This window comes from Aythya ferina (assembly GCF_964211825.1).
Source record: "Aythya ferina genome assembly, chromosome: 3".
NCBI classification, from domain to species: Eukaryota; Metazoa; Chordata; class Aves; order Anseriformes; family Anatidae; genus Aythya; species Aythya ferina.
In genome coordinates, this window is record NC_140298.1 from 110,086,359 (window position 1) to 110,158,447 (window position 72,089).

The window sequence follows — 72,089 nt, forward strand, 5'->3', positions numbered from 1 at the left end:
AATTTGGATCACGGACTTTGGAGTTAAGTTTCAGGAAATACCAATCTTTGTTTAATGATGCAACCAAGAAATTAATCACAATGAGCGATATGATAGCACATGAACAACAGCATTTAGAAACTCCTGAAGGTTTCAAGGCTCTGCTGAACCAAGTACTGCAAAGACACATCCTAATAGACAGACCTGCCCCAGAGCGTTTACAATCTTGTGACTCGAGGTTGATAAACAGTGGGATAAAGGAAGGATTAATATGCTCGTTTTGCAAACGGAGAATGGAGCCACAGCGTGATTAAGAGCTAAATTTACAAAAAGGGTGCAAGCTGCCCAGTGCTCAGCTCTCAGGTGCTTTGCATGCTGGAGGCCAGTGCAGAGGCAGAAAACTCATGGCTCCTGAAATGCTGAATGGAAGGGGATGGGATCTGCAGAAAAAGGAGGTGATGGTGCTGGGCACCATCATTAATCCTCATGGAAATACTGAGGGGATGGATGGGTGGGTGGATGGGTGGATGGATGGGATTGTCTCTCCCACCCTACTTGCAGATGCAGGCTTTATAGGGCTGTTATTCAGCCCCTTTGCTCTCAGGTGATTAGTCCACAAGCTCAATGTGCCAAACACCTGATAATATTTTCTCTGAGATGCTGACTATGGCCTGGCTATTAGGTTTTGTGTTTGCTCTGCTTCTCAACAAGTCTCAGCACACAACAAAGGTAGCTCAGGGAGCAAATGGTCTGTAGGTGTCACAGGGAGGGGTTGAGAGGTGGGCAAGGCACAGTGCAGTGGGGTCAGGTACCAGATTCAGGAGAAAGTCAGGGGATGCTTCCCAGCTATGTAACCTGCTGCAGGTCCCACATGATGATATCCCTCTCTCTGGATCAGGCCCAGGACTCCTACTGTTTACACAACAGCATTTGGTAAACCCAGGTGAGCTCATATTCCTCTGTTTTTACATGCTGTCCCTCAAGCAGGTGCACTGAAGTGAGCAGAAATGGTTGTACCCATTCTGAGGATGGGTGTGCAGTGGGCATGTGTGCTTTATGCATGTTTTATGCAGTCTGCTAGCTGTACGTCCTGGCACAGACAGTGACTGCTGCAAGCACATCTGCTTTGCAAGGAAATTGCTTAAATCATGTATCGTGGTCAGAGGAGCCTCCCTGGAATGTCACCTTCTGCAGAAGCAAACATTTCCCAGCTCTTGCGCCAGCATCTTACACTTTTGTATGCTCCTTCCCGAAATATCACTTCTAATATTACAGTGGATGGCTGGGAATTAGTGAGAAGTAAATGCAAGGCCAGGTTTGTCAGAGGAGGATACCTCCTATCCCTGTCAGAAGGGCATGGTGGTGGGTGGATCTGTTGTGTAACAGCACAAACACAACGCGGCGGTGCCCACAGAGCTGCAGAAGCTGCCAAAGAGCCAGCTTTTAACATCCTCCTCTGGGAAAGGAGTGAGGAGCTGCTGGTGCTGTTCCCAGCAGCTGGGTATCAGATATCAGCTACAGTGAGAGCTGCTGAAGGTGTAATGCCATACATGCAGGATAAAATCCTAGCCCAAAGTGATGTGTGGGCAGGCAGGCAGAAACACACAGGGTCTGAAATGCAGGAGAAACAGGCAGAGAAAGAGAGCTAAATGCCACAGGAAAGTGAAAATGGATTTTAAGTGCAAAGCTAACCCAGGTCTGTTCTCATGTGGGAAAGAGGATCTCTGCTTTTCCTGGTGCTAAACAGTAACACAGGGGTGGGCAAAGAAAAGCGGGCTCTCACAGAAGGCAAAAGCAGAGAGTAGGACCTGTAACCGTCACCTTCAGGGTGTTGGTTTGTCAGTGAGATGTTTTTCTGCAATCAAAAAAGAGGAGATTCCTCTTGCTGACCAGAGCATTCAGTAACTCAGCCCTTTGCTCTTTGGATTGCATTTCTCAAGCACATTACCCTGCAAAGCACTAAACCTTCCCAAAGCCCACTCGTATACCTAAACAGTTCATAATGTTCTGTTTTGTTGCTCTCATACCTTCCTCTACATTTCTCCTAAACTCTTAATTTATTTAGATGCTGCCTTGCTTTATTTATGTGTATAAGGACATGAAGTATATATTCTTGTGAAAAAATGATGCAAGTTTGCGAACTTCCACATTCACTTGTGTTAGTGAGGGCACATTAGCTTTTCTGCTCAGAAAATGACAGGCTTGAAAAATGTAAATCTGAACATATTTTATGCTTACAGAAGGAAATATATTTTTGAAATAGATGTGTGTTCCTTTCAAAACCTTTGAGGTAAGTTGCTCAGCTGGGAGTGAAATGTATTATATCTTGTCAACAATAAATATGCCTGTTTAAGTGAGAGGCAGGGCCATGTTTTCTCAAACCTATGCTTCTGCATTGCTTTGTTTTATGGCTAGATGTTACTTCTGAGACTGCTCCAGGTTTAAAATTTGCTTTTTTCTTAAGTAGAAGTGAAGAACACAATTCTGCCTGTTCAGTTTGTAGAGGAAGGATTTATATACAGGTTTCACACTTTCGCTGATCTGGAAACAGTGGATTTAATTAGGCTCTACAGAGCAGATGTTTCTGAACAAGAAGGAAAGTAAAAAGCCTTATTGCTTTACATGTTCATCTCCAAAACCAAATGTAAGAACAAGAAAGCTTTTCTGAAGCTTTTCTGTGTGCTTCCCCGAAGGTTTGCTGTTCCATTGTGTCTGTGTACATACATGCTCGTGTGCAAGAAGCTCCTTTATTTCCCTATTCGTGGTGTTTTTTTTTGTTTTGTTTTGTTTTGTTTTGTTTTGTTTTTGTTTTTAATTTTTGTAGGTCGCAGTGCCAGCTGTGATGAGCAGATATGAAATCATTGCCTGGGGGTGTACATGAGATGGGAAGATATTTGACTGCATCTCTTTCCCCTCTGATTATAGCAGCGAACCAGGCAAATAGAAGGAATACAAATAAAGGAAGTAATTGAAGCCCAGCTCCTCCAAGGCATTTAAGCAGCTTTTCCAAACCTTTGAGGGTCTCAGCACTTCAGCAAAGGAAGGTCAGGAATCGTGATTGCAGATATGTCTAAGGACTGTGGTCCCTTGTCGATGCCTTCTTTTTCATCCCTGCAGGCAGTAGGTTGCCATTACTTGATGGTTGGTGTACCAGCCCTGTGTGTGACCCACTGGAGGTGTCTGCCAGGTATTTTTGGGTATAGCATGTGTTTAAAAAGGCCACGCTTTGTCTGCAAGAAAATACCAAAGTTACAACAGAGCGGATCTCTGAGCTGTTGCAGTTGGTGTTGGCATTGAGTAGAGAGGCTGAATGGTGGAGTGAGGAATAAAAATGTTGTCCCTTCTCAGCTTCGTATTCTTAATCATCCTTCACTGCAAACCTGAGAGAACCCAGCTCCCTGTGGCCAGGGGACTTTGGCTACACCCATATCTGTGAACCAAACCCTGCTAGACCCTACCCAAGGCAGTCTGGCTGTCTGCCCTGGGCAGGGCTTTGGACCTCTCCTCACCCCAGCCTCTGTCCAAGCTGCCTTTGGGAATGGTCCCTGCTTTGTGCTGACCCTTGAGCCGTGGAGAGAATGTCTGGGAGAACAGCAGCACATCCAGGCCAACAGCATGCCAAGGGAGAACAAAACAGAAATTTGAATTCCTGTCCCCAACCTGGTGCCCTGGCACTTGGATTTACTAGCATGCTGTAGTGTGCTGCACCCCTTATCTCCAGCGTTCATACTGTGTCTCACATCCTTTAAAATCATTGTGGTGTGCTTTGTACATCCGTCCAGCATGTTGGGGGGGGATGAGCAACCTTACCAAAGCACGCCTCTGGTTTTAGAACTGAGGATGTGCGTTTGGCTCTTAGCACACGTTTTTAAAGAGCTCCAGAGAGTGCACCTGCCAAAATATCCGTGCTCATTACACACACAGTATTTGCTTGCATGTATGGAGCGTGCAGGCTTTGAGCAGCATGTTTGCTGTGAGATAAAGGCCTTTCCTTTGAGCTTGGCCCTTTTTCTGGTCGCCAGACACCAAGGGTACCGAGCCACATTGGTTGGTTTGTCTCAGCCTGAACTGTGAAGTTTTGTCAATGCTGAAGGCACCCCAAGCAGGACAAGGCTCTCTCCAGATATACTTACAATGAGCTTTTCCCCCTTCTTCCCACTGCACACTGTTGCAGGGGTTTGGTATATAGTAGAAGGAGCTGTGATGGTTCATCGTTGGTGCTTTGTAGAGTGGTTCCTTGGTGCAGGGCTGGATAATTAGCTGATGTAACATTTATGTATGACAGTCCCATGTTTCTGTCTGTCCCTGTTCTGAAGCCATTGCTTCCAGAATCACCCCATTTGGGTTATTGTAGTGAGAGCCTTTAGCCATCTTCCTAATGTCACTGGACTCTGGGGTATTTGCCTCTCTCACCCTGTGGGGAGACTGAGCAGATGTTCTCCACAGTTGCAGTGATTTTATTTAAAAAGGAAATGAGAAGAAAATCTGGTGTACCAAATCCCAAATCCGCTTTAATGGAAAAAAAAATAGAAGAAAGGAGTCGGTGACAAATTTCTGTTTCTATTCTCTATGTGAATGACACTACTTAAACACAAGTGAGCTGGCTGACAGTTATAGGGAGTGATATTTATTTGGATATTCCTGAAACTTCATTACTGTCTAGAATGCCTTTTGTGATCAGATCCTGGTGACAGACAGCAATTCTGCACTGAAACACTGATGGAGAAATGAATGTTATCTCCTGCTAACAGGAAGGATGCCCTGCCAGGACCCAATGCTCTATGTGATGGTCAGAGGCTGGGTTAATCTCACAGGGATGTTTTTCAGCTCCCAAAGGTGGATGCCTTTTGAGATTCAACATAACAAAGCGTCAGCCAGCCTCGTGCAGGATGGAGCAGCCAGGGTGCTGTGTGATGAACAGACTGGAAAACCACAGCCCGCTCAATCATCTTGTCAGTTCTGCTTTCCTTTTAGTGGCCAACCAGAACAAACCGTTCTTCTTGCCCTGGAGAAAATGGTGAACTTCAAGGTGTCACTTTTCCCTCCCACGGGTAACCCAGTTGCCCATTAGAGCTAGCCAGTAGCCTTCACAGTCCAGACTGCTTTCCAGAAATTGGCCTTTCAGTAATCAGCACTGCATCAAGGGCTCCTTGACAGCATCTCAGTGGCTTCAGGCACAGGACAGGAGCCAGAAAGGACCGAGGACCATTTCCCCGGGGTTACTTGGGGGCAGCCACACCATTTTGGAGGCCAGTAGGGTTTAATAGCAGGGCCAGGCTATGCCATTTGGTCTCAGGACAACCCAGCAGTGCTCACGAGATGCCTGCAGGGCTCAGGACATGTATACAGATACACTGCAGCACCGGGGAGGAAGTGCTGGATGAAATGGCTGAGAGAGAAGCAGATTAGCCCAAACTGCACCTGGAGTCCAGATGGTTGGGACACTTGCCCCTGCAATGATACTCATTTATAGCAGAAACAGAAGAGGAAAAATTCCCCTGGGAAGTCCTGGGCTATGACCTTGGCTGGCATCGCTTTGTGTGCATCCGCAGAGCCTGGCTGGGTTTGGCTGCCTGGGTGTGGACTGAAACATCCTGGAGAAATGGAAACCAGTGCCAGGAAGCACCGAGTAACCTTGTGAAGTGGTGACACAGGCGCAGGCTTGGCTCCTCTCCAGGAAAAGCCATTAACCCCTTTCTAATTAGTGGGGGTCTCGCCAGGGAGGGTGGCAGCTTCATGGCTGTTTTGCCCAATGTGCTTACTGTAATTTACTGCTCTCATTAGGGAACGTGAAATGATTTTTCATAGTAAGTCTGGAGGGGACTGGAACTGCACAAGCATTGTCCAGGTTCGTGTCAGAGCCTATTTAATGTCTAAGCTGATTAAATGCCTGCCTTGATAAAAGTCATGTATCATAAAATGGCCTTTTTTTTTTTTTTTTTTTTTTTTTCAGGGAGAATTTCATAAGGATGGTGAATTTGAAGTGCAGAATCTGAATGCTGACTTGTAAAGGTTTCAAATGTGTACAAAAATAATGTGTACAAAACAAGATCTGGAAAAGATCTTCATCTTCTCCACATATAGGCAATTTCATCTTAGCTATTCATTAGAGATAATCAAAAGCTGCCTGGACATGGTCTGGGGCACCCTGCTCTGGGTGTCCCTGCTGGGGCAGGGGTGGGACCAGATGGACCCAGAGGCCTCTGCCAGCCTCAACCATTCTGTGATTTTTTTCTCGATAATGACCAAACCCAGGCTACTAGAAAAGAAACAAAGGTGTTACTGAATGCACTGATGTCCCACACTGTTTAAGCAGTGAAATGGGAAAGAGACCTCTGGGTACCTTTTTGAGTTTTCTCTCCTCCATGTATCTGATACAGACTCTGAGTGCTGGATGAGGGATAGAGAGATGATGGTGGTCTTTGGTCTCATACCAGGTCTTTCCAAACACTGCCCCTTTCCCCTAGCAAACCACCAAGCATCTCCAGCTGCCAGCCCTCTCCTTCCTTGGTCCATGACAAATGGGAACCTGACCTGTGTTCTCCTGCAGCCACCACCAACACCATGGGCAGGCTCTTGGGATTAGGATCATACCCCAAACACATGCACCCAGAAGTGTCCTCTTGATGATCTGGCTACCCTCCTCATCCTCAGAAAGACTGAAGAAAGTGATGCTGCTGAAGCTATTACTCTAAAAGCTAACCTGACAAGGCTGCATGGGTAAATTTGGCACCCAGTTTGAATTTCCACCCAAGCACCCAACAAGAAAGAGAAGCTCACTATGGAAACTTTGTCCTTACACTGTGGCAGACTGACATGCTCATCCTCTGCATTTCAAATATGAGCACTTGTAAGGAATTGACCTTGCAAGACTTGCTCATGCCCTGAAACAAAAGGGTTTATATTGCTTTTTAAATCATATTCTAAGATCCGCTATTCCCATTATCCATATAAATGTCTAATCCTCTTTTGAATTCTGCTAAGCTCTTGGCACTGGTAACATCTTGTGAAGTAGGTTCCAATGCCGTAACATTTTTGAGGTCTTTTCTTTGATATCATGTAGTTTTTGGCTTGCAGTTTCATTGAATGCCATCTCTTTCCTGTATTACGAGAGAAAAATAACTGCCCTTCTTTTTTCATCACTCTACCCCTGTATTTTTTTTTTTCCAAGCATTTCTAATTGTCTTTTATCTGAGATAAGGGGTGCCCGTCTTTATGTTGCCTCTTCTCTGGCAATGGCTGCGTGCCACTGAACACGTCCTGTGCCTTGCTCCAGCTGGATCGAGGCAGGGGCTGCCAGCAGATAATAATGGGAAGAGCTGTTTTTATGAGTACGTTCAAGGAGGGCATAAATGAGAAAATACTACAATCTCGTAATGAACAATAAGCAAGCAGAAAAATGGCTATATTAATTGAGTTAATTACTACCAATGAATTACTTGTCCAGTTCTGTCACTAGCACTTAAACATAATGACCAACTAATTAAAAAATGTAGAAACAAATTTATCTTCTTGAATAGAAAGAAACATTATGCACAAGCTATTGGAAAGCTAAACCTAGATATTTGCCTTAAATTATCCATACTAAATGTGAAGTATTTGATCACTGATGGTCCTAACAAAGTTTTATATAAAAACTAGTCATTTGTCTCTAACACCAGAAGCTTTATCCCAAATGTTCTTTACCTAATGCACTTCTGTATTTTTGTGTAAGGATGAAGAATGGGTAATCCTTGAAGGGGGAGGATTATTCAGTTTTTGGTCTTAGGGTTTCAAAGAGCATTTCAAATCCCAGAATTATTTATGTAACATTTCTGAAAATGAAAATCTCTGAATTGCTCGCAAGTGCTTTAAAAGCACACTGTGCAGGGGCTGCGATGACAGGAACTGCAATTCACGTGGGGTGAAAGCCAGCCTGCTTGATCTGATTTTATATTGTAAAAGATGAGTATTGATCTTGTGCTTTCATGGAGGGTGCTCTGAGTGTTTTATGCATGTCTTTCTCCCAGTTCTGTTCATCTTCTGTTCATGTGGGTGATCTTTCCTGGGCCTCTTCATCTGCAAGGAACGTGCAGACGGTGGTGGTGCCAGGTGCCACTTGGATATCTACCTTCACAGAATCACAGAATTTCTAGGTTGGAAGAGACCTCAAGATCATCGAGTCCAACCTCTGACCTAACACTAACAAGTCCTCCACTAAACCATATCCCTGAGCTCTACATCTAAACGTCTTTTAAAGACCTCCAGGGATGGTGACTCTACCACTTCCCTGGTGGCCTTCATGTCACAGCCACCTGAAACCTCTCGTGCAGTGCTTGGCAAACTGCTGGAGCCTCACTGATGGCTTCCCTCCTTGTTTCCTTTTGAGGACTTTCCTGAACAGATGAACCACATCTTGAGGTTGCTTAAGTCTTAGAAAAATATGTACATAAGTAATCTTCCATGCACAATAAAAGTTTATGCTGTTTTATACTGAGAACATTAAATAGGCTGAAATTTTCTGTGTCTTCTGGGTAATTTAGGACTGACCAAAATAATCAGAAAGAACCTTTTTAGTACTCAAGATAATATATAGCCAACTAGTGTAACTTGAGCCTGCTTGAGGAGCACCATCAGCCATGGCCTGGTTGGTCTGAGCTGGCAAAATTTGGGGCACGTTGGTGGCATGGAAAGGTCAAGAGCAGTTTTCCTAAAATGCATTCCAGATGGGGTGGAATACATTTTGACCCCTCGGTGGGGTCAAAGGCCCAAAGTTGTGAACTAAAATGAGCTCAATGGACACACTGATGATTTAGTTGTTGCACTAGTTGTGTGAGTTGGTGCTCACACAGAGCTAAGGACTTTGCTCCTCGTGCTGCCCTGCCAGTAGGGAGGCTGGGGGTGCACCAGGAGCTGGGAGGGGACACAGCCAGGACAGCATTGGATCAGTTTAATAGTTGTTGGTCACATCTGGTTAAAATGGCAGCCTGCAGTTTCCTAATGCGAGCCAGAACACCATGCCTCCAAGCAACAGCCTCATTGTTTATAACATACTTCGGCTGATCTCAAAGAAAAAAAAATCCCAGTCTTAGGTTTGGGTCTATTTACGGGTCAAGTTCACGGTGTACAAAGGGTGCAAAATATGTGGAGTTTGGTGTGTTCTGCCCCACACTGAGAACAACAGCTTTGTATGTTCTGGTACAAAGAGTCAACAATTTGATTAGGAACAGATTAAAGTTTTAGACCAAGTGTCATTAGAAAATACTACCAAGTGGCAAGCAGGTTTCTCAAAGTACTCACTAATTTATTCCTGGTTTCATCCCCTAATGTCCATCAGGAACAACAAGAACCCATCTAAGGCAAATGCGAGCGAACAAACCTTTCAGCTGCCAGCTGGATTTGTAGCTCTGCTCCTCCGCAGCTCTGGGCTTTGTTATCACACACAGCACCTAAAACCTAGAAACACAGAGCCATAAACTGTAAATGGTCCACTGGGGAAGTCTGCAAAGCTGACATTTTAAAAGTGAAATCCCACCTTACATGAGGCAGAACAAAAAGAAAAACCGGAAAATACCGAAATGCACAGGGATGAGAGTGCAGAGGGGCACAGGGAGCTGTGGGCACAGCAAGGCAGGATGCAAAATAACTGGTGAGAAGTGGAATGTATACATAAAGCACAGAAAATGATGAAATTACAGGGAGTTGGAGGCACAAAGGTTGCATCACTGACAGCCCATCCAAATCCCCTCATCTTATCCAAGTTCTTAAGTTATTTCCTAATAATCCATATGATTAGAAATTTCAAACACTGGCAATTACAGCCATTTAAGCTTTAGCAGCAGTGTGTTTATGTATTACAGAACGGCGGCAGCTGTGCACGAAGCAGATAAACATTTTAAGGCATGTCGGGAAGCAGACACTTTCCTCTCCCTGCTCCAGCTGGCTGAGGAGCTTTGGGCCCTGCTGAGCACAGCTACCAAGAGCCATAGCGAGGGGGCTCCTGGGGAGCCTGAAGACACATACATTGTCCACCTGGAAAGCTGGTCAAAGGACAGCATTCATTTTCTGGCAAATATAAGCACTTGAATAGCTCTAATGCCCAAATGGTTTCCTAGTAAGACTGCTTCAGTCATAATCCATAGGAAACTAATTTGGGAACAGAAACCATTAGAATAGTTCAGCTGGAAGAGACCTTCAAAGCTCATCGAGTCCAACTGCCTGACCACTCAGAAATTTCCACGAAGATAAAAATTTGTCTGCTGTAGTCGCTTGATCAGACAGCTACATAGCTGTTGAATAGCAGAGGCACAAGGCCAGTCTCTTGCTACACGCCCTTGTCTTAGCTCTACCTGTTGCTGAATTTCTTGCCTACGCCTTGGTGTGAAATCATTGCCTTGCTCAGGGAGATTAAAAAATTCTCTGTGATCTTGCCACTGTTCTTTGCATTATAATTCAGGCATAAGTGGTGACAGCGTGCGCATAGGTCAGCAGACTGATGCCTGTAGCTTCCTCTCCTGCTACTTATCTTTCACAATTATATCACAGTAGCACAGAGAGCTTTCAAGAAAAAGCAGAAAGGTGCAACCATTCTGCAAAAAAAAATAAATTGTAAAATGTAGAACCTTCCACCAAGGGTCGGCAGTCTGCATGAACGGGATAGGGGGCAGAGAAGGTGTGATTGTTTCACATATAGAAAATATCTTGCAGAGAAAGCAAGTGACATATAGGTCTGACAGTGCTGGGGAGTTATTTCTGAAGTGTTACCCACAGCACTCGGGGAGGACAGCACTTGATTTCTTCATCGCAGATGCCAAGGAAAAGCTTCTAGTGCTTTAAATTAACAGTCCTACCGCTGTAGTTATCAGCGTGTGCCATCGGCAAGGAGCAAAGGGTGCATGATGCAACCAACTAAGCATGCAGTCTGCTCCTAGGAGCAGTGGGACCATGCAGACCCATGTCCACCTGGGTGACACAGAGCACGAACCAGCTCCACCTTGCTGTGCATGGCAGATGTGCTCATGGCCACCACTATGGCAGGAGCGCGGCTGCTTTCTCCACCAAAAACCAGCTCCATGTGAATCGCAGGGAGGTAGGTATTCAGTCCCATCTTATTTGCTTAACTCCTTATGCTGCTTACTGAAGACAATTCCCACCAGGAGCAGCAGTCAGGAAGCTTTCCTGCAAAAATAGAAGCAGGGCCTGGCTTTAGAGAAGTTAGAAAGTGCTCAGGCCATGTGGCACCACCAGGAGATGCACAAACTGGAAGCTGTTTTTTAATCATAAATCAAGGTTTTACTTCAATTACTGGGGTCAGTCCTGGACCTGAACACAGCCTCGATCACTGCCAGTGAGAGGGAATTTCTCTTCCAGGAGCCTTCATCGGTCTGTGTGGAAGGGTTGGTGGAGACCACGCTGATTGCTCCTCCAGGGCCTGTCCTTGCAGGGCTGCGTGGGTGGATGCTCCAAGTGCGTCTGCTCGTGGGAAGCCTGATTGTGGCCAAACAGAGGGCTCTTGCTTCCTCCAGCAGTGTAAACGCAAAGTTTTCTTTTAAAAAAATGAAACAACTGAGGCTGCTTTGGCTTGAAAGGAATGTTTTTGTCTCCTGATTAGAGAAGCAAGATCAAGACTTGGACATTTAGAGGTGGGAGTTGGTGGGAACTGAGGTGGTGGCTGTGGTCTCTGGAGCCTGGCAGTCAGCCTGTGGCCGTGCTGGATGACCCCGCTGTATGATCACCCTTCTCCCACCTGCATTGGCTATCACCAGCCCCAGGCAGCTCTCTCCCTTGTGTTTTATTTACTTGTGCCTCCACCCTGCCCTCCAGGCACCAAGAACTTGCCCTTGCTGCTAGCGATGTCAGCACAACCATACTGAACCCACAATCCCATATGAGCCTTGCATCTTTTGGTCCATAAATGCTGCTCTTCTCCCTCCCCGGGCACCTCTGGGTTCCAGCTGCACTCCTGGCTGGGACCCTGCCCACACCATACCTTATATTTAGAAATCCAACCCAAAGAGCCGATGGGGCACCCGGCTGCTGTGGCAGCGTGGGAACTGGGAAAAGAAATCATCCCGGTGGTTTGCAGACCTGCCACTTGCATTTACTCACATGTGTCCTGCATTGCTTTTGTCTCTCTGCAGGGCTCTGCTCGTCTCAAAAGCTGCAGCCCAAAGTTATGTAGAGAGATGTGCAAATGGTCTGGGCAAGTCCAACAAGGTTTCTCAAGCTAAGCCAGGACAGATATGATTTTAAGTGTCCCAGGGCATGGCACTGGGTGGTTAATTAATTTCCAAACCCTTTGCATAACACATCTAGCTCCTCACCCTGGCCTCATACTGGGACAAAAAGTGGATTTTCTCCCTTGTTTTTGGAACTGTTATTCAACCAGGCATTTGCTATTTCAACGGCTGTGATCTGCAAAGCTTTGCAGTGCATATTATTTCAGATGGTTCATAGGAAACCAATTTTAGCTGTGACAAAATGTTCTGAACTCACTACCACATTTTTATTGCTCTTTGGCTCTGGATTGATTTTCTCTTATGAGCTCGAGCTGACTGTGGCTTTTTTTATCAGACAATCCTGGAAAGCAGCAAATCAGTCTGGAGCTCAGCTGCACAAAGCAAACTTGCTTTGCTTATTGATGCGTGCTCTTAGATCACTTAAAGTGTAACAAGAGTCAGCAATTTAGCTGAATTGGTTTGGTTTTCAGCTTTGATTGAAATTCACAGTTTAGAACATTAGCAGAATTAATTTGCTGGAGATTCTTATCTTTCCCAGTTAATTTGAATGAAGTGAGGTATGTAAATGTATGTACTTTGCAAGCTGTTATCTTTGTCATTTCAAAACAAGATTGATTCAGACAAAAAGCTTTAAAATCCAATGCTGATGATTGCTGGAGGCCCTGACCGGGGAGGAGGGTTGTGATTTTGCCTGGAGTTTGTAGGAACAGCTTGATATGGTGTTTTTGCAGAGCTGAGGAGGGAGATGAAGGCAATTTTGACAGCAGCAAATGCCATTTAAAAGCAGAGAGAGCAAAGACGACTGGCTGCGGGAGACAGATAATCCTGGCTAATGATTTTAATGGAAACTCCAGAGGTGGGAAATGGCATCTGAGAGAACCTGTGGGAAACAAGGCACAGCTGGGAGACAAAGCTGAGGAAGATCCGGGAGTTCAGACAGGGCTCTGAGGAGGCTGTGGAGGCAGCTGAGACACTGCATCATCAGGCTGCAGCATCCTTATGTTCATACAAACACAGCACGCTCTGGTAGGAGAGCCTGGGAAGCACAGGTCAGTGTGGGCTGAGGGGTGATGGATCTGCCCACAGCAACATGGTCCTGCACCAGTAACTTTTCCACAGTAGCCCCCTTATCCCTTCCCTCTCACATATATTTCCTTGCATTTACTTTTTTCTGTTTTGTCCACAGCAGGAAACAACACGATGGTTGTTTACTGCTCGACACTGATTTATTTTTAGTGTCGCAGCATACGTATTCGCTTCTTGGGCTGAAAGTGATAACTTTTTTTTTTTTTTTTTTAAGTTTGCTTTTACAGTGGAGGCTCACGGTTGTATGATTAATTTTCAGCATTGAACAGTCCTGCACTCGAGGCAGGTGCTCATATTTTTGAAATAGGTTTTCCATCTTTTAGTATGGGTTACTATTTCCATGCTCAGCATTTATGCCCGCAAAAAGAAGATTTTCACACACACAGAAATATTCAAGGAGGGAGATAAGCATCTAAACATGCCCTCTTTCAAATACAGTTTCAAATCTTCCCTGCTAGGAAAGGAGGGACCTTTGTAAATAAATAAGGCATGGCAGTGATCCCATTAGGGAAAAGGCTACTGCGAACATTAGTGGGAAAAGCTTTCCTTTCTCTTGCATGAGGATCTGTGCCACTCTTGCCAAGATTTGTACTCCAGTGATGCCTGACCTTGCTAGGCAGCCTACCAGCAGATGCTGGGAGCCCTGCTCTGTGGGGGAGAGGCTTAGACAGGAGATCTGGCTGGTGCCGCACCTCCTCCAGCTGTGAGGACACAAGCACTGGTTGTCATTGCCTGGGCCTCAGCACCAGCTTCCCTCTCATCTGGTAAGATTCAAGGATGAAAGCAGGCTGACTCCCTGAACTCACCCCAAAAAGGAAGGGAAATGTTGCTGAGCAGCTTTAGAAGCCTTCAGGGTCTTCCCTTAGGAGAAACAAAGAGAGCTTTGCCACCAGTTCCACGGGACAGGCTGCAGCATCAATGCCTTTAAGGGCAGCAAAATATGAAAGATCCTAAAACTGTCAAAGAAAGCTTTAAAATCCAACGTGTGGGAGTGACACAAAGGGCACCAAGCAAGACAAAGAAATGCACGGCTGCAAAGAGTTTTTTGTTGTACCACAAATCTCATGGAGCACCATGGGCATGGGGAGAAGCACCATGGTTTCCTTCTCGTCGGTGACTTCCCACTGCAGGTGATACGTATGTCACGTCAGCTGTCATCCGGATCTTGTTTCTTCAAAGCATTTTGAAAATATTCCAAGTGGCATTTTATTCCACTTTTCCCATTTTATTTCACTGAACACCTCTGAGACCGCATTGGAACAAACGAAGAAACAGCAGCACTTTGCCCTGAGAGGCTCTGAGGATTACAGCCTGCTTATGCAGCATAGGCAAATCCTACATTTCTGAACATCAGAATTTGTATTTTTATCCAAAGTTGGGCACAAGAGAATCCAGACATTTTTAAAGTATTGAGCACTCAATATCATCCACTGATTTCAGAAAGAGCCAGAGGCTGCTGAGCATATTTGAAGATCAACCCATTTATTGCGGTGCTTGCATATTGTCTTAGGAGACAAATGCATTTCCAAAAAGCTTGCCATAAATGATTTGCCAAGAGCACAAAACATCATATGATAGATGTCGGCCATAAGAAAGCCAGGCGATGTGATTTCTGAACTTGTTGCCAATTGTAGTAAATTTGTCCCAGGTCTCCCAGGATTTATTCTGAGTCTTAAATGTTCCACCACTGGTAACGTGCCACGAGGCATGAAAGCAGGGCTTTTTGGAAAGCCTGAGGATGTACCTTAGTAACTCCACATCCAAGAGGACAGCAAAGAGGTTCTGTGTTGTTAATTTTCGCGGAATAGTTGTTTTTTTCTTGATTGTGCAGCCAGACAGAAAAATAGGGAGAAAAATGAACTGTCAATCAGACTAAATGTGTTCTGCAGCTTTGCAGGCATTTGTCTCCAGATCAAAAGTCCTTTTGAGAAATAGCGATTGATTTCAGCCAGAACAACCAACTTAGGCCTGCAATGAAATATCTAATTTTTGGCATCTGGCAGCAGGGATATAAGTGAAGACACTGGGGCCATGCTTGTCCCTCTTTTTTACATAGCTCATGTTTCCCAGGGTTCTACCAAGATACAGAGTCACCTCTGTGTACCCTCAAGCTCCAAACATCCCATTTTCCTGCCATGTTTCTGCTCAGAAACACCACTGAGTAGGAATCAAACTTGGAATAAAAGTGATGACCCCATGCAAAAGAGGAAAAATGTGGAACCTTTCTCCTGAATGAAGCTGCACTTGCTCAAGGGTTTTATTGTCTATTTGTAGCAGAAGAATTGCCATTGAAGAAGGTAGCTAAATAGGGTTTAAATGCAGTCAGATAAACACACGTGTGATAATTTTATCAGCCAATCTATTACTTTTTCAAGGATCAAGTCTGGCAAATAATTAACTCTCAGTAGTGTGTGTGTATTGCTGCTCTCTGTTGGGTACTGTAAGAACTGCCCTGTTATGAGTTACTGGAATGGGACTGGTCAAGTTAGCAGCATTTAAGATGGATTAAAAAATAAAGGTTTGCTTCTGTGAAAGTGTTAAGCCTCCAGAAGTTTCATACTGTAGCATTTAGAATGGATATTCCTTTATTTAAACCAAACCAAAACGTCACTGCTGTCTGAGCTTTGCCAACATCCTTTTGGGCATGTTTCCAGAAATAATTTTGAGAAATATAATTGCCCAAATGAGGATTTGGGGATCTCATGAGAAGGTGGGTGGCTAGGATGGGAAGAGCCCTTTCCCTTGAAAGACTGAAAGTATTGAAAGGAGGAAATGAAACCCCAAAGTCCCAGACAGTGTCACAGGGATCGTGCATGGGAACCAAAGCTTTGGAGTGGACATGTGTCCTGTCTCTGAGACACATCTTCACTGCTTTTTGAGGCTTGGACTCCTCCCTCAGATGCAAACCCCTTTCTCTGTGAGGAGTCTTGATTCAAGAGGGAAGATGACTACTACAGACTTACAGGATCATTTAGGTTGGAAAAGACATTTGAGGTCATCAAGCCCAACCATCAACCTATTAGGGAATGGATAAAAGTATTTCTCATTCTCATTTGAAGACAGCCTCAGATGTGTATCAGGTTACTCATTTTGTCCCCTTGCTCCTGCTAGCAGCCTGCTGTCTCAGGCCTGTGCTGGAATGATGTCTGTACATCTTAATATAGCTACCAAGTGACCACATTTACTACAAATGTTTTCCAGCCACAATTTACAAAAGGTCAATAATATATTTTTATGCACTTAATAGAAAGTATAAAAGTAAAGTGCAGTCTTCCACAAGTAACTTACTTAATGGAACAGCTTTTATGGAAGCTGGTCCATTACTATGTATACTATGTAAGTGTTTTTTTTTTTAAAGAGTGTTTTCATTTGCATGCATACAGTGTTTATTCTGGGCAGCATACTGAGCAACCATCCCCAAGCAACACACTACAACTGCTCTCCTTTTCTTTCAGGCATCACCCATTCAGTAGTAAATCTTCACTAAGCAGATCCATCCAGAGATTACACATCACTTACAGTAAAATGAATGTGGTTCTGCTGAATATGTTGCAAAGGCTGAAACAATGCATGCCAGATCTTTATTTTCTCTCTTCCCTCTGTAGATGACTTTCCTTTTTTTTTAAGATATTTATTTTTAAGCTTAAAATTCTAAACCTAGATACTTTTGCAGAGAAGGAGGCTTTATAGAATAACCTTGTGGGTTAAAGTGATTCCATATTTATAGGGTTAGGGGCAAGGAAGGAGGAGAACAATCCTAAAATAGCAGGCATCAAAGAGGGGAGTGTAAGAGGCCGTGAGCAACTTCCTCTCTGAGAACAAATTCAGGATACAGTTTTCTGGGAAAAGAAACACAACTGTTTGTCTGATGATTAGTGTAAATACAGCATCATGTTTTACAGCTGAGTGAGAGACCTGCATTATAATTTCTAGTCCTGCTTTATTCTCCTAAAGCAAGAGTGCCAATAGCATCAGGATACCTAGAAACCAGTTTATGCATGTATTAAGCATTTCTGTCCTCTTTTTGCCTTTGGGTTTATTTTCTGTAATGTCCACTTTTTGCTAGTGGGTCTCATACAGTGTTGAGAAATGCAGATGGAAAGAGGCCCAAGGGATGAGGGTATGACTAAAACCCGTGGCCATGATGACCCTGTTGGGAAGAGAAGGAACATCTCTTGTTTCTCTTTAGTGCTGCAAGGTGACAAGGGTTCCCATACACTTCAGTTTTAAACCCCACATTTTCCCTAATTTCCTCACCATGGAGGCCATGGTTCTCACTGACAGTGTTGGCTGGATGGAACTCACCCTGTGGGGGATGAGTCCTTTTCCTGCTTTTTCACTTCTCAGTGTTTGTGTTGTTTGTTTTCTAATCTGCTTATGGAGGGCTGCATACTTTGCCCAGTGAAACACAGTCTGTTGCCAGCATGCAGGATTAGTACCCACACTGTGTGCCCCAAGAGCAGCTGGGGGGAAAACTCTACGGATGTGGAAAGTGCAAATAAATAAGGACAGTTGGCAGCTGGTGACTTTGGGGCATGATGGGTTCAAATACTCTTTCTGGTGGGGTTTGAGGTTTAGACCAGGCATTTGGTAGTTTTCCTCAGCCTTGAAATAATTAAGGGTAAATGGCTGAGTCCAATGAAACCAATGGGAGTTTTGCTCTGGGTTTGGCAGGAGCCAGCGTTTCACCCTTTGACATCTGATCATCGCTCTGGCTTTCTTGTGAACTTCTGAAGAGCGTGTTTGCTCCCTCTTGATGTCAAGATGACCAACAAAATGGGTGATTGCCCACCTCCATGCTTCTGACTCTCGTTTGTCTGGAAGCCCTTGGTGCTGGGCAGATACCTTCCCACTGTGCCACCCAGCACGGGGCAGCTGCGAGCCCTCTCCCAGAAGTGGGGACAGGCAGGTTCTGCAGAAAGGACTTGCACAATGCCAGACTTTCCACAATCATGAAATATTTACCATCCTCATGTCCTGCACAATGGCAGGAGGATATATATGCAATTGCAATTCTTTTATCCTGACACTCTCACAGCTTTGGCTTTCCTGTTTGGTAGGCTCGTTCCCTATAAAGAGGGGCTGGTGGCTTTGTTTCTACACCTGTCAACTGCTTCTCGTAAAGAGGTGTGCTGTTGCTTTCTGTTTACAAATAAGTCCTTTTCTTCTTGGAAGCCATGCCTTGCATGGCCCTGGGCTGTACTTCCTGGCAGGCCGGCTGGATTGTCCATTACTCACTTGCAAGGAAATGGACTCAGCTTGAGCCCGTGCTTCTCAGAGCCAGGACACAGTGCTCAGAGCGAGGCAGGGATTAAACAAAGCTTGTATTTTTCCCCGTGCAGACTGTGACATTTGTTTTTTCCCAGTGCACTGTCTGGCCCTTCCCTGGAACGTGTTCAAGACACTGCAGTTATTTCTTTTCGTGGAGCAGTGTTTGGTAGGATAGACAGGAGGGAAGGCAGATGGATTACTACTGAAGATGGTGTGAGATAGAGTTCTACTGCAGATTACGCAGGGGTAGCACAAGTACAATGTCAAAGCCTATCAATCGCATGCCAAATGTAATAGCTGGGGAAACAAATAAAAAAAATAAAATAAAATAAAATAAAGAAGCCGGGACACAAAGGCTAGCCAAGAAAGGAAGACAAAGCGTTTAGACTCCTCAGATTGATACCACTGTCTGGCATACGCTTGTCTAATCAGGTCTTAATCAGCTTTCTCCTCTGAAAAACAAGACTCGTTTGGAGGCTGATTTAAAGTAAAACCCTATTTCAGACAACCAAGAGAAAAACCGGTGTTCCTGTCCAGTCTAACAACATGGTTTTGCCTGAATTTAAGAGGGAAAGGGAGCTTCGTATCCACATCCCCTGCCTGGTGCGGGGAGGCCAACATCCCTGTGTGGCTGCTGGGAGGTCAGCGTTGCCTTCAGCCCTCTCTGTCCTGCTGAACACACATTTATGGGCTCCAGACCTGAGGATGTACATACCACCACTTAATGTGCATTAATGGAAATAACTGCCGGTGATAAATCTTCAGCATGTGCCATGTTAATAAGAAGGCTGATTAACAAAGAAGTACTAAGGGTTGACCCTGCTAGAAGGAGCTGTGGAGACGTACCTCGTGGGGCTATTCCCCTGTGGGAAAGTGGCAGGAGGCAGCTGGGAGCAAATCGGCGAGGGGGTACTCATGTGGCTGCTGCTTGGCTGTGCTCGCAGAGCTTGTGAGAGTCCTCCCTCGAGATCAAAGATCCGGCTCATCTAAGGGTCAAGGCGTGGGCCCTGGGAGTATTTTCAGCTGTGCCCCTCTCCCACAGGCCCAGCCTGTGCCTCCCTCTCATTTTCCTGCCGCGCTTACAGTTAGGATTATCTGAGTGTTGGCTGCCCTTCGTGACTCCTCGAGTATCATTGTTTTCACGTGATCCACACACATCTATGCATCTTTATCAGGGTTGTAAATGATGTTACTGCAGAAAAAAAAAATACGAAAACCAACCCAACCCCACTCATGTTTCTGCCTCAGGGACACATACTTGACTCCTGCTGTCATGGCCCCATCAGAGACTGCATGCAGTGCAGTCCAGCATGTGGCCAGCTTCATCTGTCTGGACAAAATTCCTCAGCACATGAAACAAGGAGTTTGTATTACTATTTTAACTAGCAGTATACAATGTGAAAGTGATCCTGCGATCACTTCAGTGTAATTGACACCGCTGCTGCTACAGCTTTTCGGATTTCTTTTGGGTCAAGCAGGGCACGGGTCGAGCTGTCTGCCTCAACCTGGGTGACACCAAGTCTGGTCTGAGAGGAACAAGCTCTGCTGGGCATGGGTGAGGTTTGAGGCCAAAAATGTCAGAGCAAGGGAGTGTCCAATGACCATATGTGCTTATAGGGGTGGGGTAGGTTACTGTGTGGTTATCTGAGGGGAGGAGGAGATGGATGCAGCAGCCACAGAGAGCATCCTATGTGCCAGACTGTCAGATGCTTCTATTTATTTATTTACTTATTGTGGGCCTTTCACATAAAACAGATAACTCTTTTTTGAGTTATAATGTTCCAGAGTTGTGAGTCTGAGTGTTGGGGGATGTGGTATCCAATGTCTGCTCCAATAAAAGTGTACTTGCTTTATGATATAAGAACACCTCAAGCAGCAGACACACACAGTGAACCCTGTCCTTCTCCATTACACAGTTCACACTCTCCATAGAGAAGGAAGGCTTGAATCTAGGGGGATTTAAACCAGATCTCCACTGTCTGATGTTGCATCTGTAAAAATGAATAAATAAAATTGCCAAGACCCTTTTTTCTCATCCTGAGGGCAACATTCATGTCCCAGCTTGCTTCCATAAGGATAAAGTCTCTTTCCTTACAAATCAGAAGACTGCCCTTTGTCTTGGGTCTGTGCCAGGGACTGTGCTTGTGGTCCAGCAGGACAGAGAAGGGCTGTGTGGGGTATTAGTGCTATGACCCAGCCCTCTCCCTGCTCACCTTACTGATTGAGGAGCCTTCTGGGTGTGCACTGCTCTTCCATACACCTTTATTTGGCAAGAGAGAAAGGACTGGCCACGCTGGGGTGCGTAATTCTAGCTGAAGGCAGTCAAAACTTTGTTTCTCTCTTTAGCCTTAGTGCATAATTTGAGCAGTTATGTCTTCTGTAAATCTCTTTTTACTGCCCTCTCTTGCCATGAACCACAAGCTGGAGCAGGGAGCCATAAAACCCGTGCCTTACCACGAAGACCACAGGCAGTACCCAGGTAAATTCCAGCTGCAAGCCAGATCTGTGGCGTGTTACATTCACTACGTGATGCTGACTTCTGCGTGCTTCCCCCCCGCAATCAGGGGGATGTCTGACAGCAACCACCCCTCCCCAGCTGGGGAGAACCGCTTCACCCTTGCGTCGTGTCTGGCAGCTCAAGAGCTTCTCCAGACACTTTTCTCTCCTGCTCACCAGTCCTGGTGGTCTGGGGAGGAGACCTCACTGCTTTCCTCCTCTTCTCACATGCTGCGTGCACTTAACTCAGGGGGGCTCCATCCCTGCTAGTCGTTGTCAGCTGACAGGTTGCTGGCAGTGGTATGTAGGCTTGATGCATAGCAGCACCCCTCCGCTCCTTCTCCCCTTCCTATCTCCCTTAAACAGATCGTGTGTTAAGATTCAAGTTGAGAGAAATCCCAGCAGGCCAGAGCTAAGCTCCTGAGTTCATAGCCCCCATCATTTTGCATGATTTCTGGCTCCTCTGTGCGGCTTCCCACACTTGCAGCAAGTGCTTTAAGAGCTCACAGCCTTACTTATGGCATCAGTCCTTACCAGCTCCCTCTGAGCAGGACCATAGTTCCCTTTGGGCTTCATCTAACAGGAGGCTGAAAGCCCTTTTGAGGCATGGAGCAGAAGCGGGGAGGACAGGACAGAGGAGAGCAGAGGCACTGGGATGCACAGCTCCATCCCTGGGGACAAACAGCAGGGGACTCAGCCCTCTTTGAACATGGTTGCTCCTGTCCATCAGCAAACACGCAGGGCCGAACTCCCCATCTGTCCCTGCCAGTATAAAAGACAAACCCCACACAGGCCATCATCCCATCCCTCTCTGCTCCACCGAGAGCAATGGTGAAAACGAACCATGTTTGAATGCCTACCTGGGTCAGTTCATGCAAGCAGCGCTGGGGATGGACAGAAAACAAGCTGGAAGTGCAGATTGTTGATTATTTATTCTATTTATTCCAAGACATGGTGATACAGACACAGCACTGGTGGCTTTGACCCTTGCATAGACACAAGTTTTGGCTGCAGCATGCCCTGAGATTGCTACAATACACTCTGAAGGAACTCATGCTAGGTAGATGAGGCTGCCTTAGTGGTGCTGGCATGCAGCATGCATGACAGTAATAACCAGGGAGGTGATTTCATCCTGCTCTTCTTTCTAAACAGATTTTCTGCCTGTTGGAGGAGCAGATGGGATTTGAGACCCTACTAGGGGCTGGGGAGCAGGGAGAGGGAGGAGAGAAGCATTGAAAGTCATCATGGACCTAAAAACCTCCAAAACCAACTTCTGGGAGCCATCAGATCAGCAGAGAATGTGTAAGTGTAAGTGTAAGAAACAGGGCTGTTTCTAAAGAAGCTTGGTTGCACCCGATGAGAACGCAGGCTGAAGTTTTCATTTTCTTGGATCTTTTTAAGTGTTTGCATCCCTGGCAGCTGCAGATTCCCACACAGTGATCAACCAGAGCCTGTGCCAAGGCAGGGACAGAGGAAGGGAGAGGAGGGAGAGCAGAGGGATAGCAGTGCTCTCCTTTCCCACCTACCCTTTAGGAGGTCGGTGCCAGGAGGTGATTCAGTGCTAGCATAAGGGGGGCTGCAGCTGAACCCCAAGTCCCTCCAGCCCCCAAAATGTGGATGCTGATCTGTCAGACCATTCTTTCTTCTCACCACAGAAGCTTCTCACAGCAGTGCAGAACCAGTGTCAGCTCTGTGTCATGGATTCCCCACAGACTGCGGGCATTTTCACATGACAGGTATCACTCAATTTATGGTAGTGCAAGGGCAGGCTGGAGGCACAGGCCACCACTTGCAGTATTTCCCCCATTACTGCAAAGGACACCAACCAGGGAGGTGTGTGCCACCTGGAGCTGTTGTTCAGGGAACCATCACACTGTTTTGATTTTAGCAGTGAGCATATTTATAGAAAAAGTAGCTGGAACCCAGTTTTGATTTTTTTTTTTTTTTTTTTTTGAGATGAAAACACGCTGTTCTCGCTGCCTGTTGTGACTGCAGCCCTGCTGGTGACACCAAAAGGGACCTTTGGGCATCCATCCCAGCAAGCACAAGTCTGGGCTGCTGTCTGATAGTTGTGTCACTGCTTGGGATGGGAAAAATAAGGAAGGGGCAGCTCATGTCCATGTGGGAGCTGCTGTCTGCTTTCAGGAGAGTGCCAAGAGAAGGGTCTGTGCTGGTCCCAGCTCTTGGAGATGCAGATTGTCTCTGTTTGGGTGCTGAGGACCCCGTTGTGAGCAAGTGCCTTTCATTCTGCAGATGTGCACCTGGCTCTTTCCCCCAAAATCAAGGAAATGAAAAATACAATATTTAAAGTCTGGACATCCTCTGTGGGGTTTATCGGCATGAAATGCACTGCTGGCATGCCACCATCGTGCCGATGCTTTGTCTGCACTGCTGTTTTGGACAAGGGCTTGGAAACCAGGCAGACCCAACCGCGCTGCCTGACCTTTGGCCTTTCCACTTTTGTTCAGAGAAGTTCAAGAAATTCCAGCAGATGGGAGCCAAACATCTGTGCTTCCCCTTGCGAGGTGCCAAACACTGTGCTCCCCTGGGAATCAGGCGAGGTATATTTAGACAACAAGATTCAGAAACCACCAGTGAGTAGGCGAGCACATCTGAGCTGTTGCTCTCTGGGTAGAGAGCTTGCACAAGCTTCAGCACGTATTTATATCCCCATCCACATACACTGGGTCTTGCATACATAAACAAGAGCTTCCAGGCACTATATTTTGTAAGTCTGGCCTTGTTTTCTTGATGCAGATAATTTATAAAAACATGATATGAACACTGTGGGACTGACTTCCTTAGCTGAAGTGCAGGCACCTCATGCTGTGTGAGATGCCCTAGGGGAGCCAAAACGTTTGCTGGGGTTAGGAGAACCTAGCTCAGACCTGGAGCCCCAACTCTGCAGCTTCAGTAGAGTATTTCCAGCATCACTGCTCAGGGCATGGCCACAAAAAGAAAAGGCTTTTCAGTAGCATTTATCGGTCCTACTCTGAACTGTTGAAAATGTTGTGTGTCTTGAAGGCTGCTTCTCTTACCACCTACATCAATACCTGAGGTGATAACAGCATTGGACAAGTACACCAGGATGCAATTTGAGGGAAGAAATATTAAATTTTGAAGGATCCAAGGTGAGGAGCCCTATGGAGATTTCTGCCTGGCTCTGCAGAACAAGGTCTTGCCGTAACTGCATCAATTTGTCATCTTCTCAGCTTAGGGCCTTGTTTTCCCTGCCGGCTGAGACGTGGGAGCTGAGGGGTGGCAGCACAGCAGGCACCAGGAACAATGAGCCACCTCCTCCTCCCGAGAGTCTGGAGTGCTAGGAACAAGTGAGAAGCTCCAGAAGGAGCCCGTGAAGCAAAGAACTTCACAGGTCCCAAAACATGTCCTGTTCTTCATGGTACTGCAAGTGCTGGGACCAAGCACCTGGAGTCAGGTTCCTCTCTGGTGTACAGCCTGGATATGTGTTGCATGATGGCTGGAGTGAAAAAAAAATATATTAAAATTTAGAGAAATTCTGTCTCATTTCATTTCCCAGTGGGCCTTAACTTCCCAGTTTTGTTATGGGTCTGGTTTGGTAGTGGCTGAGAGGACCTGCTGGGAGAAGAGCTTTGTGGGTTCTGGTAAAAGAAAAATAATAACAAAACCAGAAGTCAACACACATATTTGTTGTTTAGATACACTCAGTGTGTCCTTCTGACCTTTGGAGGGCAGATGGGAAAACAGAGTACTCCAGGTCTCCTGATGGCTTATTGGGAACACTCTGTTTCAGGATATTGCCAAATTCCAGAACTTCTCCTGAGGAGACGAGGAACTCCTTGTGACAACCAAGATCCCTACCAATTTGTCTTGTGTCCGCTTCGCATGTGTTTTGGATCCTGGCGATACATTTGGGATGACTGTAAGGTGGCTGTTACAAACTGTTCCCTGAGATGTTTCACCATGACACTCAGGACAGGATATACAATACTATTAAAATAACTTGTTACCAAGCTGCTTATGCTGATCCTTTGCCAACTTGTTTAGCAATACTTCCCCATGCACTCTCCATTTGCAGTAAACAGGCATTCCTGCGCTGGAGTTCATCTGGAATCCTTAGTATATTTTTGCAAGCCATAAAGAAAAGCTGTGCGTCTCCGTAGCAGATTGTAATATTTTGATATTTCCCAGATCACTCATGCTCTCATGCTTTAACACTGCCCAGAGTCTTTCAGAAGAACACTCATCACACAAGTGCCCTAAATAATATAAGCTCTGTGCATGTGATATTTATAACTTTTGCAAAACTTGCCCATTTCTGCCTGTGTTGTTTCCAAAAAGTCCTTGAGTGATGGCATTCTTCATCTTTTGTGTATTTTTCCTTTAGTTCTGAACACTAAGCTTATTTGTAATTACTGCCATTACTGCTGCTGGTTGCCTTATTAAGCCTACAAAGTACACTCAGATTTAGAGGCAGAGTTATAACTACAGCATGGGCTTGGGGAGCGAAGCAGGGCTTGGAGGTAGGAAGTACTTATCTTAACACCAGTGTGCTCCCAAGAGAAGAGGCCGTGCGTGCCGCAGATTCACTTCTAATTCATAGAAATGAAGCTCTTTTTTTTTTAAGTTCCTGAGCATCCCTCTCTGAAGCTCAGGGAAGGACACATGACATCTTATGCTTTGTTCCTGCTGGCTCATGATGGCTATTCATAGCAGGAGATTGTTCCGGGGGTCATCCAGCTCACCTCTAATGGTCTCAATGCATCAAGCTGCGTGCGGCCATCAGATAATCCCGCAGAAGAATTCTAAACAGTCTTATCTCCAAAATACAGGGAGAAAATTGGAGTGTGAGTGTCATTGTGAGTGGTTTACTGGAGTAGCAGAAGTGTGCAAACTCCTTGTGATGTTTTGCAACATAGCTCTGCACATGTTGTTCTCCTCCTTCTGTTTCTGCAAATCAACCATTTAATGTAATTATAGCTGCTATTGGCAAAAGGCACTGACAGCGCTAGCTAGCTTCAGAAGAAAACTGCTGCTGAGATGGGAGTGCTTTCAGCTCAGAGACATTTGGATAACGATCAAGAGGACACCGCTCTTCCAGCCTTGTGCAGTCCGGTGATAAATGAGCTTATTGTCCCCTCGATGGCATTTGCCTCTACATTATAAATAATGATCTACAGTGGCCAAAAAATCAGGCTTCTCTCCTATCCTGCTGTAAGGAGCTGTATTATCAGTGGCTCTGGTCCCATTTGTCCACACTTGTATTCTCAGAGCTTCATTTATAGGTTTAGCTTCATTTATAGGGTTATATAGGGTAAAATACACTCATGTGGATTCCTGGCTACATGAAAGACCCTGTATGACGGCTATTTGGTGCCAGAACTCAGATCCAGCTAGAAGATGTGTTTATGTGCCTGTGTAGGCCCTTACTCATACACAAAATCATAGCATCATAGAATGTTTTGGGTTGGAAGAGACCTAAAAGATCATCTGGTCTCACCTCCCTGCCACGAGCAGGGATAAGGTAATATGCTGACTGCTCTCTGTAAAGAACTCCTCGAACTTCTAGTAAAATTGTTGTTTCTGCTGGCTTTCACCTGCTGCTGCGTGCAAGAGGGACACAGCACTACTGATTGGATTTAGATGGCTTTCCAGAGAATGTAGCTCGGATATTGTAACTCCTTCTCTCGGCTGACTCTGCAGGACTGGCAATCCTGGGCAGCAGATGGTCTTAATTCTTTTTAATTTATCGCTTGATGCCTCTGGCTCCTTCCCACAATAGTATCAGTCACAACATGGTGCTGGATTTAGGGTTTGGCAAAAAAAAAAAAAACACAAAACAAACCAAAAACAAGAGCAAAGCCTTTGGATTCCCTAAGTCACAACAAGCTAACCTCTGGCTCTGCTCTGTCCCTGGTCAAAAAGGAGATTTGCATCCTTACCTGGCACAAGATGAGCAAGGGCAGTTCAGCTGTGCTGGTTTGCTCCTCATTGACAAACCATGGTACGTTAAGTTAAGGAAAGCAGCATTTTCGTGGTGCTGTGCCCACTGCCAGCCAGGGAGAGGAGACTGCAGCTGACTGCAGCAGGCTCTCAGTATGACCTGGGGCTTTGTGTGCTTGGGTGTGTCGTGGTTCTGCTTGAGTGGGCAGCCGAGCTTCACCACAGCCGCTCTCTCACTCCCCCTCCTCAAAGAGGAATGGGGAGAAAATATGTGAAAAGGGCTCAAGGGTTGAGGTAAGGACGAGAAAATCACGCAATAATTATTGTAACGGGCAAAACAGGCTCTGCATGAGAAGATATTAAGATTTATTGCTCATTACTAACAAACTAGAGAAGTGAGAAACAAAGGAAAGAAACCAAAAGCACCTTCCCCCTCCATCCACCCTCTTCCACCTCCTCCCCCCGAGCGGTGCAGGGGAACGGGGGAATGGGGGTTATGGTCAGTCTACAGCACTTCTTCTTTGCCGCTCCTTCTTGGTCACTCTCGTCCCCTGTGCTGTGGGGTCCCACCCACGGGATGCAGTCCTTGATGAACTGATCCGGCGTGGGCTTCCCACAGGCAGCAGCTCTTCCAGAACTACTCCAGATATGGGTCCGTACCACGGGGTCCATCCCTCAGGAGAAAACTGCTCCAACCTGGTTCCCCTACGGGCAGCAGCTCCTGCCAGGTCACCTGCTCCTGCGTGGGCTCCTCTCCACGGGCTACAGGTCCGGCCTGGAATCTGCTCCGGCAGGGGTCTTCCACAGGTGGCAGCCTCCGTCGGTGCAGGGCCACCTGCTCCACCGTGGTCTCCTCCACGGGCTGCAGCGTGGAACCCTGCTCCACCATGGTACTCCATGGGCTGCAGGGGGACATCCTGCTTCACCATGGTCTTCACCACAGGCTGCAGGGGACTTCTGCTCCAGCGCCTGGAGCACCTCTCCCCCTCCTTCTACACTGACCTTGGCACCTGCAAGGTCGTTTCTCACTCCCTTCACTCTTCCAGCTGCTGTGTGGTGCAGCATTTTTTTCCCTGTCTTAAATATGCTCTCACAGAGGTGCAAAACAACATCACTTATTGGCTCAGCTCTGGAAAACAATGGGGCCCTTACCAAACATGGGGCAGATTCTAGATCTTTCTCACAGAAACCACCCCTATGGCCCCCTGCTACCAAAACCTTGCCACGTAAACCCACTACAGGGTGCTATGCACACACAGAGCAAACCCAGGGCTCTGCTCTGAGATGGGCAAACAAAAGGAAGGAAGAATGGATTGCTCTTGTCCTTGTACATGTGGGCACTGAAAGCTCAGCACAGGGGTGAACAGTTTACCCAGTTTAGCTCCTTATAAAAAAAAGACTGCTCTGTTACTGAGACATTTAGCTTGACTGCTCGGCTGTTTTGGTTTCATCATCACCCAGAAAGTCAAAGGCAGTGCCAGTGATTGAATTGGGATATTCTTAGTCGCAGGACAGGGTGCTGACGAGAAGACAAGGTGTTATGCTTATGGCACGTTTCTTATTCCAACAGTTTTTTTCAAGAAACTTCAGAAAGTTTCTAAGATGTCCATGGAGCCACGGGACATTGGGTTGGAAGAGCCTATGGTCCATTCTCTCGCCCTTTGAGTTGCATGCCATAAGCATCAGGGACTAGGCCTGGAGTTGCCCCAAGCCCTTGGTTTGCCCTCCCTTGCACCCATTCAATTCAGCAAGCCTTTTTCCAGTGGCTTCAAATCTACCCACATCAGGCCTTTTATTAGCATCACTTCTCTCTAATCTGATCATACAGCACTTAACAAAGCTTGACCCACCCTGCTCAAGCACTTATGTCTTTCTGGACTTGTGATTTCATCTTTGTCCTTCAGAAACAGGTGGCTTTTGGTGTTAATATCACCGTGCCAGACCCCCTGACACCACCAGGAATGCCCTCTGCGAGGTGGGATTTACACAAGGATAATCCCAGCTGACAAGATGTGACCCCAACCTCGGGGCATTTCTGCCAGCCCTTTGGGTCCACCCAACAACTGCTCCTGGACAAAACAGGGTTGAGCTTTCTTCCTTGCTGCTTTGCTGTTTCATGCCTCTGTTTGTGGCTTCCTGAAGAGCAGTGCGATGACAGGCTCTATTTTCCTCAGAAACCTGCATGCTGTTGTCAGCCCCCCTGGTAAGTCCCTTCTTCAACATCCCCAGCCCCAGGGCTGGGGGTTGCCACCAGGGGTTAAGTTCAAGTTCAGCTCTCTGCTCTTTCTTGCTTTTCCTGCTGGGTCTTCTTGAGACGTGCCAGCTCTGGTAGTTGTTTTATTGTTGCGGTTACCTGGAGAAAGGCTATTTTAATGTGTAACTGCTCATGCTTTGCTTGCTTGGAATGCTTTCTGTGAATGCCTCACACTGGGCTTGACTTTGAAGGAATTTTTATATGAGAAACATTGCATGCTTCCAAGAATTTACTTTTTTTTTTTTTTTTTTTTTTTTTTTTTTTTTTTATCATACCCTGAATTACAGCCCAAAAAGAGCAAAGAGGAGACTCTGCAGTAACCTGTACCATTGGGGCTGGGATCCAAGCAGGCCAGTTGCCTCTTCTCAACTTTCGGATTGGAGAAGCCATGTTGGACCACTAAGGTCCTTCCAAGGGAGCCTACGGCAGCTTCCAGCTCCAACATTGGTGGGGGTAAGATTTGATTTTTCTGGCATAAATCAAATGCTTTGACACCCTTTCCCATTGTGTATGCAACCATTCTGTTCAAGTGAATCGGTGAAATCAGGGCGGCAAGATGAGAGAGGTCTGTTCAGGATTCGTGCACGTGCCACTGGAAGCAGAGCCTGTTGAAAATAAAAAACTAAAACAAAAAGGTATTTAACATTTTCCTGAAATATTTAAGCCTTGGCTGAATAGCTGTCTCAAGATTATTCAGCTGTGCTTTTGCTACAGCACCACATTCATTAAGAAAATCACATTAGCTCTGTATGTGAGCATATGTATTGAGTGAAGGATGGAAACAACTGCACGTTGTGGCAAGTACACATAAGAGGTCTGGTGGAAATCCTGTACAGGATGTGTTCAGCAATTAAATATGTGACTGGAAAAGAACAGTAACATTAGCATTAAGCAAAAGCAAGTTTATACTCACCATTTACGTTCAGTGGCTTCATTTTTTTTTTTTTTAACTTCCTCCTGCTGAGAAAGAAATATCAAATCAAAGACTCAAATTATGGAAACCTTATTTTCTTGGATGCTCTATGAAAAAGAGGAAATCTGCTTCATTTTGTCATACTTTGTGACCTACAGTAAAAGACCATGGCATGCATGTTCCCCTGATCTTTGCATAGTTGATGTTGAAGGCGTTTATCATTTGAAGAGGACTTGATAACATTGGTGTCAATCAATCCTAACCTATTAGGATAAGGTAAGAAGGATTGTTATAAAAGAAGATATTGACCTAGAAACAGTCATATTCAAATGATGAACCCGGAGGACTTTGCAAACTAACACAGCTTCAGAGCAAGAAAGCAGAGACGCACGGAGATGATGAGCCAGACAGAAGCAGTTTCTGGCTTCCTACTCAGCCCCTGAGCACAAACTACCTAGCCCAGCAGTGCATCTGCTTTTCTTCACCAGCTATGTAAGACTGGACCAGGCAGGCTGCTTGTCAGCCCTGAGCATCCTGCTTTCCTTTGTGCCTGTGAGACACAAGATGCTCACACAGGGTTTGAGCTCCTAGATAGAGAAACTGGTTTAACTGGCCACATCTTCTCTGGAGTTCAGGCTCTATTTGGTGTTGATAACCACAACATGAACCCAGGGGTTTCTCATGAATACTATTACTTGAGTAATTCATTAGAAAACTGGCCAGGTGATTTGAATAGGCCAGTTGAAATACTTCATCCAAATCAGAAACCTAGGTGCTGAGGGGCTGAGGGAGGTGAAAGTTTAATAAGAGCCATTCGTGGCCTTGACTTAATTTTCTTTGACTTGGTTGTTGTTGTCACAGTCAGACTCTGCATCCTGGCTCAATGAAGCAGAAAGCACTGGAGGCTTAGCACATAAACACGGCACTTCCTCCAGGAGGTTTTGTTTAGAGATGTGCTAATAATAAATAACGAGGTTACTTGGTCACGAACATGTTTTCAAAGGTTGGGTCTAGGCAACCCTGAAGACCTTTTGTCTCTTGTAAAAGCCAGATTTAGGTGGCTGCAGGGGAACAGAGTTCAAAGTGTGAGGTCCTATTTGAGTTTCAGGGTTTGTTCCTATCTCTGTACTGGACAAATCACTGCTGTAAGCCCTCCGGGAGCTGCTGGTGGGCAAGGATCAGAGGATGGTCTCAGGTCTGCAAGAGAGGGATGCCTGCGTCCCTGTTTTCCTCCAGCTGTTGAACTAAGCCAATCTGCTGTGCCTCTGTAACAGCATGGCAAAGCTGGCCTCAAAAATTCCTGTGGCTCATGGTGGGGAGGGATTGAGATATCGACAGTGAGCTGCATGCATAGATGCTGTGTGTGGTATGAAACCTGCTTCAGAGAAGGTAGGTGTAGAGAGAGAAAGGGAAAGGAATGCTTAGGATTATTTCTGCTGTGTACCCAAGGGTCCTATTTGTTCATATAAGTATCCTTAGCAGAATAAAATACTTTTTATTGAAACATTTTTTTCCACTTACTGGCAGCCTATCCATTCCAATTATCTCTTCTATCGTATCCCTTGAAGCCAAGCTCCAAGGTAAACAAGTAAAGACCTGACAGCTGGAATGCAAAGCTCCAGCTCAGACTGAAAGCTTTTACAAGATCACATTCTGCACATTTATATTGTCTGTGGTATCAAAACAGAAAAGGAAGAAAGATATTTCCTAATCTCACCAGAAACAGCACCTCACTGCCCCACCTCTGAGAAATCTCCAGTCCATGGCAAAGGCTCCATCCACCCCCATTAGTGAAGAGCCCAAGGAAGCACACTCACAGCTTGCTTCTTGTCTGATTTCCCACCATCCCCAAGTTCTGGGGTGCAATTTGCTGAGAAGTTACTGTTCATTTAAAAAAAAGAGGAGACACAATTGGGGATGATTTGTAACTGATGGGAAAAGAACTTTCAATCACCGTATCCCTTACAACACAACATTTCAATCCTGGGTGCATGTCTCCTTGAAGATCTGTTGGCAGGTATGAGGGGATAGAAAACCACAGTTGTTTTTTTTTTTTTCCATGACAAGAACAGCATTTGAACCACAGCTCACTCCATAGATGTGTGGATGCAATCTTCTTCTTAAAACCAAGGAGAGGTTTAAAATTTCTTCTACTGATTTTTAGGTAGGAGGGAAAGTCTTGGTGTTTCTGAGACTATTTTTGCAAAAAAATCTGTATTTTACATTTCTACAAAGACAGCAACAAACACCAGGCTAAGACTTGCCTGAGAGAGGGTTCTCTGAGAGGAAGTCATCTGGCTGTTAATGAACATCTACTGCAGCAGCACCATCACCATACTGACACATTGCATGGAAAAAAAACAAATGTGCCAGAAAGTCACGTCCACACCAAGAGGTTGTCTTTAGCACAGACAAAACATTTGTCTTTTCATGTGTATTAGACTGCCTCCCATGGGTCAGCTCAGTGCCTTTGTGCCTGCTCAGTGTATCAGATCAGGCCAGTGACCAGGCTTGAAAATCAGGCCATCCAAAATCAAACCATTCCAAACCATGCCTCATTTCCAGTTGGATCAGCAAAATCATTTCACAAAAATTCCAGTGTTTCTCAGGGGCTGTAGCAAAATGCTGAGGAGGGAGTGTCACCCCTTTTAGAGACAGCTCCACCACTTGGGTTAAGCCATTCAGAAGTCATGTCCTTGGAAGGGCTCAGATTGTGTTTGTAAAGTATTCAGGGACCCTCCAGCTTCAAGAGGTGAAAATTGGGTGTATAGAAGCTCAATGCACATCTATGAATGCCACGAGCATACTGAGGTATCATGAGCACATCAAGCACAGCCATGCTCCCCTGGGCCCGACATACTCTCGCAAGAGGAGTCGCCTGCAGCCTGCCAGGCTCACCTTCCATGCACATTATAAAAAAACTAATTTTTCACCCATAGCCTTCATTGAAACTCCACATTTGGCCGGTATAACTCTCTGCTGGCTTTTCTAGGCTGTGTCCCTCTCCTGCTGCTGTCAGAGGACACTCGGAGGGTGGCCGCTCTTGTGGCCTGCTGGGCCCGACACAGAGACCGCAAGCAGCTGTTGGAAGGCCGCACAGGCAGAAATCCCCGGCTGCAGCTGTCTGTTCAAATCAGTGTTTAGTGGCCAAGGGAATGCAATATGAGAAACACATTCTCAGAGGGGATGGATTCAAAGGGGGGTGGTGTGTAAAGGGATTAGGAGAGACCATCCTCGCGGTGGCCGACGTGGTGCGGCGCAGCAGAGTGCTGAGCTACGCCCATGCCGCAGGATGCCATAGATGACCCAAGCCGGATGCTTTACAAGTGGAATATTAAACAAGTTGCGTCGAAAATGTTTGTATTAAAAATATGCTAATATTTGTGGGTGAAAATCTAGGTCTTAACCTTCAGCTGGGTCTCGTGACCAAACTAGGGAGATAGGAAATGCAAGGAGAGTGACTCAAAACTATCCTCCTCATCTCCTCCTACAATCCTAAGGCTACTGAGTGCTAAAAAAGCCCTTGGTAGAATTTAGAAAGCCTTTTATTTTTTGTTTGTTTGTTTTTTTTGTTTGTTTGTTTGTTTTCTGAACTGTGTACTGAGCCCATCTCTGAAGGGTGCCTCCTACTCAGGCATGAACTGGAGCACTGTGAGTTGTGCTTGCCCCACAATTGCCCAGGCAGCAGAAGACACCAGGAAAAAGTGTCTGTGGAGGGCTAAGCATGGAGCTTGAGCCCAGCCCAGGATGCCCGGTCTCTGGAGAAAAGCTTCAGTGATTCTCTTCGGACAGCTTGTGGCATGCTGGAGGGGTAGGAAGGGACAGGGTTTTGTTTATAACCAGCAGCTGGCGTAGAGCAGGGGATCCAAATGTCTGAATGTGGACATCTGCAGTGTCTACGCGTGAGTCTGAGCCAGCTGTCTGGAGCTCCCCATGAAGTCAACAGAGAGAAACAGAGTCTTCGAGGATATGATTCATACCGTGATGCTGTGAGAGCCTGAGTCAGGGCAGAAGAGCTGCTTCTGCTGTGGTCTGGGGGAATGACACCTACGTTAAGACAGTGAGAACGTGAGATTTAACAATCCTTGGGTTTCGTGCTCATTTTCTGCTACAGGCTTAGCACACTGGGTTTGTGACAAGCTTGGGTGCCTTCTCTGAGGTTATTCATAAAGACTCTTGAAGGTGCTAAGTGGTGTGGCTGGGCAAAGGCAGTGTCAAGAGGCAGCAGCCTGATGCACACCTTCAACTCTGCCCTTGAATGGCTGCAGGGAAGCTTACACTCCATGATTCATGGTGTTAGGATCAGTTTTCTGCCAAGGTGCTTTTGTTTCCAGGTGTAGCTGAATGGTGGATGCTAGGCTGAGCCAAAGGATTACATTTGGTGCAGGGGGTGTGACAGCAGACAGAGATCACTGTCCTCATGCATGGCTTGGAGATTCTGTGGTGTTGAAGCGTATAGGAACCAGCAGGTCTGGGACTATAGAGAAATGGATACGCAGGGGCATGGGGAGGTGAGGCAGTAGGTGCCACAACTCCCTGGATCTTGAATCTACTGCAAAAAATCTGGGAGAGCTGGGGGTGGAGGTGTGGCACAGCTGGGCTCTGTGATGGAGCAGCAAACAGTCTGTGGTTGCAGGAGCCAGGCAGGTTGGGACGTGACAGGTGTGGGGCTGGAGAGACAGGAATTACACAGGACCATGGTGTCAGCTGTGCTGAAGGCATTAGGGGGATTCTTAGAAAATGAAACAATTGTGGACATGACTTCTGATGTCAGGAATTTTGGCTATGCCCCAAAGAAGACTTGGTGATTAAAATAAATACAAGGCCGTGATTCTGTCCTGAGGTTCATCAGCTCAGTTTGGACACCCAGAGCTACATGGTCTGTCCTACCTATGAACATGGTGTGTAATTGTCCAGATTCAAAACCACCAACCACAAAACAAACCAGATAGGGGTTGTAAAAGGTTTAGAATGTGGATTTGGAGGAGGAGGTGGGGATGAGTTTTACTTTTCTCCTGAGGGAATGTGGCAGTGAAAGGGATGTGGCCCTTTCTCCAGTTTAAAAGTGGAAAGTAAGTACTGATGTTCTTGTCAGACTTCTACAAAGTTATGATCTTGGTTTTGCCTTCTTATCTTAGGCAAGGTTGAGGAATGCCAGGTGGTTTGATAACTTCTGCTGTTTCCTCCAGGACAACTTCCCTGCCATGGGGATTTCACCCATGGAATGGTTTTTGGAGCAGTGCACAAACAGAACTTTTTGTGCAGTCATTTCTTGGGACTTCTGGACAATACAACCTCAACAGCACTTCTCATCCTTCTCCAAAGGAAGCCAAGCCAAAAGGAAATACTCAGAGGCAGGCAGGGCAGGGATGGTGCTGTGCACCCAAGAAGTAAAATCCTCAAGAGAAAAGCTGTTATGAACAAACAAAGCATGTAGAGAAGGTATAAGGGGACAAGGCAGGTGTGTGTAGGCTGAAATGGAAAGCCAGAGGCTGGTGTGATAGATTTATGACAAGACTGGAGGAGAGGCTGAGGAAATCTACCTATTATAGCTTAAAAAATGGTCCTATCAGAAGACTGTCATGAGTGCTCTACTGTGCAAATTTATGACATGTAGTGGGAGTGATCATGTCTTCTGTAAGAGCTTGTTAAGAAAAAAAAATTGATTTCATGAATAATGTTCACAAAAGTGCAATAGAACTTTTTTTTTTTTTTTTTCCCTCAAGAATGTCTGCTGTCCATTGGTGGGAGAAAAGAAAAAAGAAAAAAAAAAAAAGCTCCTACGTTAAGAATAACTGAAAACTGTTTTATTTTTTTTTATTTTTTTTTTTTTTGTGGCTGAAAGTGGGAACTAATTCCAATGTTTGTTTGATTTTTTTTTTCTTCCAGATTTTAATTTTAGAGCAAAGAGATTTTTTTTCTTCTTCTTCCAGAAATATATTTAAGGCCTTGAAAATCTATTTTCTTCTGCTTGGAAATATTCCACAGTGAGGTATGTCAAATTTTCTCAACCATCATTGCCACCTACTCACAAAAGCAGCTCCAGACCACACTAGATAATCTCAATACTGTATGATTTAGTCATAACAAATGAATATTTTAGTGTGCTGAATGTAAACAATTCTTCATTCTTAGGAAAGATGTGGGTTTGAAGCTTTCTGGCAAGTACTTCAGAAGTATGGCCATGGAGTATTCTGCAGGTGAGTGTCTTCACTTCCATCGGTGGGGGACCATGGCTGGAGCACTGCCTTTTGAGGAGAAACTGAGGAACTTCTTTTTTCATCTTGGAAAAGAGTTTTTTTTTGAGTGCCTAATGTCAACCTGCCAGTGTTTTCCAGAGGAGGTGGAGACAAGCCCTTTTGGGAGGCTCGGGGCAGCAACAAGAGAGACAGTGGATGAAAAATGTATGTGGGAGGTCCAAACTTGAGGTGGAGAAAAGGTTTCCACCCCAAGGAGAGTTGAGCACTGCAGCAGGTTGCCCAGATAGGCAGTGTGGTCTGTTGGACCAGGCTGCCAGAAAGTGAGACAGACAGTCTTTTCCAGCTAAAGATGGATCCAAGTATAGATGGTGTAGAAGATGAGACGCACGTTCTGCATTACTGAGTTTTTATTCACTTATGCAAAGGAGACAAGTATCAAAAAGCAGTACTAAGAGTCCCACACAATTATCAGTAGTTTTGCAGTTTGGCATTGCCCCTAGTATAGTCCCATTGGGCAGAAGGAAATGAATTTCTTATAGCAGGAGAAATATTTCTACAACTGAAACAAGGGCTAAATTCGTGCAGGTCACCACCACTTCTGTATGTTAGGATGCACTGAAACAACTGAAATTTCATTTTGTGGGACAAATTTTCTCTTTCCCAAAATGTCTCATGTGTCTGTCTTTGCTCTTCATATGGTGACAAACACAGTTGGTGGTTTTCCTTACTTTTGATTAAAAATAACTTTTTTTTTTTTTTTTTTTTTTTTTTTCATATGATGTAGTAGGTAAATTCTAAATCTGAGGGCACAGATCTTCAGAGTACTAAGTTAGGGGAATTTATCCCTAAGAAATTTTATTAATGGTAGTGGTTCAGAAATCAGAAGATAAATTCTAGCTCCTGAGAGGGGTTGCTGCTCTAAATGTAGCACATTTTTAGCAAGTCAAAGTGATGTGTTATACATGGGATAATAGGATTGTATTATTATCTTTTGGACAGCAGCTATTCTAGAACTATTCTAGGCTATCTTCCTTGAGCTCAGCTTTTATATATGTACATATGATATATTTATAAAAAACAGACAATACATTATATATATGTGAGAAGTAAACATATTGAAAATATTTTTAAAAGCTGGCCTCTCTTCTCCAAACAGGGAAGTGGATATCTTTTAATTTTATTTTTTTCATGTTTTTCTTAGTCTTCCAGTATGTCTTTGATTATCATTTTGTGAATTTCTGTGCAGTTTGATGTTCCTTCAAATTCCCACATACAAAGCTGGGAAAAAAATAACCAGATTTTTTTGAGAAAACAGCTATTTTATTTTATTTTATTTTATTTTATTTTTATTTTATTTTTTTTTTTGGCCTGTTGTAAGGAATGACTTCCCCTGCATTTTGAAATATAGAATTGAAAAACTCTACAGTATTTCAAAGAATCTCCTGGTATCAAGAACTGGGCAATTGTAAATTGTCTTGTGTTTTTGTTCTACTGCCCATTAAGAGGAAAGGTTCGAGGGCCCCTTTGCATAACTTTGTTTGAAATCAGAAGTATTCCTCCTCTTTAAAGTCACCTGGCATATGAGGCTGATGGAGGTGGGGTAACAGGGTCAAGTATTGAATGCTATAATATTAGACTCTCTGAAATGTATAATTCTGCAAGTTAAACGATGGTGAATTGGCTTTCATGCTCCGGAGCACTTGCTGGTTCTCAGGAGGCAAGGCAAGAATTTATCCCCCCTCCTGTCTTTGTATTACAATTACAGGGGCTGAAGTAGGACTTAAAGGAGCTGTTCTTTTTTTTTTTTTTTTTTTTTTCTTCTTGGTGACTGCTCTAGATTTCATTGATTAATGACCAGATTGCAGATACTGACTTTTCTGATTTTCATTATCTAATGTTAGTCATGCTCTTGCCGTGAGAGAGAACAGACTGTAGGAAATGGCCTCAGCTTGCGTGACTGTAAGTGGGTTCGATTTACCGCATGAAGGATAAACAGAAGTAGATCATTTGCCAAGGCTGCAAAGAATGAATTTTGATAAATTAAGGAAACTAATGAAGTCACCTGGACTGAGAAGTCCAGAGTCCGGAGAGTGAAAGAGATGGATTTCTTTAATGCAGAAATGGTATTCCAAAAGAGAAAATATGCAGGGAAGCACAATGTGAGGAGTAAGTACAGAATTAGTAACATTTATAAAAAACAAACAAAAAAAAACAACAACCAAAAAGCCCCACAAAAAACAGATGGATAAAGAGAGACAGCTGCGTCAGAGCTAGGGAAAGGGAGATGTAAAATGAGAACTGCTGAGTGAGGAGATGAGTTAGACTTGACATATATGAGGTAGCAAAAATTTTTGTCCTATGTAAATAGAGCAAGAAGAATGACTGCAGTGAAGACCAGGCACAGGTCTAGATAGTCCCCAGACCAAAGACCCTTATTTGAGCACCGAATGTGGGACTTTAGCAGAATTTTAACCCCCAAACCAGCTGCCTCCTCCTCTGTAATGACCCAGTTGGAGTTCAGGAGTGCTCTTTTGTTTGCATGCTCCCACATTACCTTCATTGCATGCTCTTACTTGCAACTGGCTGTGCAAATCACCATTTAGGAAGGATTGCTGAGGTATGGGTTATATGTGGTGGGCAGGTTTGCTCAAGATGGCACTTGACAGCATAATAAAAACAAAAAGTAACGTACCTCTGTTCCTGCAGTGGAGACAAAGTGGTGAGTGAGCAGGGGAGGCAGTGAAAGTAGAGAGGAGTTGGTCAGATAACACCAATGTAAAAGCACACAGAGGTCAGGACCACAGAAGTGAGGGCAGGGAGAGGAGAGCTAAGAGGAGCTGAGTTGTTAGCAAACACAGTACAGTCAGGACTTGGAGGTCTTCTCAGAGGCTGAGCTAGGAAAACCACATTACTGTGGTTAGCTAAATCTGCCTGAATCACTCGCTTCTGGATGTTACAGCATAAGTCTCATTCTGCTGTCTTTTTCGGAGATTTGCTAAATAGCTTCTCCATTATGATGTGCAGAAAAAAAAACATCCTGCTTCCATTGCCCTTGCCAGTTTTGTCCTCTTTCATTCTGGTAGATGGTCTGGATGAATGAACATTTGTAGAGGTCTGATCCCCAGCCTTTAACTTTGTGATATAATGTGTGCTGTAAGGCAAAATGAGCTAGAGCCACTTGTACTCCCTCTGCATCTGCTCTGATGTTTGTGAGGGCTTGGAGATAATTAGAGCTCATGCTGTCATGGGGGTTGATGTATTGGAGAAAGAGAATCAAGACTGAATTTTGATTGAGATGATCAGAAATCACTTCTCAACTCAACTGAAATTTTACTTGTCCCTGCCCAAATAACAACTAAATAAATAAATAAACAAAATCAGGTCATTCATTTGTTGCTTACTGTAAAGCAGCTGGGGAGAGGAAATGTATGAAATACCTTGTGAACCAGAGAGATCTGCTAGGAAACCATGGTGTGTTCCTCTCTGTTCAACAGGCTGGAAAGTCTTAATGTTTCCTGTCATGTTAAACTTCCTCTGGGCTTCATAAATAATTTCTGGATGCAAAATCTGTTCTAATGCCTTGGCCTTGCTCTCAGGAACGCATGCTGAGGCAGCTCCCCAGTACGTAAAACACTCGAACAACAGTCCTTTTGGGCCATTGCCAGGTGCAGTGGAGTTTCAAAGCTTCCAAAGCAAGTCCTGCATATTGAAACGCAGCTATGCAGATTATCATCACCTGGAAAAGGGAGGAATTGCTTTACTGGAGGGAGGAATTGCATAAATGGTGAAAACAATTTTCTGTTTCATGCTGATTTGAGTTGAGAAGCGGCTAAGTTGCCATTTGTCCCTGTTCAGGGCAGCAGGTTTCAAAAAGCAAGGAGTAGTGCAAAATATCTTCTCCCTTACTGCCACTGCTAAGGAAGGATCACCAGTGGATGCTCCTAGAGCACCACCAGCACCCAATGCTAGTGATAAGGAAGAGAAGACGTCTCAGGCCTCAGTTTCTCTCTCCTTCCACTCTTTGACCCTTGAGAAAACCCAACCAAAAGGTGGGTAGGGATGCTAACATCTGGTGTAACCTGCCTAGATCAGCAGAACTCCCAGGAGCATCAGTTTCTCCTGGCATTTGCTCTGGGGCATTGCACCTTTGCTCATTAACCATGGGCAGGGCTGGGACACCCAGGAGAACACTCTGAATCCATCAAAAAACCAAGCTGAACGCGTTTGCTGCAACCATCCTATTGCTATTTCATCAGGTCAATATGTAATTGTTTCTGTTGCTGGAGGGCTCCATCACCCACTTCATTAAAATGCAAATTTCACATTAATTAAAAATGCTGGGAGCATTTGCACAATTTATGACCAAATCTTAAGAGTCCGGCAACCCCCACTCTGGGGAGGGGCAGCAAGAGAGCTCGCTTTGAAACTGCTGAAATAAATCCTTATCTCAGAACACAGGGGATGGTTTAGCTGATAAAGGAGGAACTTCTTGGACTTCTAAAATTAATTGGTTCTCCCTAGATTGGGAAACACACAAGGCAAAAAGAGCTCAGGCAGAATTTTATTCTTAGAGATAAACTTACCATCTAAAACCATTCACACACAAGAAGATGGAAGAACAACTCTAGCTTGAGGTCTAACAGCAGTGAGGCTCTGAATTCATTTCTGTTCAAGCCACCCTTCCGAGTCAGAGACTACATATTTTCCTGCACAGCTGATCTACTCTAGGAACAGATGGGATCCATCAGTAACTATTTCAATCGGAGTAAATCCCACTTAGTCCTAATTTGTGAATAATGGTGAAGTTTCTTTCTTCTTCACCATTGAATGTGTAACACGTTCACAGTTTGTGCAACCATCGTTGCCATTTTGGTTATGTATCCTTGTATGACTTTAGCCCATTCACTCCGCCTGTGGTGAGGAACTGGGGTGATTTCCCCTGTGGCAAACCTGGTCTTTACCTCTTCAGGGCACAAGCAAATATCAGAAAACTTTCCTACAGCTGCAAAAATAAACCTGATGTGCCAAATACTTTCCCCCTTGGAGGAAATTTCATGTCAACAGAGGGTGCATGCCCTGTTCCAGCAACACCCCTCCAGCGCCTGTTCCTAGTAGACGGATAAATCAGCAGCAATTCTACTGAGGTAACAAAATGTATGACTCATTGTAACGTTAACATAATTTAGGTCAGAATCAGGCCTCTCGGGGTTGTTAGCAGGCCCTGGAGAGGCTGTGTATACGTGTGTATGTGCATGTGTACATGAGCAAGAGGAAGGGAGGCCAGAACTCAAACACAGCTACTGTTCATCTTGCAAGCTCTGTCTGGGATGGGTTCCTGCAACACCAAGTGCTGCACAAGGCAGTAATAAAGTAGAAGTTCCTTGTATGAAGATCCCCTCTCTTGCTTAGTGACAAATGTAACAGGTGAGTGAGCTGAAAACGTGGAACTGGGGAGGGATGAGATAACTATAGCTACACGCCTTGGCCTGACCTCACAGCGGGCACAGTGTTGCCGTCTGGGTCCCTGTCAGCTGTGACTTTCTGCAGAGTTTTGGGCATTGCCAGGTCTGCTCAATTATTTAAGCACAGTGACCAAGCACAGGCATTAATTTCTGCTAGGCAAAGCTCTTTCTAGCTCCCTGCAGTTCGTGTGGTGGGCACTGAATCGCTGTCCTTCTGACCACAGATAAATCGCCGGCAGGAATTCAGGATCATCTGAGACGGCATTATTAGGATTGTTTCCACATTCTCAGCCCTGGTGGTTAAACGTGTGAAATAAAAGAAATGAGAGATGATTTGTTTTTCACTCGGTTGAACTATTCTAAGATTTCAGGGGAAAAATATCTCATCCTGATGGGTTCAGAGTTATAAATAGTGGTGCGGCAAGTACGGGGGTAAATGCTGCATTCCAGTGGGTACTAGTAAGAAAAAAGGATCAGGAGATTGTTACACTCATAAAATTTATGACAGTCCTTGGACGGATGTCGTGCGTTAGTAGAGGCCAGGCACATATCATGCATGAGGTTGACCAGCCTTCGAAGATTTATCTCTCCCAGTATCTCTGTCCTGATGGCACCATGTGTTTATATGGTCTGTAGGATAAAATTGGGAATCGAAGGTCTGCCTCATCGCTCCTTGCTGGAATCTCATAGATGTTTTTCTGAAGGACACCAGCTGTAGTCCACACTCCCATTTATATCCTGGCTCTATTTTGGTTTAAAGTAAAATCTAATATATATATATATATATATATATATATATTTTTTTTTTTTTTTTCCCAGAGCGATGGCACCTGGCTGGGGGAGAAGGGCACACACGGGAATTTCAGTGGACAAGAATATGCTGCTAACAAAGGAAAGTGAGCTGATGATTTTCCCAGACACTTGTCCCCAAGGGCAGGTGGCAGGTGGGGACACCTCCAGGACAGCGATCACCCCTTGCACCCTCTTCTGAGACCTCAGGCCTGTTGGTAGCACTAAAAGATATCTGCTATAGACACATCCTTGTGTCACTAAAATAGTAGTACGTACTGCAAGGAGATAGAGATGTTGTGAGTAACTGATGTGTTACCCGTGCTATGAAGCAGATCCTGCTCCCAGTGAGGGCTACATGGTGTTTGGCATCATTTTAGTTACCTCTGGTCTAAGGCAATGCTTTCTTCTGGTATAACCCACAACTATGTGCACTTGTTACTTCTGCCTGGCAGGGCTGCTCTGAGGTTATCCCCGGGACAGAAATGCAGATGTTTATGGTATGTCCACACCAATGAACTTAAAACATAGCCAGGAGTAGTTCCTGGGTTTCAGGCAGCTAGCCTGTATGGTGGTTTCTTCTCCCCCTCTCCAGGCTGGCCACATCCAAGCAGGTGTCTGGGAGCAGCCTCTGGCCCCTAATCTTCTCCCAGGGATTGCTGGGGAGGTGCTGGTGGCCCAGACCTCAACCCTGCTATGGCAGCACACATGATCAATTTCGGGGTCTGAACCTGCAAACCTGGATCTTCAGGATTAATTTGTTAGTATGGATGTAACCTCTGTTTTCTCTGTGAGGAAGGAGAGGAAACAGGAAACACTTCTCACTTATTTACACAAACCGTAATGCTGCTTACCCCAAGTGTTGCCTGCTAATGCAGTGACTTGGCTGGAAAGTGTTTAGGGTTTGATTTCACAAGTGCTAAACTCTACATCCCTGCTTTCATGAAAAGACAGGCAAAAGGCAGCAGGAGGCCAGGGGCACCAGCCCAGCTCTGAGCTGCCCATGCACTGTCCATGTCCATGTTCATGTCCGTATCCATGTCCATGTGCTCCATGTCCTGTGCTTTTGAGGTGGGCAAGCTGATGGCCACTTGAAGCAGGAATCTCACCAGTCCCCACAGATACTCTGCATGTCGGAGAGTGGTTTACAGTGTAGGGAAAGAGGGATGCTCAGAGTGGCTTCCAGGCAGCCCCCAGCAGAAGAATGTGTTTGTGGACATCTGAGGCTTCCTTCTTGACTTTTTTTTATGGCTTCATCCATAGTTGCAAACTAAATCCTTCCCAGTGTGCTGTTGCTGGCTCCATGAGAACAATCCAATTCCTAATTTTGTTTCTGTGCTACAGAGACACAAATGGCTTCCTTGTATAAAACAGAAATGCACAGAGAGACACTCCTTGAAGTGATATTTATTCTCCAGGCTGGCAGCACTTCACCCCTTGGAGCAATCTTCTGAGGCAGAGGTTGCCCAACTCGCTGAAGAACTAATTCTGTTTCTGATGATTAATTGGAGCTGCGACTTCATGACCTCAACTCATGTTCTGAAGAAAGTGAGTTTGGACCATAAAGTAGGCATGGCACACCCAAAAGCAAAACACTGGAAAGGATTTGGTCTGGTTATGTGCATAGTGCTCAGGGATCAGCTGCTCCATGCTGTCACTACCCCAGAGCACGTGGGATGGTGCTGCTCCTCCTGGAGCATCCCTGAGCTGCTCAGCTGGGAGGATGGAGGCTGAGATGACATCTCCCATCCCCTTTCTGAGCCACTCATTGCTTTCACTTGCTTTCACTGAAAAGTAACCAAACTGATCGTGTGCACCAGCAATTAGCAAGTGGTCACGCACTTTCAGCAAAACCAGAAAGAAGAAAGACAGAGCAGCAATAACAGAGGGACAGCTTTGTGTGCGCTGAGCTGGCAAGGACACAGAGGGCACGTACAGAGGATTCAATGTTTTCCTTTTTTTTTTTTTTTTTTTTTTAATTTCATCTGACATTTAGCAATCGTAACTTTTCATTTGAGTAATGAATGGGTTTGTCCTTTTCAGCCAAACTGCTGTGGACATCTTATTCCCTTTATGGTGTGTTTTGCTGAATTCCAGATGTTGCTGTTTATTTAAGGCAAAGTTCATCCAGAGAAGGGTCAAGAAAGAAAAAGATTTGCTGAAAGGAAAAAAAAAAAAGGAGGATTTTGGGAACAGCTAGTTTGTCTAGATATGACTGTTCTATGGAGCCTTGCATGAGCTGAATTATGGCAATGAAGTGAACCAGTCTGGGAGAGTGGAAATAACTGTCAGTGCCTGCTTCCCCCATTAACCTTTTTTTTTTAATGTGAACTTGTAAAACAATATGTGGTCTGGGAGATGGGAAATGGGTTGGTACATACTGAGATAGATGCCTCCACAGGAGAAATTAGCATCTTTCCTCATGTGATGGTGAAAGAAATAGCTCTTTGTTCATCTCAGTCTAGTCCTAGCTTAAGTGCAGCTCTCTACAGGCTGAGATGGAGCAGCCAGGGGAAGTACGTGATTAAAGATGCTGCTTATTTGGGTTATGCCCTAATTGTTTCTGTCTTGGACTGGGTCCCCAGTGTGCCAGGTGCTGTATGAAGGCAAGCCCAATCCACACTAGCACATTTGTAGGCTAAACCAAAGCACTGCAAGCATTGCTCAGAGAGAAGATGAAACATCCTTCAGTTGCTTTCCTTGAGAAGAGCAAAAGCAGCATTTGCATTTTGACAGGTTTTCAATCTTGGGGAGTGCAGGAAGAAGCCAGTCAGACCACCGGGGCTGTGCAGCCTTCCCCCCAGAGCAGAAGGAGCAGGGAAGAGAGCTGAGCTAGATTTAGTCCCTGGGTATAACTATGCTGTGCCTATGAATTTGTCTCCAATTTTGGCAGTTCTTCTCCACACTGGAAAGGAAAATAAGCAGAAAACAAGCAAGAGGATCATTTTAGTTGCAGGTAACACATGCACAAGTGTGGTTTGCTACCTGCTGTAGCTAGCAGAAGGCTGCTGAGATATTTAGCAGCCTATCTAAATTGGCAGCACTCCTGAGAAGTGCATGTTCAGGTGCTAATTCAGCCTTTTGTCCCTGTCAGGTGGGATGCAACTGCCCCTGATGGGCTGGGTTCCAAATGTGGGTATGCCCTGCTGTGGTGTTTTTACCGTGCTGGGCAGCTAAACCCCACAACCGCTCTCTCACTGCTCTCACCCGCCTGCCCATCCACCACCACCTACTGTGATAAGGGACTGAGATGGACAGAGAGGAAGTCTTCTCTGTGACCAAGGGGCATGGTGGAGAGGTTTCATCTAGCCCCTAAGAGCTGGGAGTTGCCTCCTCAGGAAGCCAGGGGGCTGAAATATCCTCAGTTCTGAAGTGTTGGGAAGGGAGGTCCATGTCTGTAGACGCCTTATGTTGGGGTGGAGATGAGCAGCAACACAAAATCAGCACAAAGCACAATAAGTAGGTATCTATCCCCTGGCCAAATTGCATATCTGGCCAATTCCTGAGCAACCTTTCCCTCCAGTAACCTTTGGAGCACGTTGGGAGCTTGGCAGGCAGGTTGGCTCCTGCTCCCGAGCTTGCTCTGTGTGGAAAAAAGAGACTGATGATGGAGACATGTGCAGGGCCTGCCTGTTACAGCTCTCCCACCTCCTTTATCCCCATGCAGGACATCCCAGGAGGAAGGGGAGGACATGGCAGTGCTGGGAGTAATCGCCTCCCAGAGCAGCAGAGCTGAAGGGCAAACAGGAGACTAAAACATGAAGTGCGTGTGCTCAGCTGGGCTTTTTTAAGCACCTTTGCTTCTGCTCATGAAGAGGTTTGATTTTATTCCCCCCCTCTCCCCTGGGAGCGTTTTCTCCTTGCTCAGAAGGAGTAGAGACACTAATGGGTGGTTGTCCTTATGAGCCCTGCTGCAGAACTGTCCGTCTCGGCCAAGAGAGTGATTTGACAGCTCCCCAGAGCTTCTGTTTCCCTCAGGTTTGGTATCTCCTTAATTAAAAACTCACTAGATATCAAATTGATTTTTTGCTTCAGTTTGGTTTGGCTGCCTTTGGGAAGGGGGAAGGGGAATCAACCTCTCCTTCACTTGCTAGCAGGAATATTTACCTATGGACACAGCCTAATCTGATTTTTGAGCAAACAGATCAATATTTGCTTTTCACCACATCAAAACCCACTGTTAGCATTCCTGGTACTGAAATTAATAAATATTGATGTTAGAGGCCATCATATTGGCTGGTATACAGGGTTATACTCTGTTTCAGTTCAGCAGAGTTGATTTATACCAGCACAGAATTTGTCCTCTTTATTTTTTTTTTTTCATACCTGTAACAAATTTTGTTTCCAAATTGAAGTTACAGAGAAGATTGAATAGACATGATGAATGGGAAATTAACTGCACAAATCCAGCAATCAGCACTGGCACCTGGAGGGGCGGAGGTTGTTAAGTTCATCTCAGGGAGAGGAGAACTGGTGCGGGCTGGGTTGCTGCTCCCCCTCCTGAACCTACATATCTCAAGTTTCTCAAATCACAAGATTATTTACATGTCCTTAAATATTTTCCTTCTTGCTAGGAGCACAATGCATCGTTCCTTTTGTGTTTGTCATGAGGAAACACACAGCATTACACAGCCTACAGTCTGCGTAGACAAGGTAAGTTGAACATAGGAGATGGTAATGTTACTGTTACAGCTATTTATGGGCTGGGAAACCACCCAGCAGGACTTTAAGGATATTCCTGTGGCTATACAGGCAGTCTGTGGCAGATGGAGCAGTTACAGACTGATCTTCTCAGACCTCTCATGGCATCCTCATTGTACGATCATTTCCTCCAAGAACACCCTTATCTCATCAGAAGAAATCAAATTTGAGGTATGCCAACTTGCCCCGTAACAGGCCTTTTCCAAAGCAGGAAAAATGTATTTTGCATATGGATACAATTTTATTTGAAATTTAGTAGAAGGGACACAATAAATCTACCACAAGTAACAGCCTTGGCTTTGACTTGCTGGACATGCAGGAGCCAGCAGAGCTGGACCAAGCTCCATCCCCAGGGACACCTGAGGAGGAGAAATAGGGTGAAATGTCCCTCCTGTGCCACCAAGCCAGGCGAGTGAGCACAAACCATCTCCCCACCCGGGACTCACCACGCTGCCACAGCAGGGTGATAAAAGGGGATAAACTCCTCTCAGCTAAAAGCACAAATTTAGTTATTTGTCATGGCACAGAGCTCCTGGGCAGGTCATAACACTGCCACAACTTGCGGCTGTCCCACAGCATGTTTGCTGTGTGCAGTCTGAGATGGAAGGAGAGCACAGTCCACGTTTTCCATGTGTAATGTGAAAGCCTGTAAAGCAGGCTGATCTCACCTCCAGTGCATGAACACATGTTCTGATTATTTTCCCTCTATTTTGTTCAGTACTGAACTCTAGTAACTACTGGTGCCTCCCTCTAATTACCTTGGTTGTAGTATCACTGATGATGTTCTCAAGGTGCTGCTCATGAATCTGGCCACTGGCAGACCAGTTGCTGGACCTGCAGACACCTTGGTGCACAATTGGATGGCCAAGTTGGTATCCTTGTGCCTTCAGATGTTATCTGTGACATGTGAGCAGCATCTTGTCCCCTTCCTTCTTGCATCCTTGTTGTGTCCCAGTGCATTAACGTCACCTCGTGTTATGCTGCTGATCCAGATGGTGTCAGTGGTTGTGCAGTAACACCACTCGGGCAGACAGAGAGCTGGAAGTAAGCATTCAAGTTGGGAATAGGAGCGCAGCATTGTGTATATGTCTGGTGCCAGCCATGAGGTCAGGATTCCTGCAGCTAACTCACCTTTGAAATTCATCTTACTGCTGTCCTTGCATGGCTATCCTGCACTGCAGCTTGGGGATTAGCACATAATTAGCAGGCATATTAATATTATGGTGCCATCAGCTTATTAGCCATAGAGGGAGTCCCTTCCCCTACCTCCCCAAATTGCACTTGGGTTCCCAGATTTTTCCCCAAATTACCCTGTTAACAGGCAGAGAGGGAAGCAGGGCAGCTCCCCACCGCACTCCTGGTGGCAGAGAAGTCTTCATGCAGCGGCATGGGGGATGTAGTTTTAGTCACACAGCACCCAGGAGCTGGGACCCATCCCCTGCACAGTGGCACGATTTGAGTTCTCAGCTGGAAAACAAACATGCTATCTGATGGCTAATGAGAAAAGATAACCACAGATTATGAGGCTGTTTGAGATCTACATACGTGTACTGTTTTGACAGCAGAAACTACAAACAGATCATTTCTGCTGACCTGCACCCTGCAATCTGTTTGCAAGCAATTCCCGGCATTTATCAGAGAAACCGATGGTGGAAACCCTGCTTGAGTGGAAAATATTGTCTCAGTCATCTCTTGCCCAGTGGTTTATTTCCTAATTCTGATTATCCAAGCTAATACTCATACCTCCTTGGCACTACCTGAGCGTGAGTCCCTGCTGAGCTGCTGGTGACTGGACGGGTCCTCGCTGATGACTCAGAGCCGAAATGTCTGTGACAGGCTGACAAAAGGGGGATGACACTCAGGCAACACAAACCACGTGGATCAGCCTATTCCACAATACTTTCAACAGTGGTGAAAGTAGGAAAGGGAGGAACAGGATGGAAAGAGGCAGTGGAAGGAAAAGCAGGGCAAAGAGCCAGGACGTAGGAAAACGTGCCACCTGTGTGGTAGCAACAGCATTACTGCACCCATGATGGGATTGTGCTGAATTAATCTAAGAGATTCTAGACTTCACAAACCTGGCTGGAAAAGGAATACACCCTGTAAGCAGCTCTTTCTATGCACAGTCATCTTGATATATGGTTCTCCAGGGCTAAGGGCCAGCAGACTCCAAGAAGCTTCTCCCTGGGGCCAGAGCCTTTGCCTGACCTACGTCTGTGTCTCTCCAGCCATCACCCTGCTCAGTTAGCACCTGAAAAAAGTCTGCCATGTGGAATTCTTATTGTGGAGCATCCTCTGGCCTGGATCAGTGCCGCTTCTTGCAGATGTATTTGTCCCTTGGTCTTCCCCCATTGCTGTTGCTGCCAGGGCCATAGCTGGGCTTTCATTTTTTGCTGCTATAAGATTGATTAGGGTCACAGAGGACACAGAGTCAGAGCTAAACCAAGCTGTTTCCTCTACCTTCGTACAGAGACTGTTTTTCATCTGTATGCTACTGTGTTAGAAATTTACTTTCATGGAAAATATTCACGGTACAGGAGCAGCTAAGACCTTCTTGCCTTGCTGAGTCCTGCTGCAAGGCTGCTGGTCAGACATGCTGCCCCTGGGAAACGGTGGCCAACTGTGTGGCAACATTAATCTGCATTCCTAATTTCCCAAGCACTCTTCTTAACCCCAGATCTGTAGGTCATTCTGAATAGAGTCCTTCTCCATCTCTTCTCTAGAAGCATTACTCTTTGCTCTGATATAACTCAGGTGTCTGTAGCACCTCACAAGTTCTTGGGGGAGCTGGTGGACATCTATGCACAAGCCCCCGCTCCTCCCTCCAGTTAGGTGTGTGTTAAACTCCATCATGTGGAGTGGGACATCTTCAAGCAGGACAGATCTGGGATTTCTAGCCTACAAAGCCAGACAGCCTGGTGGAGAAGGGCCCAAGAGGTCTCCCTACAGACCTTTGCTTCAGAGGAGAGGTGGTGTTTAGCAGGCAGAGCTACTGCGGCTCTCCTGGTCTGCGAGCTGTAACAGATGTTTGGGCAAGGGTCCTATGGGATTTTTTTTCCACACCTATCTGGCTTTTGGGGCATTAAGAGAAAAATGAGGATAGAAAACCCTAGGTGGGACTAGGCATCACTGTGCAGCTCAGTGAGAGGTGCCTGGCTGCCTTTGAAACACAAACCGTGGGTCCTGTGGCTTTTCTCGGCTGAGCCCATCCAAGGTGCCACTCGTCCAGCGTGCTATCCTGGAGCTGAACTGATGCCTGAAACCAGGGGCTGAATAACTTAATTCAGAGATTCCCCAGAATTACCTCTGCTCCCGTGAATAAAATGGACAGGGGAGTCTGTTGTCATCCTGAGGCCATCTGGCCTGGAATGACTTCATGGCTATGTTCTTGTCCTAAAAATAGGATAGGCACAGTGGTATCTTGCCTGTAAACATTTCACAGACACCTTAGCTTGAAACCAAGCAGTCATAATTTTTCTGGGACAGCTCCTACCTCGCTAGATCGTACAGAGCAGGATCTGGGCAGGAAACATCTGCCTGAGGGACTGCGGCAGCCTGAGCGGCCAAATGAGCCATGGTGAAGTGTGGAGTAAACACGGCCAGTGCATAACAAAGTGGTGTCCGGAAGCAAATTCCTCTCTTTTCTAAGAAAACCCTATCTTATCCTTGTTTCCCCAAATCCCTTCTGTTTCCCAGCTAAGCCCCAACAATTTCAGGCATGAAAGGCATGCAAGGAAATACTGCTGACGTCGGGTGGCCAGAGGCCGTGGAGGGGGGATGGAGTTCAGGAAGTCTGTGCTCCTAACAATGAAGCAGATACTGTGCGGAGAGTGTACGCTGGGTCAGAAAAGGGTTTCCCCGATGTGCAATCTGTCTGAGGCCATTTTCTATTTAGAGTCCCCAGCTGGAGCTGGAGGAAGGGACGGTGGAGCTGGGGGTGAATCATCCATCCTGCTGAGCAAACCCCGAGGTGGGAGATTTCCTGCGTTTGGAAAGAAAACAAGACTCATGGTGACTGCTTGTGCCAGCGAGGAACCAAACACCATCTAACGGGGACCTCGATGAGATCATTAATTCCTTACACTCAGGAAAATAAATGATGCTCCGACCTCGCAGCCCTGAGAGCCACGGGCTGTCTCCAAACGGTTGTGCTATGTGGAAATAAGTGCCAAGAGAAGGTGTGGATGGCCTTACTGCAATGACCAGCTAGCACCAGGTTGTGTCAGAAGAGAAGGTGGCCCATGGTGAGTGCCACCATCCCCTCCCCTAGCTGGTGGAAGCGAGGGGAGCCTCCCATCCCCAGCTCCACCACTTGTGAAGGCAGACCGCGGTCAAGGCAATTAAGTCCATTCCCGCAGCGGTTCATGAGCTGCATAAATATTTTACTCTCTCCTCACAAAAGAAATTCTACTGCAAATTATTCATCAGGGGGAAGAAGCTTCAAGTTACAAAACACTATCATTTGTGAGTCATGTTTGTACTCAGCATGCAAGGCAGATTTTAGCCACAGGTATGCTCAAAGTGCTGTCTGCAGTGAATAAAGGAACAAGGATGAACAAATGTAGGGCAGCATTAACTATACCTATTTATACCCAGATATCAACAACACTCAAGTTTTATGTTTGTGTTTGATGCTAAAATTCCTGTAATTTTGTACATTTGATCCTACCCTGCACTGTACATGGGATTACAGATGAGATTTTCACATGTTTTGCTGGTCTAATTTTCCCCTCTTTGAATCACTGAGCATTTCAGTGGAAGCAGTCCAGAGAACACAAAACAGCAGCAAGTACATGCCTTACCAGAAACACTGCAGCCAGACTTGCAAAATGCTGATTTGGTATAAATTCTGTGTGCTGCCTCAGTCATGCTGACATCATTTTGATAAGTTAACTTTTTTACATTGGATCAGACAGTTTTTATTTATGTCACTCCAATTTCATGTCTGACGGAAAAGACTATCAGGTCACTTAGGCTGTTGGGCAGACACTATCCTACCAATGCAGGTTTTGAGAAATTGGTCTGTTTCTTAGGGAGCAACGCTTGCAACCATTTTCCACAGCAGATTATGTTAACCTCAAAACCCATTTCCATTTATCTGGCTAAATTTTGCATGTTCTCTAAATTAAGCAGTGTATTTAACTAGGCACTTTCATAACAATTCCCCCCCCCCCCCCCCTTTTTTTTCACTGGATTAGAGAGGTAAATTTCTACTCAAGACATTTGGTAAACAAATAAAGGGAAATCTCTTTGTCTGCAAGTGTGCTGCAGATGCTGTCCTCACTAATGGTGTCTTTATGGAAGAAATTTGTAAACGTTTGACAGGAGAGGTGGGATTTGTCTGACCAACTCCAGATGTTCACACTGTAAATTTCTGCCTATGAGCTAAGTGTCTAGACTGTTTTTATAGTCAACAGAGAAATACAGGCACCTTAGGATTCATTTTTCCTCATCCTAAAGTCTATAATGGCTCTGACTGCACCTTGAAAGTGCCTGTTTACCTCCATTGGCTAAAAAGGGAAGCTGAGTGACTAGCACTAATGTAGGTGTCCAGGCTGTGTCTGCAGTTGAAAACTAAAGTGCCAGGGACTGCTATCTGTCACTGAAGATGAAGGGCAAGGAATGGCAGGAAATGTTCTTGCCCTCAGGAGCAGTGAGGATGCCCCAGGCTGACTGCTGCCACCCCAGCTGAGCCCATCAGGTCTTTGGGAGAGGAATTGGAAGCCCCTGGCAGAAATAATGCTGGGGACTGCTCTGGCAGCTGGACCAGTCTGTCTCTGCAGACAGAGAAGCCACAGAAGGAAGGCAGGGTGGTGGGAACAGCAATAGACATTTATTTTGTAGACATGCCAAGTTAAGAGCAATGAATACTACTGAGTGCCTTGGAGGTGCTCAGGTCCTCTTCTGATAACAAACGGTCACTGCTTGGGTGCTGTGGGGTCTTCTTCTGCAGGGACTGTGGTTGCTGATTGACATTTGGCTCTGACCTTTCTTCTTAGCCTTCCTGAAGCACGATGGTATTTTTTTTGGCAGTGCCTCCAGCTCTTTTCACAGGCCATGCAGGAAAAGGCTAGCTCGTTTGCCTCTTCAGAGATTTCCCTAAATTGGTTTCCCTCTAGTGGATTTGCGCTGATGGAAGGATTAAGCTTTTCACTTGTTATTTGGCGATTATTAAAATCACGGGGGATAGGATCGCAAGATCAAGCATTGCCTTTGCTAAACCCAAAGTGAACTTTTGCTACTCCTTTGATGCTGACACATGGCTCTTCCCATACATATCAGAGCTATTTGCCAGCTGCTCCCACCAAAGCAGCAGGATACTTTCATAAAGCTGGTTAGCTGTCAATATAATGGAAAAAAATCTTTTTTTTTTTTTTTATTTTATTTTCTTCTTCTCTATTTGCCCAGTGGAAACACACCATATTACATTCTATTTCTGTAAAGTAAAATCTGCTTACTTGTAAACTTCTTGTTTATTCTGAGGCAAAAATTCCAATTTTCCATCTCTTAGAGGCCCTCTCTTTTACTTGCAACTCATAAGTGCCACCAAGAGCTATTACTGTGAGCCAGTACCTCAAATGCTAAACCTATCACAAGCAGATTCTGATCACAGTTTTACTGGTGCAAAAACAGCATGACAGTGACCAGAGTCTGCCTGCCACCATAGTAACACATCAAATAGCTTCATGCAGATGAAGCATCTGATGCTGCACATTTTTTGTCATAATCTCAGCAGTTTCAGTGAGACTTTTCCATACAATAGATTAAATCAGATGTAAACCTGACTCCCGAAACTGTGGATGGACAGAAATGAAGATAAAACTCAGAAACAAAGAATGGATATAACATAAAGGGTAACAAAAATGGGATATGAGAATCTGGGGAATCTAGAAACCCTGACGTGACATTACAACTGTTTCTTTTTAGCTTTGAAGTCTAGCTCTTTGAAGATGTATTACCATTTTTTTCTATCTGCTTTGTTTTCCACATAAAAATATCAGTTTTCAATTAAGGAAAATTACTTTTGTAATGAATGGTTAAATTTTATTCCTGAAGCTTTAAACCAGAATTGAAAATACTGGTAGGGAGAGTACTAAAACATGTCATGGGAAAAATTCCTAAAGAGAAGGAATTCTTGGAAATTGGTCTCCAGACCAATTTTTGCACAAATGACAGATGCCATGAAAAATGATAATCCCTATTAACTAAACCTTTTGGTGTTAGAGAACAAATAAAGGCACATCTGAAAGCTGAAGGGATTTGTAACATGACTCAGTCTTTTTGCCTCCAGGTCACCACTTTGGGGTTGATGCGGGTTAGCAGCAACAGAAATTCATTCTCTGACAGCTGTCTGGAGACCTCTGGGAAATGAGCCTGTGTTATCCTGCTACCAGTGGTAGAGTGACACAGCATCAGTTAATCTGCCCTCCCTACAGGGGGTAATTGGTATTTTCCTCTGTGATAGCAAACAGAAATTATAACTAAATCAGGCATAAAGCAGAGTTATCATCCTGTTGCACCACCAGCACCAGTCACACTATTACTTTCAGCCCCCAAAGTGCTAATGCTGTGTACACCATGCCTTCATGGTGTGCTGACACCTCACACAGGTGGTAACAGTAGGATGTTCTAGTACCCCAAGAGCCAGCACCACTTTCCCTACTCATAAGGATCACGTTGAACAAAGAACTGCGGAGAGGAAGAGAGATGAACCTATCTAACTGCTCCCTGGGATCAGTGATTACTACATTTTACATGTGCTATCCATGGTGGCATGGTTTCCATTCATTTACAAGGGCAAAAACAACATAAATGGCTGGTTCTGGTGCATCTGTGAGAACAAGACCAGGTTAACAGGAATGTGCAATGCAGCTTCAGATGGGTGCTGACATTAAATATCAACAAGCTTCAGAAGGGAAAGCTGGCAGAATGCTTTTGGATCTTGTTGGCACTTTGCATATTTTGGGTCCAGTACAAGCACTCCCCAGATCCAGATTTACTGTCCTGGTGAGCTGCATTTGAGAGACATCAACTCACATCACGGAGGAAACTATCTCAGTTTTCCTGACCACATTTACCCTGACCACACAAGGAATTTAGGCTGCAGCCTCCGTTGGGGTTTCACATTATTTCCCTGCTGGAGGCTGACTGATGGAGGGATCTGCACCCAGAGACCCCCTTCTGCCAGAGCTCACTGCCCCTCTGCTGCTGTATTTCTTGTGGTTGCCTCCCTGTGTGTCCAGGTGCACTCTCTGCTGACACAGCCTTCTCCAGAAGGGAGTTCATTTAATGCAGAAATAAAGGTCCAAGCCAGATGCATTGCTCTCTGGAGAGGCTTTTTTCTTTCTACCAATTGAAAGCTGCCTCGAATGATGCAGTCAGATATTTGCCTTTGAGATATCTAATAGAAGAAAACCTGCATCATAGCATGTGCATTTCTTGAGAGTTGGCAGACTGGAGCCAATATTCAGAAAAAAGAGCAAGTAAAGTCATTGGAGACCTGGAAAAATATGGTTAGAGAGCTAAAGTGATCAGTCTGATTTATATTGGAAACGACGATTGAGTGTCAACTCAGTTGTGGTCAATAAAAAGGTTAAAATGTTAAAGAGCTTTTTAAACATAATGGAGAAGGACATGGCAAGAAATTCAGAGTGCAGTCTCATGAGCTATAACTCCCATAAAGCAGTGTGCCACTCTTGTGGTTTAACCCCAGAAGGTAGCTGAGAGAGAGATGCTCACACACTCTCCCTGGATGGGCTGGGGAAGAGAATCAGGAAGGTAAATGTGTGAGAACTCAAGGGTCGAGACAAGGACAGTTTACTAGGGAAGGCAAAAGACGCACACACAAGCAAAGCAAGCCAAGGAATTACCTCACTGCTTCCCATCAGCAGGCAGGTGTTCAGCCACTTCCAGTAAAGCAGGGCTCATCATGCGTAACAGTTTCTTGAGAATACTCCTTTACCCCAGTTTTATTGCTGAGCACGGCATCATATGGGATATCCCTTTGGCCGGCCTGAGCCAGCTGTGTCCCCTCCCAGCTCCTGGTGTACCCCCAGCCTCCCTGCTGGCAGGGAAGCACAAGAAGCAGAAAAAGTTCTTGGTTCTGTAAGCACTGCTCTACAACAACTAAAAAAGTGTGATGCCACCACTGTTTTCATCCAAAATCCAGAACACAGCATCATATGAGCCCCTGTGAAGAAAGATAGCTCTATCCCAGCCAAGATCATATGAGCCTCTGTGAAGAAAGATAACACTATCCCAGCCAAGACCATGACAGCCAGGGAAAATGAAGTTTAATGTTGAGCCTGACTCAAAGCAGATCATTATTTGGAGGTGACACTCATGACACCACTGCAACAAACATTTGAGTGTTGGGAATGTCTGAATGTTGTGGTCAAGCACAAAGGTAGATCAGATGGCCAGTGCCTATTCCGAGCAAACTCAGACCAAACCAGGGATTCATTTACATATTAATAGCTGCCTGATGCTATCTAAGGAGTTCTGGCCAGTCTGAGATACCAGCACAGAACTGACACAAAGATCCTTCTGGAGTAGCAGGTAGAAGCTAGCAGTGATACACCAGTGAATCCACAAGGTTGCTAGACTACTGTGAGTATGATGCTGAACGTAGTCCCAGCTGTCTGGACTCCTCTTACAGTCAGTGGAAGAGAAATAGGCTGTCCAAAAATAGGTGTCTGAAATAAATTTGATGAACTGTAACACAAAAACACCTATTTCTCTCTCTACATTTTATGACAATATTGGATGGTTGGGTCAGATGATCTTCCAGGTCTTTTCCAACCTTAATGATTCTATGATTCTATGATAGGAGAGCAGGGGAATTGGCTCAGATGTTGATATCTCCACTGTAAGTATTTAATGCCAAGTGAGATCAATCCAATGCTAAATGAAATGTTCCATTATTGTAGCAATGCTTTTAGATATTTTCTTGGACACTAAATTGCAGTATTTTCATTTTTCAATGTGAATTTTGGATAATAATAAACAACCAAAGGCCAGAAATCCCATGTTTCCCCTGAGACCAAACTACATGCGTTAGACTACAAAAGGGATGTTATTCCAGGGCTCTCAGCAAAAAAGGACATACAGCCAAAGAATAAGAAATGTTCATTTCTCTCTCAGAAACAACACAGACCAGACTGTGATGCCTGAAGAACACACGGTCACTGTTGTGTGAGCTACTTGTGTGATATTCTTCCTACTCCCCAGAAATATCTTTGCTTGAATAAAGGCTTTCAGCACTTAGATAACAATCACATGCCAACATATGTGTAGTTGTGCAATGTCCGAGCATAAGACTCCAAAAGTTGCTAAGCAATACATAATGAAGCAACTCAAGGAGAGAAACAAACCAACCCAAAGTAAGGCAAAGATCAGAAGATCATTTGTTCCAGTGCTCTTTGACACTGTGTCGCTGCTGTAGCTACGGCAACCCTTTGCTTTACCCCTCCATTTACAACAAACCATCCTCCCCTTTTAATTACTACGCTTTCGACCACTCCTGCACAAGGCTGATTTTGTAGGCCAGGGCTGAATCATGAAGGAAAGTGCAGTGAAGTGGCAGCAAAGACAAATGTCATGACCAGGGCCTCACTCGGAGTGGGAAATGGAAGCCAGCCAGCGCACTGGGACTTTACCCAGCGCACTCCAGGTGCTGGAGGAGAGGCACGTCGTACCACACCCTGCAAACACGTCCGCTGCAAGAGTTGGAGCTGTTGGTGAGCAGAGGCACAGAGCGGTCAAGATTATTTTTAGAGACCTAAAATGAGCGGCCTTCTTTCCTGAGTCACTGAGAAAACATCACTTGTTTGGAGGCAGTTTCTGCCAGGAAATGCACAATGCTTTTAAAGGTGTGCTTACCTGCACACCTTACCTGACAGAAGGACAGACATATTCAAAGAAAAGAGCAGATTATTGCACTATAAAATACTGCAATTCTCTGGCAAGGGCTGCTGCCAGGATGAGTTTGCTGTGAAAAAATAAAACCTACAACATAAGCCATGATTTGGTTATAGCGAGGGCCTCTTTTGGCTTTTCTAGCAGCAGAAGGGTGTTGAGGGTAATGTCTACACAGTACACTGAAGTTTCACAGCCAGGTTTGTTCTGGACAAGAAGCATCCTGGACATCTAGGGTGGGCTTCAGCCCAGGCCAGGCCACAAGGAGGAGGGTGTTAGTGACCCACCACCTGTGCTAGCTCAGCAATGTCCTCAGTTGGACACACTTTGGCCATTGAGTAACAGAGCCACAGGCCGAGATGTCTCTGTTGTCCACAAAGGGATGCAGGCAGGGTCTGGGCCATGCTATGGCGTCTCCTCTTGAAGTGGTGGTGAGAACAGGTTTGGATAGGATCCCAAACTCAATCCCTGAGGTGTGGGGAAGATGTGGGGAAGGTGTACTGTAATCCCTGCCAGCAAACTGCAATATCAGGCCTTCAGCCTGGGCACTGCAACTGCACCAGCTGTACTCTGAAATTGCTTGTAAGCCCTGGATCAGGTTTATCTGAGGTTAACCTGTAATTTTCAAACAGATCCCAGCACTTCAGGCTCAGCACAAGCCCAGGACTACCTGTACATTTTGGAGGCCATTTGGGGTTCAATGGTCTGGATGCAACGAGACCATGCTAGCTGCCTGAAGGAACAGAAAACATGTCCTGGCATTGCTTTGTTTGCTCTTTAGATGTAGCTCTGATGTCACAACTGCATGAATGACACTCATGAAAGCTTGTTGGTCATAGCCCTGAGGAAACATGTGCTTTTAAGGTGTCAGCAGGGCCTGTTGTTGTGTTAGCAGGTGTTACCTGCAACTCCCTTCGTCCTCATAGTCTTGTCATAAACCAAGCAACTATTTAAAGCAATCCTGTCTGCACTAATATTTTAATGCTCCATTGTATCTCCCAGAGTGTATTTGGAAACAAAAATAGTTCCCAGTCAGCATAAGAGACTGTCCTGGCCCTGGTTTGGTCCCCACACAGGGAAAGAGGGAACATATAGCAGGCAAGGGGGTGGTGAGACTTCACCACATTTTGGTCACAATTCCCTTCTCCCAGTACCTTACCAGTTTCTCCCAAGGGGTGGAGCATGCCTTGGTCCTGATCCTTACCCACCAGCATTCATTTTGTGCCCCATTCCCTGGTGCTCAGAGCACTCTCCTGGGGAGTTGAAGTGTGGCTTTAAGTCCCTGTAGCACAGAGCCTGGGTCTCAAAGTGCTTCTGCAAGTGTTTCCATCCACGCTGGTCTCGAGTTGAGCACTGCCAGCTCATCACGGAAGGAGTGTAACTGTGCTTGCATTTGGACAGTGAGTACTGAGGGTGCTTGGAGCACTCTCATGGGATCCAGGAGTCAAGGAGCTCACAGACCTTGGCTGGGCTAAGGTACAAGTTACACATCTGTGTGCTTGACTCTGTCAACACCTGAATGACTCCTGGGCCTGCTTCCTTATGGATGCTGCAGAAACTTAGTTAAAGTTAAAACATGAGGCACTAATGGAGCTCAGACAGCCCTAGGATGAGGAAGAAGTTGCAGGCTGAAGTTCTAGATGTAGATTCCCCACCTTGGGGGAACTCTTGAGGTCAGCACCCTTTAGAGCATCCCTCAGCTGATGCTATGGCACTTCATCATACTAAAGTCCTCACCCAAGCCCAGTGGCTGAGTTTTCATACTTTGGTTTGTGAAGATGGGAGGGTTGCTGACTGGATCCTGCCCCACTGTGGACAGAGATCCTGACTGGGGCATGTGCCAAAGCACTGGAAAGGAGAAGCATCTCCACTGGCTGCAATCCAACCTTTCAGAGCAGCAGGCCCAAGGGAGTCATGTGAAACCCCAACATAGAGCCAGCATTTAAAGGACTTCAGCACTTAAATTATTGGCAGTCACTGTTTAAAGGATAATTAATTTTCCATGCTGATAAATACCTGATGTGTTCCACCAAAAAAAAAAAAAAAATATATATATATATATATATATATATATTTTGTAGGCTATATTAGAAGGTAAAAATTTAGCAAGAAAAAGTCCATGAAGAGCATGAAGAGCCTAACCTAGCAAAATGAAATGGCAATTATTATATAGTCAGACAGCATGGAGCCTGTGCTTTTAATGCAATTAATTCTGTCATGGCTTAATAAATTCATTACACTGGAGTAGTCAAGACTGAAGTTTAACAAGCACAGCGATGAGGGTTCTTTTGTGTTGAAACATATTAGCATTCAGACTCTTAAAGGAAAATTTTGCCTACACAGAGGCCTCAGCTGCTGTATAATTGAAAAAAGGCAGCTATGAAAAATTACCTTTTTCAGACCTGGTACTTTTATTTTCTTGTTTTGCATATACCTCACAAAATTGGACTTTTTTTTTTTTTTTAATACAAATGAAATAACCTGGGCCTTTAGATCCTCTAATCCTCTGAAAACAGAAAGGAAATCTTGCTGTGCCTCTTCGTGTTGGCAGAGCAGGGTTTTTGCAGATGTCCAGCACACTGTAAAGGAGTGGAGGAGACGCTTATATCAAAGGGTTCAGAGAAGACAGTGGGTGATTTGGTTAGCAATCACCCAAATTTCAAAAACATAATCAGCGTAAATTAGAGTAATTATTAAAAGGGGCAGAAAATCCTCATTTTCCCTTCCCTGGCTCTGGCTACATGTTCCTACCAGGCAGCCTGTGACATTTTAGGGTCAAGAAGCTATACTACCAGGGGACAGATCTGTCTGACTACACTAGAGAAAAAGAAAAGAAAAAAAAAAAAGTAAAAAAAAAAAAGTAAAAAAAAAAAGCTGTCTTCTGTTGGATCAGTTCCCTGAAATGACTGTCTTTTTGCTCTTGTGGTCCCTTCACATGAGTCACCTTCTAGTAGCATTTCTTGTTATTAGTCAATGTTGGTATGTCCAGAAAATAATTCTTCCTTTTGTTTTGGAGCTGGAAGGGAGCACCAAGGCAGAGAGGCAAAGTGACATTTCAGAGTCCCCAAGGACCAGTTTCTCAGCCTGGTGCTGGGTATGACGGCATGACCCTCTCTGAAAGGAAATGCAAAGACTTCTTGTAAGTGAACTGTTAAGGACCTTCCTCTTGATGATGGTAACAACTTTGAACAGTCTCATCCCTTGGTCACCTGGTTCTTCAGAGACTGATAGCTAGAACATTGTCCTCGGTCAGAACTTGGCTGGAGCCTCATGTGGAGTGGTTACTGCACTTGAAGTAGGAAATAGAGCAACTCGAAGAGCTTCTGAAAGAAACAGCAAGATTTATTTATTTATTTATTTATTTATTTATTTATTTATTTATTTTCTGGAGACTCCTGGGGACCCAGGAGTTGGACTCGATGATCCTTATGGGTCCCTTCCAACTCAGATATTCTATAATCCTATAAATGTTTCAAGGTCTAGCAGGCCAGGCTTGTGGAGTTAAAGGACTTGGGGAACATCAGTCCAGGGGACAGATGACTTCTGGGATAAGATAAACGTTTGAAACAAGGCAGAAGTGCCTGCAGAAGGGAAGGGAATAGTTTGTCCTTGTGCCCATAAAAGGGTCAGAGATGATGGACTCAAACTGCAGCAAAAGGATTTCAGTTTGACTGAAAACTTTCTTGACCTACAAATAATGAAACACTGAGCTAAATGTCCTAGGGAAGCTGTGTAGTCCTCACATCACTGTCTTTTTTAAAGACAGATTAGAGAAGCACCTGTCAGGATTAGCTTCAATACCCTTGATCCTGTCCTGGGGTGAGGGATCTGTGCTGTGACCTCTTGAATTCCCTTTCAGGCCGGTTTTCTCTGATGCTATTATCCCAGGGAAACTTGTCACACAATGTCCTCTATCCCTGGTGAGGGAAATGCAGCTCCGTGGTGCTGGGGGTGCTTTGCAGTGCGTGAAGCTGCTCTCAGCAGCAGCACAGAGCCACTGACACAGTGCAGGATTGCGGGGCTGGAGCCTGACCAAGAGCCCCTACTTAATGGCACAGCTCTCCTGTGATCCTTAAGCAGAGCAAATGAGCAAGACCTCTGTTTAAGTGCCTCGTTTGAAAGAGGGGGGGTATTGATTTCTGCAGAGAATCAGGTTACCAGGGAGTTGTGCACTTCCCCCAAGGCTCAAAGCCTTTGCAGAACACAACCACCAAAAGTCCATGAATTGTGTGACTTGATGATACGTCTCTGTATAAAGCAGGCTTGCTCCCTAGCAAGCCAGTGCAAACTCATCTGTCTCTAACATACCCAAGCAGCCACCAGCAAATGTAATTTTGCTCGGCAAAACCTTGATCCATGATGTCTGCAACAGTTTGGAACACTAAAAACAAATGCATCATCTGCCAAATGGCTTTTCTTATACGAATGCCATGGAAATGTATACTCTTTATTGGGGTCCTGCATTTCATTTGCCATCTCTAGAGTGATAGATCCTGTCGAGGTAATTGGAAAAGAGCATGCCAAGAGTTATCTCATTCTAAACACATTAGGAGCTGAGATAAATCCCCAAGAAGCCAAGATCACGGCAGATGAAACATCACAGAAACAATACAAAATTTTCTAGTCACACAGAAGCAGTGGAGCTGACTTTTCTATTCAAACATGCGTTAGGATATATATGCACAGAAAACTAGAGTGTCTTCTTTCCCATTGCTGTGTTCCCAGTCTGGCAGGGTGTGTGGTGGGAGAGGAGGCTGGGGTGCACCCTCTCTCCCCTCTTGAGTAGACCCTAGCAGGGGGATCTGCTGCCCTTGGCTTATTTGCTTCAGCATCTCCCAGTGTCTTTGGGGCCATGAGAAGCATCAGCTAGGCATGTTTTGGGGTGTGTGGCCATTTTAGCACAAGAATTTTCCTGGCCATTTTAGTCTGGGATTAGCTAACTCCCCAGAGCAAGCATGATCTGGATTTATTTGCATGTTTTTCAAGGACAGCTCCATGACTTTGGGAGCATGGACAGGCAGACAAAGAGGGGATATAACACAACCCTGAACTCTCAGAATTACCATTCATACAGGCTAGGGGAATTAGTCAAGCCCCAGTGGCATTATTAGCAAGTCAGCAAATAATTTTCATGATCATGTCTGTGGTTTGGAGGCAGTAAACAAAGATGTGTTCTGGCAAAAAAGATGTGGGAAGAAAAGCCATATTTCTGACCTGGATAAGACTTCCATCAGCTTCCCCAGGAATTTCTCCTATGTGGGGAGCACAGGGCACCTCCTCTCTGTGAGGTTAACAGGGTTGGTTAAATCTGGGCTATTTTTTTTTTGCTATGGCAAAGGAATCTGGCAAAGCTGGGGTGGGGATGGACTCTGGCAGTGAGGCTGGGAGGGAGGGGAGGCCAGGATGGATGGATGGATGAATAGAGCTACAAACCCCTGCCCCCTGCTGAAATACACAAGCCCAGAGCCTTTGCCATTTGCACCAGAATATTAAGAAGCTATATCAGGGCAGATGTCTGCAGAGCATGTAGTCAGAGGCTTCAATCTTCATAATTTATTGAGTGCTAATGAATGATCAATCAATGATTATGTGGGTGTTCTACTAACTGCTAGTGCTACATAGGCTGTTCAGGTTTTTGGGGGCAGTTACAGCCCACACAGCCCAAACTTCAGTGGTGGCTTGGGTACCGTTTCTAAGCAGATGCTGTGGATATGTCCTCAGTGGGGTGTGTGGCTGCACACACCACTGTGTCCAGTCAGCCCACCCATTGTTTCTATGAAAGCTCCATTAAAATGTTCCTAGCAAAAACCTCTAGAGGTAGAAAATGAAGTGTAATGATGAAGATAGAGCCATGCCTGCTCAATCTGTCATATTGCTGGCATGCCCAACTTGTTGGGTTGCACCGACACAAAGAGGTTTTCAAGCTCCTCAACTAGATGCTAGACCAAAGGCTGAGACCCAACTTCTGGCTGCAAATCCTGGAAGTGTTTTATGGTATCTCCATCTGAGATAAACATTGCGATCTCCCTTGCAAACTCAAGCCCAACAGGAGCAGCTGATCCAACAAGTCAGGTATCCTAAGGGTTGCTTCAAAGCACCAAGAGATTTTCAGTGCTCATATCACACCGTGCTGCAGCCATTAGAGGTGTGATACATTTCTCCTAAATCTTGATGCCTGCTCTATCTGAACTAGGAACTGTAAATTCCCTCTCTGATTCATACATAGAAAAAGACACTTCTGAGATTGGGCTCATTTTCAAGTAGATTTGTAAGATGGTGAGATAAATTCCACTCACGGATCCCTGCAGCTGACCCCCACAAGCAGAACAGGCCCATGATGCCATGCTGTGTTCCTTATACCTATTGAAAGAAGAACTGCATCTGTTGGCTATCTTTCATTAAAAAAAAAAAAAAAAAAAAAGGAAAAAGGGAAAAAAAAAAACAACTTTGTTTTTGTATAAGTAAGTATTAAAGGAAGTAAAGAGAAGAACTGAAAATTATTATACTCATTGTTCTGCTGCAAATATATTATTAATTAGACTTGTATAATAAGGACAGATGTTGCTTTTTTTTTCCTTTTTTTTTTTTTTTTTTTTGTTCTTTTTCTTTTTTTTTTTCTTCTTTCTTTTATTTCTCCAAGTGACTCTGCCTGCCCTCAGGCTGCAAATTCCACATTTTGCAGTGGTGGTGACAGGGAGGTGATACCTGTGGGGCTGTGTATATGTGCAAGTTAGATTCCTGCGTAAACGCTCCTGCAGACTGGAATCCCAACAGACGGATGAATTAATTGGAGTAAAAGAGATGATTTTGACCGTGTTTTTCCAAAGAAGGAGATCTTTAACACAACTCTCCATCCTTCCCTTACCAGCCTAAAAGGATATCATTGTCTCAGAAGACAAGCAAGCCATATTCCAGATGTCCAAAGTATTCGAAAGAGGATGTTTATTAATGACCTGGGAACTGAAGATAAACAGGCTGCACAAAAATATCCGCAGCGATACAATGGCGAAGTTGACCTTTGCGTGCCAGAGGTCTGGGCAGCCCAGGCCTCCTGGTAGGGGTGCACAGGCTCAGAGCTTCTCCTAACACACTCCTATAGGTAATAACAGATTGCAGCGCTGCAGCCGAGGAATACAGACCTGCTGGCGAAGTGTCTTCTCCCATTGTATGCTACATGATCAATTATAATGAGAGAAAATGCTGGCCTCATCGCTCACGTCAAATGGAGCAACCAATCCATCTTCACATAACAAACACTGCCACGAGGACAAAGGGAGGTTTTACCAGTTTTTCCTTTTGGACACCCATAATTTATAAACCCGTTGCAATATTTCTGCTGCATCGACATCCATGCGAAAGCAGTAACCACAGTAGAAGAAATATCCCTTTCCCTTAGCTTCACATCCCCCTGCCTGGCACATAAAACCTCCCAGCTCACAATCAATAATGCATGTGCCAAGCGGGCTGCGATCCTGCTCCCCCATCCCCACACACACATTCCTGTCGGGAAACACAGACAGTTTCCAATTGCACACCCTCAAATCTGGTGGGGCTGGGGCTCTGTGATAACCGTGGAGGTGAGCTGCCCGTGTCAAGGACAGGCTGCTGTCCTGCCCACTCAATGCATTAAGTGACTTTCCCATGGCTTTCCTGCCACCCAATGCATTAAGTGCTGTCAGTCCCAGGTGATTTCATGCATTGCAGGAGTATGCATGATGCAGGAAAAGTTCAGCTCCATCCGCCTGCCCTTCGGGGTGGCCTTATGCCATCTCTTTGGCTTCAAGCTGAGGATGGCTCAGCCTGTACCAGTGTCAGGGGAGGGAGCAGTAAATGGTCTCCTGCTAACTGTGTGATGGCTCCTGCACCCTTTTGGAGTGAGTTTAAATAAACCTATAACCTCAGAGATAAAATAAAATCAAAATTATGTGAATAAATAAACTTTAAGTAAACTCATAACCATAAGATCAAGCTCTTCAGATCAATCCCTTCCAACTGTGAACAAGAAACATGTAAGGATGTTCCCTCTTTGCTGTTGAAGCTCACTGGTGATACATGGGTGTACAGAAATTCATGGGCCTTGGTCTTAGCTGAGATCTACCCACTGGTAAGCACTGCACAAGCCAGGAATCATCCCATGGGGATATGTCAAAGTTTCCGCCTTGTGTGGTCACTCACAGCTTCTGTGGTTTGTTCCTGTGTTCTGGTAGCAAAGGGTTAACACAACCTTTATTTTCCAGACATACTGAGCCTAACATCCAACAGTTTTGAATAGGAAAAAAAAAAAAAAAAAAAAAAAAAAAAAGATAAAAATCATCTGATGGAAATGCTTGGCAAAGAGCAAAGTACAATGGAATGACCCACTTGGGAGAATTGCATATTTGACCTCCTCAAAATCATATGAACAATACTTCCCCATCTCATCAACCGTTTGTATCATTTACTTGGTGTTTGCACTCTTCCCAGGCTAACAGGAGTTATCTGGAATTTAGCAGCATTTCCATTTATTCCTAAAGACCGACCCAATAGCATCATTTCTGCCGGTGCCTTTAACTCATCTGGAAGAAGCAGTTTCATGTTCGGCTGGAGTGAAGGCCTGTTGTTTCAGAAGAGACCAGTTTATCCAGACTGCTCGTGCATCACCAGTTTAAGGGCCCCTCAGCAAACATGCCATTTTGTCTGCAATCTGTACAGTGTTTACCTAACCTATTTCTCAAGCTCTCCCAGGAGGAAATGCTAAACATTATCATCAGTTGACACAGGTTAACTCTTCTGCTTAATACATCCCCACAAGAGGTATTACAAACAAACACGTATCAGCTGGCTTTAAGCAGGGAAATAACTCAGGCCCCCAATGCAAGCTTTGTCCAGCTGTATTCATGCTTCATTGAAATTTCTACCTTGAGGTCAAAAGTTGAAAAAAAAAAAAAAAAAAAAAAAAAAAGTCTTCTTAGTATTGTATTTGTAATGTTCTTATTGGCAATGAGCTGAGCTGGCTGGATCATTGAACTAATCCTTGTATTCACTGAGTGGAAACTCCAAAACGTTGACAAAGTGCTTCTATTTAATCTCAAGGAATGCTTTTCGTTCTAAACCAGAGGCGTCTAAGACATTACAAATTATACCAAAAGGCTTCCAGTTTTATCACAGCAGCCTGATATCTGGAAGAGAGAAGATCCAAAATAGAACTGTTTGAGAATTTTTCAACTTTTTTTTTTTTTTTAATTTTATTTTATTATTATTTTTTTAATGTTACATATCAGCCTTTCAAAATGGAAGGTTTTAATGGAAATACATTAGTTTGGGTCAAATAAAGATTTGTAGCTCCACAGTAAGCTTGGCAGTCAGTCACTCCCGAGTGAATACTCTGCTCACTCAGTAAAAGAGAATGGGTCCAAGTCTCTGTTTTGCTTTATTCAGAGCAAAGATTACTCTCAAAATGCCAGTCTCAGGCAAGTGTTGGGATGCACCATCCTAATAACACTACGGTAAATTATGTCCATGTTTTGGGAGATCTTGAGCAAGAGCTGAGGTGTCAGAAGGGAGCAGTGGTGAGGCAAAGCTCCCTGTGCCATCACCCAAAGAAGAACTCAAGTAGCCAGAGACCACAGGCTCAAGTAAAGGAAGCTCCTTTACTTGGACTTACACATGGACTCATTCCCTATCTTTTCTGAAACCAACCACAGCAACTCAAATTTGGGGATTTTAGGCTCCTTTTGGGATTCTATTTTCTTTCTCTACTCAGTGTTGTGTGACACGGAGCATCATTCTTTGGAGGAGCCTGTAAAGCTGCCACTGGGGACCTGGTTGTCCTTGGAAACAGGTTATAATTTCAGCATGTTTCCAAATGAACAAGAAATATTTGGAGATGGAACTGAAGAATTTGTGTGGCAGAAAGCACGGCTGCTAACCTTGTGCTTTAAAGCTGTCAGGGAATGCTTAGTTTCATGAGGAGGTAAGGAAAATCTTCTTTGATGAAACAAAAAATTCCAGCCAAGAACATTTGCAACCTCCTCAACAGAATACGAGCCACGCTGTAATTAAGTCTCTTCTGGATGCTTTAAGACGTGCAAAGTGAAAGGGTCCCTGGCATGACAGTAGTGATGCATTTTGTTTGGCAAAATGCCTCTCGGAGTGGATCTCAGCTCTTAAGTGCTATTTTCCCTACAGAGAACTTCGAGCCTTGATATAGCAGCCTCCAGCGAACAGAAAAAGAGGCACCTTTCCTCTGAGCAGATTAGCAGCAGTTAGTTAGGGTGGAAACACAATGAACACATTTCTTTCAGTCCGTGGCTGGTTTCCAAAACCCAAACAGTCCTTTAAAAGGGAAGCACTGCAAGGCTGTCTGTGTTTGCACTCCAGATTTAAATATACCAGCATTCAGCTAGGCTTGTAGTTATGTATCAAGTGAAGGTCAGAGAAAACTCAAACTTTTATTTTGTGCTTAAATAAATTCAGGTACCTTTCCTAGTGAGTTTATCTCTGACTTTCCAAAGACTGACACGCACCACAGCAAAGCTGCAGGCCACTGGTATAAACAGCACAGGCCAGGGTGCCACTGTCTTATCAGAGCACAAGTATCTGAAATCTTTTTCCCGCAGAGAGGAAGGCTCACATTAAGGAAGAAATCTGGAATACTGATGATGCTTTTAACATTAGGGCTCTGCATCTTCAAGGATGTGCACGGGACTCCGGCTGCTCAGCTTATTCATTCAGAACACTGCGAGGACTCAAGGCAGCAGACCTGCTCCCTGCTAGGAGTGTGCTGTTCCAATACCAGCAAATAGACAAGTGTTCAGTTTAGAGGTGTTTATGCTTTGGCCAGCAGCTGCCTAGAGTCCCCTCTTCCCCAAACACACACATGTGTAAGGCGCACACCAGGTTTACAAGGAATTTATTAAATCTTGCTTCTGCACTACAGGTTTTATCAACTCAGATAGTTATTCCAGTGTTGCAAATTATAACATTACTCAACCTTTCTCCTCTCCTCCCCGCATTTTTCTCTTTCAGCCTGTTTCTTCCTTCACCTTCCATCTTCTCACTTGCTTTGAGATCAGTGGTGTGAGCAGCTCCTAAGTTTTGCAATCCAATTTCAGTTTGCCAGTGTGGCCCCATGAAAATGCTTGCACTGTGAGCAGAAGGTGTCAGTAATAGAAGGGCTGTACATTAGGCAGAGAGAAAACCTTCATTTAAGACTTGTGTCTTAACAAAGATGCTCATCAGGAGGAACCATTGCCTTTCTTTAAAGAAAGCAATGATGAAGCAGTAGGAGTGAAGTGAGGAAAAAACCTTGCAGGGATTGCACAGCATTTGTCACAGTAGACGGCAGTGAGCTGTGGCAGTGATGTTCGGCTTGTTCATTTTTAATTTTTCCTCATCTATTTATCAGAATTCATTTATACTGCCATTAATCAGGAATTAGCTGCTGCTCTACAATTACATGGCAAGATGGCTATTTCTCATGGGAATCAACTGCTGCCTCTGCCTAATGTCTGGCAAAAAATGCCTGGGCTGGAAGAGAAAATGCCATGTCCGGCTGCATTGAATCTGTACTTCTGTTGGGACTCAATTCTACCCATGCAGAGAGGGAGACCCGGGGGTAGGAAATCAGCCTGCACCCTCCTCGGGCATTGCCTCCCTTCGGGGGTCTGTCCTATTCTGATCCAAACATTCGCAAAGAAGCTGTGTGGTTCCTAAACCCAGCTGCTTTTCCAGGTTGCAAGAAAGGCTGTGTCACAAAGACCTGCCTCGGTATGGGTCATCCTAGCTAGGCTTTTCTCCATCCCAGGGAGCTCCCACTGGGCTAAGCCATGCTAAAGCTGGGGTTGATGTGCAGAGGAACACAACCATCTGTTATAATGCCTGACTTAGGCACTTGAATTTGAAGTCTACATCCCGTTGTGGTTTCAACTGGGAAAAAGAAACCATCTCAGAACGATTCTAGCAACTGGATCATTTTTCAAATGTTGACACCTTGAGCCAGTGTAGGCATAAAACAAGGAGGGAACATCCTTCTGGATGTGATGTATAAGACTGGCTAACCCCAAAACCAGGCCTCATCATGAGGGGCTTTTTAATGAGATAGTGCTGTCCCTTTAAGTCAAACACATTTTGGTTCATAGCACTATTAACAAATTGTATTTAAAACTGTTCCACTCATTGTAATTACTCCATCATCCCTCGTGGCTAACTCCTCATCCTGCCTTTTTATGAGCCATCCATAAATACAAAATGATTTATCCAAGTACCACCATGTTGTAAACTTGGTCACGTGGAACTGTTGATGAGGGACATCCATAAAGTTTAATTACGCCATTGATTCTTGCTAAAATATTAACTTGAAGCTGGCTGTAGAGTCCTCCACTTACTTCAAATCAAATGAAGGTATAAAATGTCCTGTACTTTAAAGATGTGCAGCATGTACTTTTCAAGTGGTAATCTACAGGGAAAATCTTTCATTGCCTGCTATAAAGATAACCTCCTGTATTAGGATTCAACGTGAAGAGTTATAAAAGTCAGAGCCAGAAAGGATCTATTAATTCACCTCCTGTTTCTCTGCCAATATGAGCTTCTTCCAAAAAATGTATTATTGAAGGTTATTGGTGTAGCTAAGCTTTCAAAAGGACCGGCTAATGGGGATTCCATAACTCTCTTTGGATGATGTCCTCCAAGCTAATAGACATTGGCTTTGGAAAAAGCACTTCTGACATTTAATCTTCAGCTTTTTTTTTTTTTTTTTTTTTTTTTTTAAATTCTCTGTTTAACTTCATTGCTTCCAGCTATACCTGCTTGAATCAGCTTGTATTTTGGCTCTCCAGTCCTGGTGTTGCACAATGTCCAGCAGGGAGCCCTTCTACCATTGTCTGACTATTGTCTGACTAGCCCAGATGCTTGGATCAGTTTTTCAAAGCAGGTTGAGGGATTCAGCCACAGCTGTAATGGAGAAGACCAGTAATGGACCAGAAGATTCAGCCATATAATTCTGTATTTTTGTGGGAGTTGTGTAGTTACCACTCTGGATTGGCTTTGAAAACCTCAGGTGTTTGGTTCTTCCTGTCATTCCACAGGAGCCACATCCTTCCCAGCAGCCAATTTGATTTTCTTTATGTTTTCTGAGTCCCCTCCAATGTCTAATATTTCCCTAATGTCACTGTCAATTCAGTGACTAGGACAACTTCCAAATTACTTAAGGCAACTCCTTATGTATTGTGTTTTGTGCATGGGTGTTTGTATGCATAGACACGTATGTGTACCTGCATAAATCCATGCATGTACCGGCATGAGCACACAGGGTTTGTCTTATTTGTGTGTATAAGCAAGTCAAACTTCTTTGGACTGGCATTTATGGGAAGGATCTCTTGACTTCCACAAAACATTTTTTTTTTTCCCTCTGCACAGAATAATAGACATTGGACATAGGATGACATATGAAGATGTCTAAGCCAACAACACCAAAATGGTTTCTGCCTGTTTTATTTATGACACATCCCCACAAAGCCAGACTACGTATTGCTCCTGGGGGCAGACCAGTTTTGTTTCTCGCATCCTTGATCTCCTCATGTCCAAAGCTCCCAAAGACTCCTCTGTAGGCTGTCTTGGAAGAACCATGGATATCCTAATAGTGAAAAAAAAACACATGTTGGTTGGAGAAACTCGCAGAGACAATGAGGAGCACCAAAGAGCTGACTTGGGATTCACCTGGCCCAGGTGCACAAGCTTTGTCTTTCAGTACAGATGGCTCAGTTACTTTGAAAGGCAGAACAGTCATGACCAGTAGAGGTAAGCACCACTGCAAGCAGCAAGACAAAAATGGGAATTGGGTGCTCCTGAAGATATATTGGGTGTGACACATATATGAAACCCAGGTATATTAGTCTTGCAATA

At 45.0% G+C, this 72,089-nt stretch overlaps 2 long non-coding RNA genes across 2 annotated transcripts in view; both read right to left on the bottom strand.

Moving 5' to 3' along the window:
* Positions 1-22,973: 22,973 nt before the first annotated feature.
* LOC311433342 lies at positions 22,974-27,111 on the bottom strand. Its single transcript, XR_014690682.1, has 3 exons — positions 26,972-27,111; positions 25,564-25,979; positions 22,974-24,528 (listed from the first exon to the last, which is right to left on the bottom strand). It is a non-coding gene; the product is annotated as an uncharacterized lncRNA (long non-coding RNA).
* A 44,551-nt stretch (positions 27,112-71,662) lies between these two features.
* LOC311435310 overlaps positions 71,663-72,089 on the bottom strand; it is an 11,079-nt gene continuing 10,652 nt past the window's right edge. The window contains exon 3 of the long non-coding RNA XR_014692052.1: positions 71,663-71,820. This is a non-coding gene — a long non-coding RNA (uncharacterized lncRNA). The remainder of the gene's footprint in view (positions 71,821-72,089) is intronic.